This window comes from Pteronotus mesoamericanus, unplaced genomic scaffold, assembly GCF_021234165.1.
Source record: "Pteronotus mesoamericanus isolate MK-2021 breed Mesoamerican mustached bat unplaced genomic scaffold, CSHL_Meso_final contig_163, whole genome shotgun sequence".
Lineage (NCBI taxonomy): Eukaryota > Metazoa > Chordata > Mammalia > Chiroptera > Mormoopidae > Pteronotus > Pteronotus mesoamericanus.
The window spans coordinates 15,324,956-15,396,175 of NW_026555064.1; the positions used below are offsets into that span (position 1 = coordinate 15,324,956).

The following is a 71,220-nucleotide window of genomic DNA, read 5'->3' on the forward strand; positions in this document are numbered from 1 at the left end:
GAGAATACTTAGCTACCTCACATGTTGCAAGGATCAAAACAAAGATATAGACATCAAATAGCTCGACGCTTGCCATTTGATAAGCCCTTTGTAAAGGCTTATCTTGAAAAAGTCTAGAGGTTCTCCTGAAGGCCACGCACAGAATGACAAAATCAGGTTTGAATTGCAGACGTTACCACTATGGAGATAGTGTCGGCATGGCGGCAGCTAACGGGGAACAAGGGTTCACTTCACCAAGGAAACAAGAAGCTGCTGCAACAACCCCGGCAAAAAACGAAGAAGCCTGAGCTGCATGGTCAGTGGTAGTGGGATTAAGAGAAAAGTACAGAAGGGCTATGAAATGCAGTCTCCAGCCCCAGATCACCATTTGGCTGTGGGAGTTAAACGGCCTCACCCAGGACTGCCAGGTTTCAGGCCTGGGCGACGTTCTCCTAGGCAGGATGTAAAATAAGGACAGGCTCACAAGTTTCCAGCACCTGTGCACATCCCGAGGCAAGACAGGCCCGGCGAGCCGCCAGGAAGAGGCTGGACTGCGCAGCCGTCAAACTCCGCAGCGGCAGGAACAGCTGAAGCCAAGGAATTAGGTGAGAGGTTTGTTCTTAGTAGGCAAAGCCCTTCTGCTCTGCCCCACACTAGAACACGCCGGCTGTTGCAGTTGTGAGCATTAAAGAGGAATCATATTGAAGACTGCAACCTTGAAGTTAATTGTAAAGTTTGCTGCAGATGGCTAATGTTTCAAAGGTAGAAAATGTTTTCTAAGTAATCTGGGTATAAACATGAACACAAGTCCCTGGTGCCGCATTCCCCATCACATAGTGCAGAATTGCCGCCGCTAAGCCCTTCCTGAGGCTCCTGGGGACTTAATTTCCCTCGGGAACTATCGGGGTTACTCAACTTTTAAGACCTTAGGAAGAATCACGATTATTTCTCTCTGGGGTCTTACTCCGAGCAAGCAACATGGAAGTAAATAGTCACTAAGGAGGAACAAGGAGAAATAAACAAGCTTTTAGCCAAATGTATGAACAATTCATGTAAAAAAAAAAAAAAACCCAAAAAACCTCTGGCCAAATTGTTACAAAAATATAAATGAGGTTAGTAGCACTACCCTGTCACAGCCCCTGCTCATCCTAATCTAAGTGAGAATACAGAACCCACATCCGTTTTGTGGTCCCAAAGGAAGCTGCATGTCATTAGATGCAAATGTCTGCATATAGTGGTAGACACAGTTTCAGCAGGGATTCAGGCACCAAACTAGGAATTAGAACTGGGGCCTAAGCCCACTTCTCCCCATGTCGAACACTGATCTTGGATGTGTCTTTGCACAATGCAGGTAGTAGCTACGAATGCATTTAATAAAGCTACTTTTAAATTTCTAATTTTTATTATATTTTAATTATAAATACAATCTTCCTGTCATTCAGGAATCTTTTTTTTTCCTCCTCACAAGGCTCATTAGTCAACTATGTTGGAGAAATATCTTGTACCTAATCATAAAAATAGCCCACCATCTAGTAAATGCCTCCTGTGGACTTTATATGATACCTTACATCCCGCTTTCACATAAGGGAAAATTGAGACGTAATAAAGGTTCGGCAAGTTGGCTGTGGTCACACGACCAGTAAACTATAGTTCAGCCTTTAAACCCAACTGTCCCTCTCTGACCCTAAAGCCTAAGTAGCTTCAACACTGGTTGAATTTTCACATCTAAAATTGTATTCAGGAGAGAACTGCAGGTGGGGAAGACAAAAATCAGGCCCCCAGTGTCCAGGCCTCAGAGCTGGGGGGTGGGGTTGGGGGGGGGCAGTCCAGGGAAGGCGTCTCCACGTCTAGTCTGTGCCCTGCAGTTTGCATTAGGATCTAAAGCAGGACAATTGACACACACCAACTCAGGACCAAGTCATGGAAACCTATAAATATTTAGCAAAAGCAGACTTCAAAAGACACTGAAAATGTATTGCAAAATGTACAGCATTTATTCACATACAGACAAAAAGGCACAAATTCTACTAAATAGTTCAACAAAAAAATACAGCTGTCCTCAACTAGTTTTATAAATACTTTCAAAAAAGGGGTAGAAATAAATACAGGATTGGGCCATGTCATATAAAATAGTTATCTCTACATATACTTTGTTTAATTTCTGATTTTTAACTCTTCATGCACCTTTTTTTTTTCAATTTTCGCTGAATGGACACCAAGCTAGGCACATAGTGAAAAATTCTCTGTACAAGATTACAAATGTAATGACAGGTTTGTCCATTTCAAAATAATTAAGATTTGTACACAACACATAGAACCCTTCATTGAGATTTGTGTTTATAACCTAACAAATGACATTCCAGGCAACTTTACAAAAGTTTAACTAGCCTACATTGACATAAACATTGATCATAATCAAAGATATTTCTTGGTCAGGATGCACAAGGAAAGATAAAGCTTAAAAAGAAAGAAAAGAACAAATGGTACCCCACTAGGAGAGTGCGAGTGGATAGATCCAGTGGGCTGCTGCGTGTTGGCCTTGTCCAGCGTCCCCAGCAGGACAGGAGACTAACTCACAAAGCTGTCCTTCCACTGTCTGAAAAACTCAGCTCTACCATTTGCATTTCAAAGCAGAAAAAAGGGTTGTGGGCTTTTTATTTTTGTGTGTTTTGTTTTCATGTGGGGTTTTTTAATTTTTTTGTTTTATGTTGTTTTTGTGTTTTTTTTGGTTCAGCATAACTTGGAACGTTTGAAAGCTTTTCAACCTAAATGTGGGGGAAAAACAGGTAAGGCATTATTTTTGCACAAAACTAGCATTCCTAATAGTGCAAATGAATCTGGTACCTCCTAAAATGGTGAGAGGTCATTCGCTTCCTAGAATTCTGATTTTCTTTCTATGGCTTGACACATTACCCCTCCACCTACTCTACTCTCACCCAGAGCTGTCGCTGTGGTCAGAAGATAACTGTACATAGAGTCCACCTTGTGGACTCCTGTACTCAGCAAAAGGGTTTTGCTCATATGCAAAAAATCTGACTTTTAAATTAGGCTATGAGTGAATGGACAACTGGTATTCATAAGAAACTTCTAATATTTGTAGCAACAGCTTATCTGGACAGCAGTCTTTCAAAATGAGCCCCATAGCTCAAAAATAGTCCATCTAAAAACCCGGGTCATCCTTTCCCCTCCCCTGAATTAGCTACTACAATGTATTCAAAAAGTTAAGACTTGGTTTGAAAATGCCATACACACAATGGGGATGCATCCGATCTACTATTTGATCATCTGATAAAACTTGCATAGCAAGATGGAATTCAATAAGCCTTTTTTGTTGTGGACAATCCTCTGGAAGACTTGAAAGTTAACTATGGAACTCAAAGCATTATTCATTAAGTATCAGAATGTCCCTGCCACATGGAAACACATGTATAAATGAATCAGAAATCTGAATACTGATATTAACAAACTACCAGGTAATTTAGGGGAAGCTGGGCTTGTTTCAAGTGCCCATAATTCTCAATTTCATTGCTATTTAAACTTTCCTTCTCTTAAGTTTGATGCACAACTACATTGAAATCCAAAGAAAATTAACAGGACCTTAACACTACCCACTGTCTTAATACATAAGCACTGCAGTGAGTGCAAAAACAGAACGTTGTACTCAAATTCAATGCTAAATTTATTATTGCTGATAACTTACGAGTTATTGCCATTTGCAATTAGAAAGTCCAAGTTACGAACGAGAGCCTAGAACTGACTCCAGGAAACCTATTACACTTAAATCTCTTTCCTGTATAAACTTAAGTCAATGGTAAGAGGTTATCGCAACTTATTGCCTTTCTATTGTTTTTAAAATATAACCTATTTCTCTTTTTTCCTTTTTTTTTTCATTTTTCCTCATTTTTAAGGAATCCGTTCACGTTGGAAGCTGGATTCCCTGACACATGCACTAGCTAGTGGCCGGCTCTGGGGAGTACGAGTCACCAGAGTCTGGAAGTTCATCACTTGAACTTGAATGAGCACTGTGTTGTTGGAAGCCAGGTGGCCAGGAACTTCCGATGGCCAGGGAAATCCCAAACTGGCCCCCAAGGCGATGGTTAGGGAAGAGGGAGTCAAGAGGACTGGTAAAAATGGGACCTCAGTTGCCCTTTCTCATCCACAGAACTCCCTAATGGCTTCTCTCTCCACCAGTCCTACATACACAGCCCAGGCTTCAGGCAACATGGCTGAGCCCCTTTCACCCTAGATTCAAGCTGCAGCAGCTCTGCACTGACCCTTCAGATCTTCCAGAGATGACCTTTTTTTAAAAAAAACTCTCTCCTCCCCATCCAGTATATTGACACATAAATTCCCTGGAGTTCCTGAAGCTTCACAGCTGCTGACTACATACTATATGCAACAAAAACAGCCTGTGGGCCAAAGTATCAACATGACTTCAAGATCCACCAGTCCTAGAAAATAAGTGTTGTGGGCTATTCAACAGTACGTGAGGGTTTCTCAAGAACCATATCTGATTCTGTAGTTTCAGGTAACCAAGAGTTTGTGCTTTGGGAAGAATACAGAGAGCAATAAAAACTGACGAAGCTTATGCAATCCTTGCCCTCTTCGAAAACTTATTTCATTCATTCTCATTTTAGTGTTTAATTCAGCTTCCAGTTTAGCAGTGTCTTACAGTTACAACCTAGTCTTGTGTTTCCTCAACAAGCTCCAAGTAACACACACTTCTCACAACGGTTTATAAATGACAAAAAAAAAAAATTCAATCTGAATTGCAAGTAAATATGTCTGTGTGGCTCAGGAGAGCTGGGTTTCCGCTTGTCCCCCGTGTTGGGGATCGTCCGGCACCCCAGTGACGAGGACGCAGAGCCCCGGGCCAGCTCTACTTCATCAAGAGGCCAAAATGCTTCTCCGGATAATGTCTGTCCGCCTGCTGATGGTGCTGCTGGCTGGCAGGCATTTCTTCTCCGACGCCTCACTCTCCGAGTCGCTCATTTCCACATCGGGGGCATACCCGTCATTCTCATTGTCGGCTTTCAACTTGCTCTTGGCCCTCTCCTGCGCGGGCACGCGACCCAGGCCCAGGTACGGGTAGTCCACGTGCTGGTGGCAGGCGCCCTCCGGCGCCTCGCCTTGCTGCTGCCGCTCCCCCTTCTTTGGAATCCGGAATCCCCCCCAGTTCTTCACCGGGCTGGCCGGCGTCGTAGGCACTTTGACGGCGGTCTGAGTGTAGGTCGCTCGGAGCAGCGAGCCGTTGCACTTGGCCGCCGCCTCCCTCCTTGGGCCCGGCGCCGACTGCCCTGTGGGCGCAGCGGCGGCTCGCGGGCTGTCCGGGTGCCGCAGGGATGCGTCCGTGGGCCTGAGGGGCTTGTGGCTCTGTTTCAAAGGTCTGTCCTTGACGTCCCCCTTGCCCAGGTCGCAGTGGAGCCGGTGATCTCTCCTGTTCCCAGGCTCCGGCAACAGGGCACCGTTTCTCTGCTGCGCTGACGGGACACGCGCCTCCGCGAAGCTCTTCTCCAAGCCCAGAAGGCTCTCGGGGAGCCCCAAGCCCGTGCGCCGCGCGCTCGGGTCTGGCTGCCGGAGCGTGGTCTTGCCTGCGCCCCCCGTGCTGCCCGGCGGAGCCTCTCGCTTGTGGGGCTTTTTCAGCGAACGAACCATCTGCTTCCTGAAGAACGCAGAGTGCCACTTCAGGTCCTCGATCTTGGGGGCGTCGGGGCCCACAGAGGGGCTGTTGAACAGAAGCATGCGCTCCAGGGAGGCGGCGGAGCAGGAGGAAGAAGGCACACCTGCGAACACAAAAGCACAAAGGAGAGGGAGTTACGGTGGAAGCAAATCCAAAGGGATACAATTCCAGACCCTCCGTGTGGCCCGTCAACGCACACCTCTGCTCCGCAGCACACCGTGCAACCACGCAGTGTGTGAAAATCTCATTTTTATAATAAAGCCATCACCTGCCTTGAGAATCTGCACTCAAACTGCATACCTGCTATATTTTCTAAAACGGCCGAAGTTCACAGGATCTTTCATGCAATCACATCTTTTCAAGGAACGTATTTCCCTTCAACAAAAGAGCTGATTGGATTTTCAAAGGGGACCCATGCAGAGTGGGTCAGTGGTGAGACGCACCCCCCACCTGGTGCCAGAGCAGCACCTGCCTGTCACCGGCTGTCCCCAGCCTCCTAGGAGACCAGGGCAGGGACTACAGCTTTTCTGTTTTTTCCATCTATGCCCTCCTACGGCTATGATGGGGATAAATACGTGCAGATATATGAAATGAGTAAGGGAAGGTGTTTAAAATCATCCCTGAGACATAGTAAATGTTAAAAAAAAATTTACTATTATATGTAAAACCTGTTTGTGGAATTAAAATAGTCAACCAACATGAGAATGAGTTAAATTGATGTTTTTCAAACATTTTTCATGGAGCCCTGATTGGTGCGGCTCAGTTGGTTGGGCATTGTCCCACAGAGCGAAAGGTCACCAGTTTGATTGGCAGCCAGGGCACACGCCTGGGTTGTGGGTTTGGTCCCTGGTCAGGGCATGTATGAGAGGCAACAGATCCATGTTTCTTACCCTCTTTCTCCCTCTCTTCCTCTCTAAAAATAAACAATAAAATATTTCATGCAGATCACAGTAAGAACTGAATTTCACATTACCCAGTAAAAGCTCGTTTTTCATGAAATTCTGTTAGTTTTTATCGTCTGATATGAACTCTGACATTTTCTATCTCACTTATTTTTAATGCTGCTGATGAGCTACTATATTTGTCTCACAACCCACTAATAAACCATAACCCTTGGTCTGAAAAACACTGGGTCCTCACACCAGCAGTTCACCAGAAGGACCACGCTTCTGCCAGAGCCTCAGAGTACCAAGGAAACCCGTTCTCACGCCCCTGTCTACCGGGAAGTGTAAACCACCAGGAAAACCAGGTACTGCCTGAGTCTCAGGCCGCAGCCCGGTGGAGAACCCTACCATGAGCAGACATGGAACAAGCATGGAAAGGGAACAGAGCTAGTGGCTCTAAACACAGAATTGTCACCAAAGGGCAGGGTGTTTTATCATCTGCTGGTTTAGAGACACCTGCTTTCTCAAGAACCCAGCATTAGGTTTGAGCTTCACACCACTCTTATAGCTCTTTCTCTCACCAACTGGGGGGAAACAAAGCAAAGAGGGATGGGATTTTCTGACTCTGATTTCTACCTAGAGTTGACTCAGGGTCAATGTCTCCGAGAGTCTCCAACTCGTGACCCCATACAGACGGCATGTCCACAGAGGACACTCATCCAGCAGAATGGCCCTGCCCATCCTCAGGGAGACAGCAGAGCATGCACCATGGCCCAAGTGACACATGGAAGCCAGAGGCGTGTGCGCTGCTTCACTTGAATCATCTGTCTTACAGGGCAGGAGATGGGCTTGCATGAATAAGAACACACCTGAGCGTCTAAACCTGGAAAAAGAGGCACAAAGCGCCTGGGAATGGGAGCACTGCTCTCCGCTCGTCACACCTGCTGAGCCCTCACCTCAGAGGCCAGGCCACTGGTTTTCCTTTCCTGAAGCAGCAGCAGGACTGCTGTGGGGAGGGCCACCTTACAGCTGCGGCACAAGCCGACCTCACCTGGCTCCATCTCACCTCTTACCCCAGGACAAACCTGAACCTCAGCTGGGACTGCAGACAGCTGCCTGCAGCGGCCGCGGGCCACGACTCAAGAGACAGCAGAGCAAGTGCTCTTTACAGCTTCTCACCACAGGACAGCTTAGCAAGAGCCCCAAAAGCCTCCAGCATCACAGCCCCCGGCCGCCTTGCTCATGAAGGCAAAGGCACGGGTTCAAATCCGTCCGCATAATCGACGAAGAGACCGACATTCACTTCAAAGAATCTGGCTTGAACTGCTTTTACTTATGACATCCTACTTAGAAAATTTTATTTTTAAAAGTTTTACAACTAAATTCTAGCTAATGATATAAGCTTGACATATTCATAGATTATTTCCCCTTGGGAAAAAATATCTAAAATAGTATTACTAATAAATTAATGCCACTGAAACTAGGTATTACTTTAAGAATGTCATTTAATACTCCAAAGGCCTTTCTTCCTTTGTTCCATTGACCACTTTACAGCATGTCCTCACTTCATGTCAACAGGTTCTGTGACTTTAAGTGAAACGACATACGACAAATCCAATTTTACCACTGGCTAATGGATATAAACTAGAGCTAAGTTCCAACAGCATCTTATCAATGTTATATTGAAACAACATTGAACAAAACGACATGATCTGAGGACCTGCCGCACCTCTAGCCACATGTATCTGGTTAGTTTTAGGTAAACCAGAATTTGGATTTCAACATAATAAGGTGTAACAACTTCTTTGTTGCTTCCATGTGGCATGATCATCGACAGCCACAAAAAGCCACAAAAGCAGAAAAGCGGGGCAGCTGTGACTCTGTACAATGCAGGTACTTCAGATGCTGCTAGCGTAACTTTAAAGGGCAGACAGGCGCAGAGACGGGTTCCCAAGGACCTACCTGTTCCCCAAGCCCATGCTGCTACCTGGCCACACTCCCCAGCTCTCCCTCTCTGAACGCCCGCGCTCCCCTGCGTTCTGGCACTGATGACCACAGAATGTTAGTGCTGAGAGGCAGCTCTGTTTCTGGACCAAATCTCTCACGGGTCAGCAGAACCCCAGGGAGGTTACACCACATGCCCAGCTTTGTATTTTGATCTCTAAGTAATTGCGGTGGTTTTTCCTTTCTTTTTCTCTTTGCTTTTAGCCCAGAGCAATGTAAAACAGAAGGCACTAAATACATTTAAGTACTTGGTGCTGAATCTCCAAAAGATTCAAAATTCTACCTACACCAAAAAAAGTCCACTGAGAAGGACTGTTACCTACACATAGACATCTGCCTCCATCTCAGAGTCTGAAGATCAGTTTACCATACGTCACAGGCAGGTGCAAGGCCAGATAATCCACAAATCTTTTCAGGCGTCCCCGTGATACCACACATTTATCAAGCGCTTTGCGAAATAGAAGTTACTCTTTCCTTTGAGCCTCACAGCAGTTCCCAGGCCTTTGCTGCGATACTCAAGTTACATAAGAGGAAATGGGGCGACTTGGAAAACTTGAGACTTGCTTGTTTTGGGCCTGGGAGCAGAGGACAAAGGATTCGACCCAGATCTGAGGCCAAGCTCTTAGCCCTTTCCCCTCTATCACAATGCTCACAGATGTTCTTTAAATAGGAAAGCCTGTGCTCCTTAGCTTCTTCTGCAGGATGGAGAGAAGAACATTAGAGAAGCTCCTCTTTCCTCAGCAGAGCATTAGCTCCCGAACCCCTGCCCTACCGTTTGGCCTATGAGGGCTGGATGCGTACCTGAAACTCTTTCTTGCTCCAAGAGCTTAGTGTAAAGATTGAATATCTGTTCCTGGACTTTGCACACAGAGCGCTTAATCTTTTCCCTGCGGGTCACCATGTAAGTGAGGTTCCGAACCTAGAATGTAGAGAATAAAGATTCTAAGTAAGCAATACATTGTTAACAGTACTTTGGTGTTGTTTTGTTTTTTTTCTTTACCTGAGATAAAATTTCCTACTAAAGCCTTGCATGACATCTAAAATCAAAATGTACTTTAAACTTATTATCCAATCTCTAATGTCTTTTGGGCTGCTAATAAGGATTCGGCACATACCCCTCCCTCCCTGTGGGCAGCAACACAGCACAAATTAGACTGTGGGGGACACGTACAGAACCCCACAAAGGCCCGCTGCCTCCACCACACCCAGCCTTGGACTCATCATAGCCAAGAGAAGACAGTTGGTGCAAAGCCCAGACCTGCTCTCTCTCTCCAGAGCACTGGGCTTACCGCCCCTCAGGAGCTCCTTCCCAGGAATTGTAGGGTCAAAGGCTCTAGAGATGCTCAAAGCCACCTCTGCTGCATTTTATCAAGTGTCTTCTGAAGATGGAGCTAGGTGAATACAGAGTCAACTGCCATCAGAAGAAGGACCCCCCCAAAAAAACTTGTCCCTGCATAGGATCCACAATAAAACCAATGTTCACCAAGAATCCAAGTAAACATCCTGGTCACCTGGACACGGGACAGCCTGCAGCTAATAGGCAGCCGGTGCTCACAGAACGTGATGTCCAGGGAACATCCCCGCTCTGCTGTGGATTCGCCACAGCAAGGTCAGGTCCAGATGAGTCACTGCTGAAAAAGCGGGTGCTGCCCTTGTGCTGACTCATGCATAAGGAACTGACCAGACCCAAGTACTAACAGCTCTGTCTCTGATATGCGACCCGCGGGCATCACCAGCAGACTGCTGACCGATCAACATTCTTTCCCCATCTTTAAAGCCAGCTGGGATGAGTCAGTACAGATGCAAAATATAAACTCAAAGGATTTGTCAATGAACCCTCTTCAATCCCTCAGTTGTAAGCCTATTGGTAAACATGGTTAGACTGGTAAACTCTAAACACACACGTCACAACGCAACATAGCAGATGCACAATTCAACCTTCCAGCAGGAAGATGTGGACAAAACCCCACACCTCGGCTCGGCTCCCACGTCAAAGTTACGACTACTCTCCTGAAAACCACGCTTTCCTTACTCTTGGCAGTCCCTTCCCTTGCTGCCTTCCCTGAAATACAAGAGGTCCAACAGGCCCTGGCTGGGTACTCACTGGGTCACAGTGTCATCCCCAAATGCCAAGGTTGTGGGTTCAATTCCCAGTCAGGGGCACATACAAGAATCAACCAATGAATGCATAGATAAGTGAAGGAACAAACTGATGTTTCTCTCTCCCCTCCTCTCTCTAAAAATCACTGTTTTCTTTAAAAAATATGTCCGAATACCACCAGCCCTTTCCTTTACAGTGAGGATGACAAGCCATATACACAGGAGTGCCCCTCGGGTCTCAGTCCCATCTGGGCCAGAACAAGTCCCCTGTCCAGGTGGGCAGTCTGGTTTGCAAGAGGACACGAGGCACTACCTCCTCACTGGCTCCCACACATACGGCCACATGGGATTTCCAGCCAGAAGCAGGGACGCCCCCCCATTCGCTACTTAGCATCTTCCTGACACTTCTCTTTATTGAAAAAGCCCTTTATGTATCTTACAATCACTCCCCTCTGCGTAAGATTCCCTCCTTAAAGCCGGAGCTTCATCTCACAGCCTCAGACGCCCAGGCCAGGAAGTAGGTGTCCTTTGTAAAAATCCTGACCAGTTGAAGACGTGTGGCTAGCGGGCTACTCTCTTTGATAAGCACTGTTCCACCCAGGGGAGAGAGAGATCACAGATTCAAAACAGAGAAAACAAGCAGAACAATGTTTACATTAAGATGAGGAATCCAACCTCTGGGAATAAAAAGCGGGAATGAGTCCTGATCCCTACGAGTAGACGGGTCACCTCCTGTTCAGGCTGGATGTGCAACAAAGATACTTACATCTCTCTCATCTGAAATTACCCACAGAAAAAGAAAATAGGGAAGCCAGAGACCTCCACTCACTTTTTGAATTTAATTTTGGTGGCTTCATCCACTTGCCCCAGGAAAGGCTTCTGCTCTGGCTGCTCACCAGGGAACCCCACTTCTATTGCCCATGATCTCTACAGAGAAAAATGGAACCCCAAAGAGCCAAGGCTGGGGCTCCTTTTCATTTGGAACAGATCAGCCCCAGAATGGCCCAGGCCTGGCCGACCACATTTAGAAGAGTGAGCACGCCAAGCCGTAGCTCCCTGTGCACGCTGCACCCCTCACAGGACAACATGCCCCAGCAGCCCGTGTGTGTGGCTCTGACCTGGGGCGCCACCCAGATTGTAGGCGCTACCTGGCCCTTCCTGCATGCCACCCACCAAAGCCCTCTCCTGCTTCACCTTTTCCCCAGAGCCGGTGAGGGGGTACCCCCAAAACCAGCTCATGCCCTGGCCAGGTAGGTGGCTCAGTCAGTTGGAGCACCAACTGCACACCAAAAGGTTGTGGGTTCAAGCTCTGGTCGGAACACGAGGCAACCGATCAAGGTTTCCCTCTCATGATGTTTCTCTTTCTCTAAAAAAAAAAAATCAATAAACATTTCCTTGGATGAAGATTTCAAAAAAAAAGCCCCACTCATGGGTGCACTCTCAGGCCATGTTCAACCTGAGCCAGGCGTTCATCAGAAGCAGGGTTTCCCTCCCACACAGAAGGCTGGTCCCCAACCCCAGGGCTTCTGGAATCAGAGGTATGGCCCAAAATTTGCTTTTCTATTAAGTTCCCAGGTAATGGTGCTGCTTTTTGGGGACCCCACTCTGAGAAACACAGCCCTCAGGAATCCGAGAACGGTCCCAGGGGTGTTCCGGAATCCCAAACACTGCTTGTCACACTACAGTTTAAGGGGCCCTTTGTTCAGAGACAACTGCAGCTCCACTAGATTTTCAAAGGTGACCATTCCACTGGGCACTGAGGACAGGCCCTGGGCCACCCCCCTACGCAAGTGCCTGGCCTGATGTGCGGAGGCAGCATGTCCACGTGGGCAGGCGCTCAGCTGCTGCACTGTTCACTGTGTCTCTTAGAGACAACCTTTGAGGCGGGGGCAGGGTGGGGGGGTACCACAGCAGGGCTGAGGGCCTGGGCAACTCAACACGACCCCCCCCGCCACACGTGTCTTCTTACAGGTGTGGGGTCCCAGGCCCTCCTGAAATCCACTCCTGTCCCCTAACGTTCTGAGCCAGTACTGGTACCAGGTGTGCAAGGAGGCGCCCAGGTGTCTCTCTGCAGGAAAGAGCCATCGCCGTTATTGTCACCGGTCGTTGGCACTAACGCGGGCGACCCCTGCAGGTTGCGGACTGAGGGCTGACCGCAGGCGGCACTGCCTGCCTGAGGTAGTACCCGATGCTGCGTGCCTGTGAGTGCTGCTGTGACCCCGGCAGGACTCGAACGGGACGACGAAGCACTCATTCATGACTTTGTTCTGTCACCCTGCCTTGAGTAGCCTTTGGCCTGACGCTGTTTACAATCACAAAGAACCACGCCGCTCTCCGCGGCAGGGCAAAGCCTTGATCTCTTAAAACCTCCGCTGTCACAGGCCTCAAGGCAAATTTCGGAAAACAAATTTTTCATTATAATAAGCCCATTTTAAACTGACACTAAATACCCTACAATCTCTTAGGCTCTTTACTAAAGTAAATGTAAGTAATGCCACACACACACAAATCCTGATTTATTCCCTGTTTCTCGTTACATAATTGGCATCATTCTACTGAAAAAGCAACAGTGATGACTCCAAAAAAATGTGCAGAATTTAATTATATGTGCGTGTTAATCTGAGTAACTTAAGTACAGAAAAGAGTTAGTACACCACAAGCATTTTCTACACTTTTATTTTGTGGTGATTGTGAGACAAACACAGTCCAAACATTAGACTTCTTGTCCTCCCTCCTGAGGACTGTCTGACTCCACAGCTCATGCACCCGAGTACAGCGGTTGTCATGTATGGCTTCTCGCCAGGATCCCAGTTTATCCTTCTGAATCCCTTTCTCAACTCTGAACAAAAACGCCACACATACATGTGGTTGGGGGAGGCGAGGTCTTCTTCACACTCACCACCAGGGGGGGTGGGGGAGCATGAGAGCCTCGCAGCCCTCCTCCGGCGCCTGCCGCGCCCAAACCCCTAATCTGATCATGGGAAGGGGTGTCACAACGAGCTGGCGCTGGCAGGGCCGTCCAAGTGTCTCTGTGAGATCTGGATCTTTTGGTTCAATACTTCTCTAATGTACCCCTATTCTTTGCCTACACTCTAATTACAAATCATCTCTGAGTAAGAGTCTCTCCCAGGCAGGTGAACCACTCCCCACTAACAAGTTAGGTGCTTGGGGCAATGCATGAACTCTTTCAGGCCGCATGGGTGCTGCTGTTCAGCACACGCTGCATCGGGCCAGAAGCCGGGTCCAGTTTCTGTGCACTAATGAATTTAATCAGTCGGGGCGCTGAGAGAAGGTGCTTGAAGGTGCATCCCCAATTAGGGAGCCTCAGTCAGAAACCACCTCCAGGGAGAGGAGGCCCTGGGGGGAAGACGGCCCACTCCTCATTATTCCCGTGGCAGGAAGAGAAGTCTAGCCGGGGGCTCCGAAGGCAGCGGAGCCAGGGAGGCCCAGGGCCGCCACCGCCGGAGGAAGGGCCGGCAGCGGATCCAGGCAACCCCCCACTGTGACCCCCAGCAGTGCTGCAGTGTGACTAGTGGTGCGCTGAGCAGGACGAGGACCCCCACACCCACACATGAACATGCCACAGACATGTGGACACGGACACACGCACACACACGATATAGATACACAGCCTCGGGGATGGCTTAGCACCTCACTGCCAGACCCCGTGGACAGACAGGCTCCCACACACCAGCACCCACAGCCTGCCCTGCTCCGTGACGGCCCTGGGGACGCCCCTGTGCAGCCGCCAGGAGACGAGGGGGCACAAAGGCAGCAGCAGGGCGCCCCCCGAGCAGCACCCGTGAAAGTTCCCCAGGCTGAACAAGAGGTCTGCTCCCCACCTCGCCCACCCCACCTCCGTCAAATCCATTCTTGTTTGCTAGCTCCGAGTGTAAACAATTCTGGGCCAATCCCTCGGCCAGGTTCCTGGGGCTCAGTTCCCTCTAGCTCTAGAATGCGGGGGGAGGCATACCCCCACTGGATCTTGCAGAAGAAGAGTAAGGATTAACGGGAAAGGATTTAAAAATAAGTCACAGAGAAGCTCCCCACTCTGTGGCGGTCTTGCACGTCTGTACGAGTTTCCCAGCCCATAAAGATACTGAACCGACACAACCTCATGCTGCAGTATGTACAGGGTCTGACAGTGAATGCGCGGCCACCGCGCCCGGCCTGGGCACGCGGGGCCTCTGTGCAATCCTCTTCGCTAGGTCACTACAAGGTGTCAGTGTCGATCATTACCCTCTCCAGGTCCTGCCGCAGGTGAGTGAACAGCTGCAGCCTCCTAAACAAGACATCCTGCTCCCGCTTCGCCAGATTGTCCTCTTCGTCTTTCTTTGGAGTGATCAGGGGCTTGTTGAAGTTGACCTTCCTCTTCAACTTCCAGTACTGGTACAGGAAGTCCACCACCTCCTCGGGCAGCCGCAGGGCCCTGGCGACGTCCAGCAGGTTGACGAAGGTGTAGAACTCATCTTCCAGCTGCTGCAGCTTCTGCTTCCGGACACTCACCCGGTGTGCCTCCTCCTGATTCTGCTCGAGGCTGGCGAAGGGCTCCAGCGGATTCCGAGCGGGGCACTCAGGGCCCCCGTTCTCCTGAGCGGCCCCCTCCCCAAGGCTCTCCTCGGCTTTCCTGTGGGAGCTGTGCTTCGGGCAGTAGGACTTGAACTTGACTTCATCGTTCTCTGCCAAGATGGTCTTCATCTCCAGGCCCCGGTCAAAAGCACAGGTCACGTGGAAAGCCGTGCGGCAGTTCTTCACAGAGCACTGGGGAGGGCGGGGGAACAAGAGGAAGACGGTTACGCGGGACTGTGAGTGAGCCCCTCAGCACCACGCACCCCGTGCACGCACGCAGAGCCGCACCGCCAGCGTGGGCCGTGACCAAGCTCCCCAGGGCGAGCCCCAATAGACCAACTCAGCCATGTCTTGAGTGAGGGAAGGCGTGGGAGTTGAGGGAGCTCTTCAGGTGGAAGGTTCATACCCTAAACCTTCAGACAGGTGCCTGAGGCCCCACGGCGTCTCATAGAGATGTGGCTACGCATGAGGCCTGAGGTGGCCTGGTGCTCACATTATACTCAAAGAACATGTGTTCATGCACAGAGTATACTCGGAAGCAGAAGTCCTCCTTTCCTTTATGCATGAGCTCTTTTCTTTGTAGACAAGGCTGGGATGACAGGAACCTCCGCGGGAGAAGGAGGGCCGGTCCGGGTTTCCACAGGAACCCGAATCCCCGAGCCCAGCCCAGCAGTCTCAGCACAGGCCAAGGAACAGCGGCTGCTCCTCGAGACAAGGAGGGTGAGTAAAAATGTCCAAAAACAAAAAGAACGGGAGACAAGGAGAGCCAGCCCAGGAAGGGACAGGACAGGTCTGTGCACTCTTGGGAAGCCTCGCCGCACAGTTCCAGGGCAGCGGCAGCGGCACTAAGACCCACGTGCACCCCACCTGGTGATGCTGGCTGCTCTGGAACTGACTGAGTGGCAGAGGGCCGGGAGGGACCCAATCCCGTGGGCCATGAGGTCACCCAGAGGCCAGGCGTCATTGACCTGAGGGACCACATCCCACTAGCAGCCTCGTCAGGCTATGATTTAGTGCCTTGAACTCAAGACGGCGGGCCAGCGGCCTGGCAGGAGGCAAGTGATTAACTTCTCCCATCTGATCTCACTGGGTGAAACCCTGGGAGAGGTTCCCCATGGTGACAGAGGCCAGTCCCTTCAAAGCAGCACTGTGCTGGGTAAGGCCACGTGACCCAGCTGGCCAGGGCCACAGGGCCACAGAACCCAGAGCCCTGGGCAGCTGAAAAGCTGCATTAAACTCATTCAGCAGAGCCTGGGCCCACAACCCTGAGCAACAGAGGCTGGAGCTCGGGATTTCCCTGCAGCCTCGGGATTTAAGAGGTGACTTACTGCCAGTAAGGATTGCTTCCATCGCTACAAGTCTCCTTCCCTACAAGTACAGAAAATCCAGTTCCCCTTACCGTTCCCTCATTACCAACACTTGGAGCACATGAACTGACAGAAATCTGTGATTTTACCTATGAATAACCTCCATTTCAAGAAATGTGTGAACTCGGCTTCAGTGGCAGGACACACAGGCACACCTGGCCGCCGCCGCCGGGACACAGAGCGCCCCTCCCCCAGCACCCAGCCAGGCGGGAGGTGGAGATGGAGCGGTGCCCGAGACACTGCGCGGCCCGCCTTTGGCCTGAACTGCACTTAACCCAGGCGCTCGGGCCTCCAGGAGGAATGAGCTGCAGCGGAATGTTTACACAGGGCTTTGTAAAGACGCCAAATGGCCTTCCTTTGGGTGTTCCGACTCAGGTTGACTCAGCAAACAGATGTTACAGAAACGTAAACCAGAGCCTTCACAGCTGCAGACATTTCAGAGAGGAATTCTTTAATAAAAATCAGTCCATTCCGCACAGATATGAAAAATCATCAACCTTCCTTGGCCTCTTCTCCTTCAGATTAATGTTCTGGGAAAAACAGGTCAACGACCACAAAAAAAGTCATCTTATCATCTCTCTCCAAAAGAGGAAGATCCCGTTCACCCGTCTCTTGTGAACAGCAGGGAGACCAGGGGCCGCGCGGGGGGTGGGGGCGCTGAGCCCGACCCCAGGAGCACACCAGGTGACTGGGGAGGAAACGGCCCCCGGTGCCCTGGGCCTGCCACCGCGCGCTTCTGCGGGCACGCGCACAGGCACAGGCACGTGCACACGTCCTCATGGCCTTTTTTTATTCTGAGGCTTTCAAAAATTCTCCCCTCCATTTTCTCCCATCACAACTCTCAGGCCAGAGGCTTCTGCCGTGGTTTAGTTTTAGGCAGATTCTATGCACATTCAAAAATCCACACTATTTTCGAGGTCTGCAGCCAAATCCCTCCAGCTGTCTCATGCCTCGCCCTCTGAGCATTTGTTCCATTCTGGATTCCTGAACCCCAGCGGAAGTGATCATCAAAGAAAGCAGAACTACTTGGCGTATAAAATGAAAAAAATGTAAAAACCACCAGTTAATGGGAACCTTAGCAAAAGAAGTATTTATCAGCCAAATACACACCGGTGTTGCCAAATGAGGTCACTTTAACACACACAACTGGCAGTTGGACCAAGCTCCTGGAGTGCATGTGACAGGGAGACCGTGGAGGCCGTGGCCCTGAGCTGCTACCTGCCCTTCGGGGCCAAGGTCGGCCACAGGCAGCATTTGCAGACCTGGGAGTCCTGACTATCTAGAGATGCCAGTGATGTGAGGACCAAAAAGTAGCACCTCAAGTAGAGTTTTAGAGAATATGAAAAAAGACAGCATGCCATCTATATTTTCCCCTTACTTCTATCTCCCTGAAGATTTTCTACACTTGTCTTTGTGCAGACAGAGGAAAAGCAGGCAAATGTTTATACACAAGCTGCAGGGCGGGGGCGTGGGCGTGGGCGTGTGCGTACACACACACACACACACACACACACACACACACACACGGGGCCGTAAAGGACCAGCCGCCCGGACATGCTCAGCACAGCGCCTCATGTGTCCCTCCAGCTGGCTGGTGCCACACGGAGCCCCTGTGACCAGATGCAAAAACATCAGCACACCAGGCTGACGTCACATGGCTGCACCTGAGACAGGACACCCGTGCGCACACCTGGGAAACCAGCCGCACTGGGCCATCAGAGGTGGGTCTGCTACTCAGCAGGTTGAGTAGATAAGAGGGTGACTGACCCGCCAGGGTCAGGACAGGTTCTTCCCCGCAGCTTGGCGTCCAGGCTGGGAGCAGAGAGTGAGCGAGGAGACAAACTGGACCGCCTGCGCCGCCCCCTGGTGGCCACGCTGGAACGCTGCTCACACAGGACACACCCACCCAGGAGCCACGCCGGAGTCCTTCCTCGTCACCTCCAAAGGGCTGCGAGCCCCTCGCCCTGCTTCCTCAATTCTAATCCCATCTCTAAATCTCAAATTCCCAGAGTCCCCAACATGCGGCTCCAGGCTGCACAGCGAAGGACACGGAGCCCTAGACCCAGGCCGTACCTGTATGGAGGCCCCAAACTTCTCGTTGCAGAGGCTGCACACCAGGGCCCACCGACTGCTGGGGATGTGGGACACCTTCGTGATGGGTTCCATCTTCTCGGGGCTGCCGATGCTCACCTGGAGGCCCAAGAAAGAGCAAGAGGGCATGGCCGAGGCCGGCAGACAGATGCAGGCGGAGCATGTGTGGCAGAGATGATGAGACACAGTCCCTTCCTGCACCCTCCCACCTGGCAGCGCAAGGAGCACTCGGCCTCTCGAGACAGGCAAGCCCCTAATTTAAGCAACAGGACAGCTCAGGGGACAGCTGGGGTCAGCAGCAGGAGAGCCCAGAGCCCAGCCCCCAGGCACGTCCCCTCGGTGCGTCCTGGAGTCAGGGCACTCGGCCAAGCGAGTGCTCACTTGCCACCTGAGTGTCTGACCAGGCCATCTGCTACACCTCTGGGCCACAGGGGTGTGATCAGGACTGAAGATGGAGTAAGTCAACAGGAGCGACTTTAAGGTCTCTCTCACTGAGGAAAACCATTCTCGTCTAATTCAGAAGGTTGCTACAGAGTGGAAAACCACCAAGATGAAGTGAGTCGCCCGCATGCAGCCTGGACTGCTGAACTGGATTCCCTGTTAATGGCAAACCACGAGATCCAGCGCCACCAAGACCCAAGGCATGAAGCCGAAGCCACAACCCAAATCATCTCCAGATTATTCTCCTCAGGAGGAAAACGCACCAAAAAGCACACACCAAAAAAAAAAAAAAGGACCTCTGGTATTTGAATCACAAATGATATTCTCACAGTGAGCCATGCAAATTAAATTAGTCAAGGTCTGGGACTTGAAATAAATTACACCAGACCTGAAATTAAAAAAGGTTGTGGCTAAGGGAGAATTTTAATAAAAATCACAAAAGTGTGACCTAAAGTGGTGGCGTCTTAACCACGGCGGCGCCGTGCGCATGGCTCACGGGCACCATGCGGCCAAGGGACAGACGTGGCTGTGAAGCAGCAGCTCTCTGCCCAAGAGCGCGGCCCCGCGGGAGGGCTGCCCAGGAGGGACGTCGGCAGCGAAGTCTCGACACCGCTCAACTCACAGCCCCTCCCAGCGCACACCTCCCCTGAGGCCCGTGACAAGGTGGCGGTGTGCTGGACGTCTAGGATCAGGGGGAAGTGGGAGTCACTTCACAGGTGTCCTGTGCCTTGTCAGCTACACCCTGGCCCATTTATGAATGCCCCTCCCCCAACCCAGCCAAACGCCAGGACCCCTGGGCCGTGCCCCCTGAAGGCCCACGTGCACCCACCTCAGGGATCCAAAGGGCACAGCTGACGTGGACCCACTTGGTCCCGCTGCGGGTGGGCTTCATGGCCCCGCCTTTCTTGGGACACAGCAAACACTTCGGCTGCACCCCCAGGGCACACGTCCGGCACAGCCAGCTGCCCTCGGGGACCTTGAGGATTCCGTAACAGGCCTGCAGAGCCGCAGCACGGCCCCCGCGGAGGAGAGAGAGGAGAGAAGATTCGTTTTTCTCATTATACCTATTCATTTTAAACCGCCCAGAAGGATTTAACAGAACAAGCAGCAAAACCAGCAGCACTGCCATGCCCACCCCACAGGGGACCCCGTCCCTTAGGAGAAAGCACGGGGCCTCCGTGCAGCAGCAGCGGCGTCTGACACGTGTGGTCCAGTGCGCTCCGGGTCCCACGGGCAGTTCCGAAAGCGCCCCGAGGACAGGCGGTGGGGGGAGAGGTTGCTCTGCCGAGCGGCGGCAGACACCGGCCCACACCTGACAGCCAAGCGGTGCACCCGGGAGCCTCCTCCAGGGCTCAGCGGGAGAAGCCGGGTCTGCCCGCCTCTCTTGTGGGTGGGAGTCAAAGTGAGAACAAACACAAAGCAACGGAGTGTCTCCCGATGCCAGTACACCAGACTCAAAGGAAAGAACCCCAGCAAAGGGACATTCTCATTCCCCAGGGGGAGCCAATGCTCTTAACGGCATCCCACGTGGCCCAGAAAAATGAGACTTTCTGGACAAAAAGAATGTGGTCTTTCTACCTGATACGTAAAGCCTGCTTTGCACAAGATGGCACAATTACACAGGGCAGAGAAACTGCAGAAATCAAGGTTTTTACAACTAATGTGGCTAAGATGGTTCAGGGAAAGAAAAGGCAAATGTTAAGTAAGCCACGGAACAAAACATGATGGTACCAGGAGCACATTTAGAGCCTTCTAAAAACACTAAACTGCAGAACTTTATCCTCAAATGAACTACAAGTCAGGAAGTCGGGAGACACAGTAGCATAGCTCCAGTTCTCCAGACAGGAAAAACAGAGCCCTGTGCAATCTGAATCCAGGGCGCAAAGAGGAAACCACAGGACGAGAGCGGAGCTCAGTGAAGTCACACTGAGCCCAGAGCTCAGGGCACGACGTCGGAGCCACGGATGGGCGGCTGTCACCACAGGCTTGCGGGGGGAAGCGCCTAACAGAGCCAAGTGGCACCCTTAAGGTTTCAAACAGTGAAAGGTTTCTATCAAGCATTCTGGAGAAAGACATTTGAAAAGGTAACTTTTTTTTTTTTTACTGGAATAGCAAGTCTAAACAAAATTAGAAGATTAAATAAAAGATGCCTTAAAGTCCAGTCATTAAGAACATCTCCAAAGAAAAATGAACCACAAGGAAATGTCAAGCAAGAGACAAGGTGGCTGTGGCAGGAGGAGTAAGATCAGGCAGGGGGTGGGGCCGAGAGGCCAACTCCAGGCCAACTGCCACGAACCCGCAGCGGGGCACCCCGACTCCAGGTAACTCAACGATAAAACAGGGCGGGGGGGGGGGGGTTTGAGCAGTTTCCAAACAGAACCCTTTTTTCCAAACAACTTTTCTCACGGGGAAAAAGTAAAATAGTAATACAATAAAACTGAAATGTCATCCAAGGTAACAGCGCCAGCAACAAAAAGCAACCACAGCCGCCACATCGCTCAGGACCTTGACACGACAAAACCAGTCCAGGGATCCCCGACCGCCCTTAAGGAACGTCCTGGACACTCCGAGAATCCAGAGCTGTGAGGCAGGCTCCCACGTGACCCAAGGGAGAGACGCGGACCTCACACCTGCTGGTCAGAACGGGCTGGGCCAGGACCACCGCTGACCAGGCCTGCGGGCAGCGCAGGGGCCGAAGGGCAGGCGCGTTATTACAAAGAACATGGCGGCCTGAGAATGTGCCAGAACAAATGGGACTCTTCTCCCCAGGGGATAGCCTGAGCAACCTCCATACAAGTCTAAGTCGGTTTTTACATCTCAGCATCAACAGGCGAATTCAAAGAAAGCAGCTCAGGGTAGCCTTTTCAGCCCTGAGTGCATGTGGCCGTGCGTCCCCACTGAAATACGAGTTACTTTATTACTGCATTAAAAAAATAAATAGAAGAGAGAAGAGGGGCTGAGACTATCTCAAGCTTTTTCGGTCACCCAGCATCCATTGCTCCTGAAGGCTAAGGATGTGCCTGGCCACAGAAGGGAGCAAGCAACCACCAAATCTCCCGGCCTCAGCCAGGGAGGACAGGAAGGCAGTTTCCAGAAGAAGAGATCCCTTTCCTCTTCCCAACAGCTCAGTTTAAATACCAACACCTTAGCCAAGGTTACGGGTTAAGACAGTATCCCAGAAAGGTACGTTCAAGTTCTAACCCCCAAACCTCAGCACGTGACCTTCTGTGCAAACAGGGTTGCCATGGACGTGGTCAGTTAAGACAAAGCTACACTGCAATGGGCTGGCCCCTTACCCAGCGTAACTGGTGTCCCTGTAAGAAGGCGCCGGCTGGGCAGGCGCCGTGGGGAGGACACCACCGACAACCGCAGAGGCCAGGGTGCGCACCTCAGGCCCAGGACTCCGACAGCCGTGAGCCGGCAGCAGGCCGCCGGAGCAGGGAGGGCCGAGGCAGGCTGCCCGGCCGCCAGCACCGCAGCACACATCCAGCCTCCAGAGCTGCAGAGAGCTGCTGCTGCTGCCGCCACACACCGCCCAGGTTCTGGCCCTTGGCGATGGTCGTCCAGGGGGAACCAACCCAGTGAACTGACCGCGGTTCTTTCAGTGTCTTAGCACCTCAGCACAGGCGCTGGCGCGGGGCAGGGGGCACACACATTCTTTCTATGTTACCCTGACCTCTGCGGGTGAAGGGAAAAGAGTCCCGCAAAGAGTCTAGTCTTCTGGTTGTAAAAGGAGAAATACTTGGAGCACAGGAGAAGCATTTAGGGACAGCAAGATGTGGTCCACAGGGCACATTTCCTTATCTCCCGCAGGACAGTGGGAGCACGGGCCCCTCTGGGGGAGACCCCGGCCTCCCTGGGCCCAGCGGCGGCAGCCCACGTACCTGGTGCACGCAAATGTTGCACTTGTCACAGAACACCATCTCATTGCCGTCCTCGCCATCTGGGGACTGGCAGACGTCACACACGACGTCCTCATCGTACTCGATGCCCAGGCCCTCCTCCGTCTCAATGGCGTGACTCATGTTGTCGTAGCAGCGCTGCTCGAACTCCTCCAGGACCCGCTCCATGGTGTGCTCGTCCAGCTCGGGCATCCCTGCGGGCAGAGGCCCCCGCCCGGTTAACACGCCTGTTCCAGCGAGCGCCACCTGGCGCGCTCAGCAGGGCTCTGTGGAAGTGACTGGTTACAATGAATTAGCAACAGGATAAGTCCTCCATCTCGAGGGCCCCAGACCCTTCCGGGGGTGTTCCAACTAAAAGGCAGAACGAGTGCTCACTGCACCGGGCTGTTGCTTCCCATCAGGCACAGGAGGTGATGCAGTGTTGGAAGCTGAAAAGCTGAAGACAAACCCAAAAGGGATGGAGACTGTTAACCAAACACGTTGTTCAAAGGCCATTTCATTACAACATTGTATGTAAGCGACCCCAGGAGTGGATTCAAATCCATGACCCTGGATTCTAGTTGGGGTGTTTTTGGAAATCTTTCCTCAATTGCTGCTTTTAATGATGCTCAAAACAGATGCCGCTGTGAGCACTGGGTGCTGGCACCTGGCTCATCCCTCCTCACCCTCCTAACTGACTAAGGTGAGGGGCACAGTTCGTCAGACCCATGCAGGCCAAATCCCAAGGAGCATCGGAAGCGAAGGACCGGCGCGGGCCGGCTAACGGGCGCAGCCTGTGCGGGCCTGGCTCCTCCCCCTCAATTCTGCCACTGGCTCTGAAAGCACCACTGGCTTTGAAAATGCAATCTTAGGTCCTCTAATTAATTTTTATCATTAAAATGACCAATAAAAGCGTTAGGTGCAACTGCGTACATACTGGGCACTGCCTTCAATCGGGTGAGTTACCCTGGGACTCTTCACCAAATCACCCAAAAGGCGCCCGTGTCGCCGCTGTGCCCTCTGCTGCATGTCACACTGGGCGCCTCGTCCGGCAGGCACACCCCCGGCCTTTGCGAAGCTGCTACAGAGCAGGACTGGGCAGCACAAGGCCGACACAGCGTTCCCCTTCAAGAGCGTTTTGAGAGCCTCAGAGCCGCTTCTGTGAAACAGCGCCCGGGCTTGGTAGCCTTCTGGCCACGGACGCCTCAAGGAAAGGGCCACAAGGCAGGCCTGCTGTCTATCAAAACACCCACTTCCCCCTCAGTCCCCCTCCAGCTCCCAGGGGCCAGCAGCGCAGCAACAGGCACCTGGCGTGCACCATCCCCGTGCTGGGCTCAGGGAGCAACACAAAATGAAACCGCAATCTCTGTCCTTTGGGGATCTGAAATAAACCACAAACCTCTATCTTGTGGAGACCTACTCGGTGCCAGCTGCCGACGGGCACCTGTGCCCTTGCTGCCCAGCCGGGCCCACGGGACAAGCGCTGGTCAGCCCTCCTGGTCTCCCCCACTGAGCCCCGAGGAGACCTCAGCAGTCTGGCTCGTCACACTTCAGGTGACCCTCAGCGCCCTTAGTGCACAGAGGTGACACCCGGGCACCCCAGTCTCTCAGGAGACGTGGCGAGTGAGGTACAGAAGCTCCGACCTCCGTACAGAGGGGTCGCTCACAGGAGAGATGGCAACAGGCGGAACATCGACTGGGAGGGGCTCCACAGAAGGACAGAGACCCGCAGGGACAGGAGGACACGGCTTTGGAGCAGGACCACTCCGAGGTTCTGAGGTGGGCAAGCTATGATGGCGGCGGCGTCCCTGGGCGCTTCTGCTGCTCGCCTGCGCACCCGCACAGACCTCCACGCACCGCAAGCCAGACGGCCGCGGGCCCCGGGCGCTCACCCATCTCCTTGAACTCCTCGTTGGTCAGCTCCAGCCAGGCGGCATCCATGTCATTGAGGTCGTAGCGGCAGACGCTGTCGGCCAGCGCGCGGACGTCCACGCAGCCCAGCTCAGGGGGCTCGGAGCCCGAGGAGACGATGTATTTCTTGGGCCTGATGAACATGAGTGATTTCTCTTCCGACACAACCCTAGTTAATGAGAAACGAGGCAGCCTAGTTATGCCCTCTGCCACGTGAAAGGCCGTCGGTCCAAAGGCCCCGCGGGAGTCCCCACCTCCACCCAAAACCCAGGTCATCCCCTGGGTAAGGGTAACAGGCTTAAAACCCGAATGTCACTGCTAACAAAACTAAGTAGGAGGAGTCCTTAAAGCACCCAAAATGGAAAGAGATGCAAGTGAAAACACCACAGGTCTTCACAACCCAGCTTCTTCCCCCAGCCTGGCCACCACCCATGACGGCCGCTGCCATGCCAGCCGCAGTGTCCAGCGTCACCCACTTTCCGCCAACTAGGCCCGCCCACTGGGTTCTCAACAAAACCAAGGGGCAGGCGCAGGCACAGCAGATGCTGGGGAACCAGGGGAGAGACCCGTCACCTGCATGATTCAACTCGGCCGTCTAAGAGCCAGAGCCTGAGTCGAGTGGGGGCTCTACCAGCACACACTCAGGGACAGGGACACAGGTCCCTGCTGCTGCCTACCCGGCCCCCCCTGCCCCACCTAACACCTGGAGAGGGGCTGTCGCTACGCCCGGCTCTAGGGCGCCAGCACGCAGGACAGTGGGGTCCCCCGGCCCGGAGCCAGGGCCCACTCGCCCACGTGGCCATCTGCTCCTGTCGGTGGTCAGCGTGAACACAGACGACAAGCTGTGCGAAGACGTGTGTGTGTGTGTGTGTGTGTGTGTGTGTGTGTGTGTGTGTGTGTCCGGTATCACTCTTATTGTTACTAGAGTGATTTTTTTTCTACAGGACACCAAGATGGATAAACTCAACAATTACTGCCCCTGCTCAACCAAGAGCCGGACTTCAGCTCAAAACTTCTATAGACTATGTTAATACTGACTGCTTTTGGGCTGGGCTCCCAAGTGAAATGAACAGATCGGAGAAAGATTCCTGGCTTGGGGTTGCCGAGTGGGTGCCGCGTCCCAGGCGCACACCCTGAGGCAAGCGCATGCCCTGAGCCCCATGACAAACCCCTCCACAGGCCAGGGGTCCAGCCTCCAGAGGCCATCCAGTCGGTCACTGAAACCTACAAATCTATGTGGATATTGTTGCAGAGATCCCAAAGGGCAATAATCAAATTCAATCTGCTCAAGTGCCTGGAGAGACACAGCGGGGGAGGGCCCAGAGGTCAGTGCCGTCCACACGTGGCGCTGGAGCGGGGAAGGCTGACCGCACAGCAGGCGGCCGACAGGGCCACAGCAGGGGCGCGATGCAGGGCGCTGCACTGGACAGAGACAAGGGCAGAATGGCTGCTGCCCACGCGGAGCTGAGTCGCTGAGGGCCTGACCCCCGTGGGAAAAGCGGTTTGTGGGTAGATCCAGGCCAAGTCCCACAGGAAGTGGGCCAAGTCCACCCCCTCAACTAACCTGGCCCCCGCACACCTGTCCTCCTTCAATGGGAGTGACCACTGCAGGACAAAGGAAGCCACCCTGGCCGGTGCCCCCAGGGCCAGACCCTCCCCCAGCAGAGCTGCTGCGCAATGTGACCAGAACTGCGGACAGAGGTGCAAGTGTAGGGGAGGGGTGCGTCCAAACCCCACCCCAGCCAGTCACCCCCCAGGAGTCTTGGGATTTGGCCCCTCCTCAGAGAGCAGCACCTTCCCAAGACGGCCGTGACGTCAGCAGCGGGGGCCCTCAGCCCTCCAAGCCACTATCCTCTGGACCCAGAATGTGTTCCTCCTGCCGCTCTGTATCCACTGGGAACCCAGGTGGACAAGCCAAGGGAGCGCTGCTCTCCTCGGGCCCCTGGCCGTCAGACCGGAGGCCTGGCGGCGGGAGCTGGCTCTCCCTGGAGCTGCCTACCTGGCCACCGGCTGAGGGATGGTCCCAGGGCTCACCGGCACCTGGACCCCCTTCTCCCACTCCTGTCTCCAGGGATCTGCCAGCACGTAGTACTCGTCCGGGTTCAGCTGGTAGGAGTCGTGCAACTTCATAGCGGTGATCAGGTCTGTCCTAAACACCTGGAAGGGACAGACAGGGTCACTGCCACTGGGTATTTGCTTTCTCATTCGGAGCGCGGGCAGCTGCAGGGTCACCATGGAGCGGCCGGGTAACAAGGTCACTGGATCAACAGAGGCCAGCCTGGCCCGCGGCAGCAAACCCTGAGCCGGCCACACCCAGGCCTCTGAGGCTCACACACGCCCTCCACACAGCGGCCGTGATGGCAAAGTGGCTTCCCTGAACTCTCAAGCCACCAAGGCCCACGGAAACCTGGGTGTGAAGGTCCCCAGGGGCAGGTGTTTCACTCAAAAGCGCGCTTTTGGCAGACATCTGAGACACCAAGCTCCACGAACCACGCAGCAACGTCAAGCCCACACCCGGCACCACCAGGGCCTCCTCGTCTGCCCACAGGCGGCCGCCCCCTAGGCCCCGGGCCCCGCGCCCCGCAGGCGGCGAGGCATCTGGGAGGCCATGCCAGGCAATCGCAGGCCAGGACAGACGTAGGGACACGCCGATGGAACCCGGTCCGGAAGCAGGCCTTCCACACCCAAGTGCGTGCGCCCCTTTCCCGCGCCATCTGTATGAGCGAGGCGGCATTCGTGCAGGAGAGGGAGGGAGAGAAAAAGCAGCAAGGTCTGCCCCTCTCACCCTGCAAAAATGGACCCTCAGGACTCAGGAGCACTCTCTGCCCAGACGGCCCCTCAGTCCTGTGTCACAGGCCCCGAGGGGACACAGCACAGGCCTCCCCGCACGCCTGCTCCCCGACGGGGCGGGAGCCGGCTCGTTCCCCAGCCCACGCCCGTCTCGGGGCGGCAGAAGGAGGCTCTGACCCCGGCGCCAGCACCAGCCGAGAGCAGTACTTGGCAGCGAGCGAGCCTGCATCTGTAACCCCCTGTTTACACAAGTCATGATGCTGAACTCACTCTTCTGAAGAGGGACAGGGAGTCCTTTCTTGCGCTGCTGAGCACAGTTCACATTGTGTGCCTGCTAAGAGGTCTGTATTTGTTTTTCCTGGTCGCTTTTCAGGCTGGTGATCACTTTAATAAACTTCACCGTAGTGAGTTGGGAGCAGCGTCTGGGCCTGCCGCCTGCCGCCTGCCCTCCCCCAGCACGCTGCCCCTCGCTCCCCCGGGTCCTGGAACACTGAGAGCCGGCGCGCACCCGCCCTCAAAGCGCTTGCGAGTAAGGTCGGGGTCCTTGCAGCACTGAGTCCCCAAGCAGGTACCCAGCCAGGCCGTGCCCTCCACCCCAAAGGAGGGGTCCTTCAGAACACAGGCACAGGTCCACGCTGTCAAGAATGGAATTTAAAAAAAAATAAAATAAACACAAATTCCAACTAGGTCTTTTAAGTGAAAAAATCATTTTCCAAAGAAGGAAATTCAAACCGAAGAGGGGAGGGGTGGGGAGGGGAGCGAAGAGAGGTAGCCCACTGCTCCCTCACTGAAGGCTTGGCCAGGGGCAGGCCAAGCACCAACACAGATGCCTAAAAATGGACGCGAACACCCAAGTTCCTCGCAGAGCTCAACGTTAGCCCTTTTGGTATAAAGGTGTCTGAACACAGAAATTCTAGGAAAAATCTGGAACAAAACATGGATCGGGAGAAGGCCACACTGCCCACGCTGCTCTCAGCCCCACCTCACTGCTGTGCCTGGTTCCAGGGGCCCCCTAGCCCCGTCTTCTGGCCCTGAAATCACAGGAGCACCATGTAAACGTCAGAAAGGCAGCAGGGGTCTCGAGGGCAGCACAGGGAACTAAGGGGAACGGGGGGCAGTTCCAACACAGCTGGACGGAGCCTGGGGCGAATGGAGGGGGCCGTCTCCTGGGAGGCTTCCCCAGTTCTAAAGGGCGCGCGCTATGTCCTCATGGAGGGACCCGTCTCCTACAGGCCAACTCTGCGCCAGCACCCCCGTTTCAGGGGGAGACAGCAGTGCCATGGGTGAGGCGGTCTGAGAGGTTGCCGCCAGGGGGGACCAAACCAGACTCTCCTTCCTACACCCTCCTGCTCACTGGAAAATCAGGATAAACTAAAACACTTGTCTTCAATGATTTAAATCCTCAGAGCCCTGCAAAGGTGTTCAGAGGAAACAGACCTCAGGTCTGGCAGGAACCCCTAATCACAAAGGCTAGCAGAGAAATGCACCTAAAAACAATCTCAAGTAGATTGACTGACAGAGGATAAACGACGGACAGGCAGGTGGGTAACAAAACGGGAGAAGGGGAAATAGAAGATGATAAACAAATTGCAAAAGAGGGGACAGGGCCTTAAGCATTATCCCCAAAGCAAAACTCCCGGAGTTACGCTGTTATTGCCAAGTAAGCCGCAAATTCACAGTGAAAAGTAACTTGAGGTTGGCAGCACGGGCAGCAGCCGGACCTCCGGTGTCCTGGCCAGAGGCAAAGTTGTTGGGAGCCAGCAAAGAGGCACCAGAAAAGGAAACAAAGAACGCAATCAATAATAACAGCTAACACTTCCTAAGCACTACTTTGCATGCTTTGCAGGTACCCCCGCTCTGTGTATTACGCCCCAACCCCCCCACAAGAGTGCTGGGGGGCACGCCTGAATTACCTCCATCTTACAGACTTGGAAACTAAGGCACAGAAAGGTTAAACGACCTGCCCGAGATCCACAGACAGACATCAGGTGCCCGTGTCGTCGCACACTCTCATGCACACGCGTGGCAGGCGTGCATGCAGCCACGCCAGCACTCGGGAAATTACCTCGGAGGGCTTCCGGTCTTCAGGTCTGGAGCAGGAGCTTCTCCTATGCTGGGTCCGAGAATTCTGAGACCAAGTGGTTGACAGGCCTAAAGACACAAACATCCGTGGGATGGTCAGCAGTGCGGAAATCACTGAGTGTTCGCAGGGGTTTTCAAACCAAACGCAGCAAGGCTCACCTGCACGCCCCCCGCCCATGAGACAAGCCGGGACGCTGGGCCCCAGCTGCTGCACGGATGCACAGACAGGCCCCTCCGCGCCCAGCGCCCAACCCAGGGCCGCCCCACACAGCACCCAGAAGGGCAGAGTCACACGGCCACAGCCTGCACATCTGAAATCAGGAGGGTCAAAGTCTCCCCGTGCCAAATACAAACTGAAAAACATTTCACTGAGTTTCTAGTAAACTTGCTTAGGGCTAAGATATTCTTGCTAAACCCTAACTAAGGCTAACCTCAAAACTTTAATACAAAGATTTTGACTCTACAAAGCATAAAACATGCAGGTCCCCTCGAACAGGAAAGCGCACACCTATGGCACAGACAGGCCCTGAGGCCAGCCACCCTCACCACGCATGGCCCACTCTGCTCCTCCCTGAGAGAACAGACGCCGGCCGGCCCCTCTCAGGGCCCTCCTCCCAGAGGCGCCCCGTCCCGGGGGCCCCTGACAGGCCAGGAGCCGGACGTCCCAGCGGCAGCCTCCCCCCAACCCGGCTCCTGGTGCTGATACTCATCCCTGGTGTCCCCACGCTGGGGCCCCGCGTCCCGTGTTTCTCCGCTCACCCGCACCTGGACCCTACCCGCTCGAGCAGGAGGTGCTCAGGCCCGCCGTCCACACTCGCCCTCCCCAGCTCCAGGGGCGGGGACACCGCGGGCTGCAAGGCCAACGCCACAGTTCTCAGAGCGTCAGCTCAGCACTCAACGTCTCATCCAAGCCCGTCCTCTTTCGTCCCCACTTGGGTGATCTCCGCCATTTCTACCTGAAATCCAGAATCTGCCGTCCTGCACTCCGCTCACTCGGGATACATCCCATCGATGGCCGAGCCCACTGATTCCAGACGCGACACCTCCGACCCCCAGGCCATCCCCACTCCCACCGCCGCTGTCATGTGCTGTTCAGGCCCTGGCAGCGGCTTCCTGTCTGCGGTACCAGGAACCTGAAGCAGCCCTCACAGCCACCTGCAGTACAGCATGCCCCTCTCCCCCACTCGCCTCCTGACCGCTTCCCAGAAATTAACAACCCTCCAAAGCCCAAACCTGAGGGAACTGCCATTCCACCAGTAAAATCACCTGTCGCTCTAACGGGAAGCTCTTATCTCTACAGTTCCAGAGACAAGGGACACAGAATCAAAGCGCCCATAAGGCCCTGGGGAGGCTAAGAAATAGAATCTGCTTGTAAGCCTATCATCAGATTTGTGATGACGGAGACCAAAGGGATCGGATCGCCCAGCTTCCCTCTGGCATGGCCCGCGATCACCAGTCCTGGAGCCTGTCCGCGGTCAACCGACGCGCAGCCATAGGGCCGCAGAGTTAGATTTCCTGCAGGTGGCCTGTGTACTCTCGTGCTCAGTAAAGCATTTAAAAAATGCTTCTTTAAAAATTGTCTCTTTAGACTCCAACTGAGCAAGAATGTTTCACTCCTACACTCAAAGAATATTCTAGGCACACTGGGGTGAACCCAACCCAGAAGTGCTCAACCTGGTCATCACTGGGAAGAGGAGAGGAGCCGAGCTGGGAGCCTGGGAGGAAGGGACGAGGTAGCTCAGGACTTCAGACAGGACGCCCACCCAGGCCGCCTGCAGCCTCGGTCCTGCAGGCCCCGGCCGGCCAGCCCAGGCTGACAGCAGCCAGGGAGGAAGCTGGCAAGTCCGGATGCTGCCCAGGGGTCCGCAGAGGGACAGAAGGTCAGGACGGAGGGGCACGGCCCTTTCCTGTGAGTTACTATGGGAAAGGCTATAAATGATAAGGAACAAAGCCAGAAATGTAACAGGAATCACTCCCCGTTGCTACACTTTACAATCAACCTAATGTGTGGTGGAGGGAGCGAGCCCTTCCAGCCGGACGCTGTCCGAGCTGAGGCAGAAACCATGTGCTTGCTCATCCTCGGTCTGCAGGCACTTCCGTGCCTTTCCTTGGAGCCTGTCAGCTTCCTGCAGGGTAGGTTCCCGTGTCCCCAGGAAGCTTGCAGCTTTGCTCTCATGGACCGCAACTTGAGCGGTGACAATCTCTTAGAAACCAGTCCTCGGGCTGCTTCTACATCCCGGAAAAATGGCGTCTCACCACATTTGCTTTTAAAAACAGAGATCCGAAGGCGCCACACATCTGGCATCTGAGAGCATTATTTATTACCCGAGAGAACCACTGGTCCACCCAGAAAGAGTCATTCCTCTTCCTTTTAATTGCCATATGCGTAAGCAAGGAGAAAAGTAAAAATTAGTCCTATTAAACCCATTTTGCAGAAAGGGAGGCTGGGGAGAAAGTTCAGTTTAACATGTCAGTGACGTGAGAAATGTTCTTAGCTTCATGGGACTCAGCCAAAAGCCAGAAACCACCCGGACGTGCGCCCACAGGTGGAACAGACAAGCTCTGTGGAACACTTCTGCCTGTGGGCCACTAGCCCATGGACAAGCTTGTGGCCCAGGCCCTGCGGACAGTGCTGAAGAGCTGTGTGAAGTGAAGGAGGCCAGACAGACGGTACGCAATGTATTATTCCACTCACAGAAAACCCTGAGAAGTATAAAAGTGGATCCACTGTTGAGGAAAGAATTGCCTTGAGTTTTATGACTGTATGCCTGTAAACATGTCAGAACGTATCAAAGTATACACTTTTAAGGTGTGCAGAAGGTAAGTGATGATTTTCTATCATCCACCAACAACAAAGAGAAAGAAAACGCTCCGTTTCACTTCCCACAGGTGGTCCGCATGAAGCCTGGATTCTGCGGCCCATCCAGGTGAGAACACGGGATGCGACCAGCAGACCCTTCCATACCCAGCAGCAGGTCTCTGTTGCTGGTGATCTCTCCTTCCTGATCTACTTGCTCATATCAAAAAACCGGGTCAAGTGCCAGGAGCATAAGACATAGACGACTATTGACAACATACAGTGTAACTAACTCAGTGTTGTGCACACAGCAGATTCTAAATAAAATTTTTTAAAAGTGGACAAACATACAGTGTCATTGTCCAGGATAGTCATGCTCAAGAAAGACCATCCCTGTAACTCCAGGGCTGGAGGTGGCAGGTATGAGGACCACACTCTTGCTTTGCCTGTTAGAAGGTAGGATTTTTGAGCTCAAGGAACACAGCAATGATACATGTAAAGACAGACTGGGGGTCCACAGCTTCTGATCAGAGCACACCCACGTCCACACATGCACAGCGGCCACAGCAAGAGGCTCGGCCAGTGGCCTGACATCCCCGCCCGAGGCCTCTGCCCGAGGCCACACGCTTTCTGGACGCTTCTCCGAAGCCCCCAGAACGAGACCCGAACAAAAATAATTTGCATCCCTTTTTAGTTGGAAAAAACCTGTTATGTTGGGTGGGGAAAAAATAATCAAACCAGAAATGGGAGTATATTAAAACCCTGAAAGAACTGGGAGACAGAGATTTATGAACAGAAAAGCACCTGCCACTTGCTAGTTCTGAGAAACCACGTGCTAACATCAGACTGGGTGGAGGCTGTGTTTTGTTTTTGTCTTCAGAGCGCTAACATTTAATAGCAGACTAAATTAAGAATGTGACAAGTAAAATTTTGTTTTATTTTCTTTTTGTTTCCAGAAGAACTGGGAATTCTAATTTGGTAATGATGTTTATAATTATTGTATTGATCACACACAAGGTATTAGTATGTAAAGTTAAGTCCACTCCAGTGACAAATTTAAGCAACTTTAAAAATTCTTAGGCTCTTTGAGGAACAACAATTCCTTATTATATATTGGAAAGAATGAATGAAAAAGAGTGTCTTCTGCTTGAATATCGCCACCTCCCACTGAAAAGATACACGGCTCACAGAGGAAGACGAGCCCTCGGCAGCAAAGCAGAGCTGTGGAAACGCCCATGGGGAAGTCGCAAGGCAGGTGTCAGGACTGGCTCCTTGCTTTAAGGGCAGGAGAGAAGGCCCGGCCACTCCCCCGGCTCCTGCATCCCAGCGCAGCTCAGCGGCGCGGTCCAACTCACCTCCAGCTTCCAAGGGGCAGAAGCACGACACACACATTCACAGAACTGGCCCGAGGGCACTCCCACAAACTAACACCCACCGGGACCGACCGGCACGCGCTCCCCAGCCACCCAGCGCTCCTCTGGGGCCAGGGCAAGGGCACCGGGGCTAGTCCCTGCACCAGGTCCTCTGGTGCACCAGTGGCTCCTTGAGCCCAAGACGACACCTTGCCCATCAATGTCAAAGTCAAGCCACAAGCTGGGTTTGAAAAAGGGCAAAGCCAGCCATGCGCCTCAGGACACACAGGTACAGAATACACTCTGAAGTACTCACACCTTGAAGTTTGCACATTTCAAGAACCCATGGGTGCGTCACCAAATGCAACTCATGTGGAAAGGGAGCAAATTAAAGGCAGTCAAACGGAAAAAGAACTGAGGCAGAGGCAGAGGTGACTTTTATGCAAAAAGAGAACCACTGAAGACGTGCATGGAGGTAACCAAGCACAGCCAGCCAAACATAAGAAACTAAACACAAGTTATCCAAAAGTGCAAGAGGAACCATTAAATGCAATTAGACATACAGCGGGGGCCAAAGCAGCACATAGGTTCCATCCACTAAAAGATGGTCTCTTCACGGTCTGTCCCCACGTAGCTTCGTGTTTGCCAGCCACTAACTGGCACCAGCCAGTGCAGGACTGGAAAGTCTGACCCGGACTCGGCGCGCGTTTCTGTCCGGTCATTACAGCGGGAGGTGGAGCTGAGCTCCGCTGCAGCTCTGGGTGAGACGGGAGTGTGTCAGGGCCCGCCCGGGGCTGGACATGGCAGCCAGCGAGGCCGTAGCAAGTTCCAGACCCCCAGCCACACCCGGCTTCCCACAGGGGGATCCACACAGCCCTGAGACAGAGAACATTCGGCAAGAAACGGAAACCTTGCTTTGCAACTTCAGGAGAAGCTCTGAGGTATCGGCAGGCTTCCCTGTGGGTCTCGGAGAGGCACATTTTACAGCGACCAAGAAACCAAAACACCACTTACGTTTGGCTCCCTTCTCCTAGCCAAAGTTTAAAAAACCTGCCAAATGAACAGTATTCATTACATACTATTATTTAATTCTTGTCTTTCTTTTATAGAAAAAAAATGTAAGGATGCTGATCAGAGCTGTTAATTGGCCTGAGTTAACGAATAATATGTAATTCCTGCCAAAAGCAAGAACACTTGATGTCTTAATTAGCCTCTGCAGCTTTATTAAAGATAAAATAAAATCTCCTTTAGGTTTTGGAAATACTGAAAATAGCTGGTGGACCCTCTCCGCACGTTTGCAGAAACCCCCCAGGACCGAGGGCCCTGGGCAGGAAACACGGGCCTGCTCCCAGGCCGCCCCGGGAACGAGGCAGGACGCCGGAGGCCGGCGGGGCCCGTCCCAGGAGCCCAGCGATCACCGCGGCAGCGCGCCGCGCCCCACGCTGCACCGACAAGTGCGGGGCCGCCCCCCGGGCTCCGCGAGAAAGGCTTCGGCAGCCGCGCGGCGGCCGGGTGAGGGCTGGCGGCCCTGGGGCTGGCGCGGGCGCAGAGGTGCCGTCCGCCCCCCACTGTCAGCACCACGCTGGGGCCCCTGGACCCGGCCAGAACGTGAGGCCGCCCGCCGCCCCCTCCCGCACTTGGACATGGCTCCGCACTGGGCTGGGAGCTGCTGCCCAATTTTTGTCAGGGCTGCAGGCTGGGGAACGGCCGCCGCAGACCCAGCCCTTCAGGCCAGCAGGGCTTTCCGAGTGCCCGGGCAGACTGAGGGCAGGGTCGCTTCTGGGGACCTGGCTGAGGGGGCCAAAGGCTTCCGGCCAGACTGCCGGGACCCCGCCAAAGGAGGCCCACGGCGCAAACCCCCAGAGAAGGCGGGAGGGGGCGTGTCCCACGGCAGGACGGGGGTGGGGGGCCGGGCACTGCAAGGTGCTCATCATGGTCACCGTCCACCGTCACTGCCCAGCACAGGCCCGGACAGACGGCGCGGCTGGGAAGCATCAACACGTGCTTCCCAGCGAACCCACCGCAGGACCCAGGGCGGCCGCCTCCCGTCCGCGGCTCGGCTGGGCTGGGCTCGGGGAACCAGCTCTGTATTTAACCCCCCAGGACCCTCTAAATACTGACCTGAATCCTCACCCCGACATGGACACGGACAGGAGCGTGTCAGGAGGAGGAAGAAAATGGCCTATCACCAAAAGGCGACTTTTGGTGGGCACACTGTTAGCGGGGACTTCGGGTGCTTCTTCCTCCTTTTTTAACCAGAGTTTGGGGGTTTAGGTGCAGCATTTGGTCTACTATGGCTGTTATGGGCTAAATTGTGTCCCCCCAAAATCCTATGTTGAAACCAGACAGACCCCCAGTGCCTCAGAATGTGACATATTTGGAGAGAGGCCTTTAAAAGGTGATTAAGTTAAATGAGGTCCAATGGGGACTTGGATCCAAGGTCACAGGTGTCCTCATAAGAAGAGAATATTGGGGCCCACAGACACAGGGTGCACGTGCCCAGAAGGGCATGTGAGGACACGGCAAGCAGGCAGCCATGTGCAAGTCGAGAAGAAAGGCCTTCAACAGAAAGCAAGCCTGTGAACACCCTACCTTGGCCCTCCAGCCTCTGGAAGTGCGAGAATGGAAGTGCTTGTCGGTTGAGCCCCCGTGTGTGGCACCTGTCGCGGCAGCTGAGCTGGCAGCCCCCAGGCCATGAGGGCCTCTGGGTGCGGAGCAGGACCAGACGGGTCCCAGCCCAGAACCACACTGTCTAATGTGGTTGCCACCAGCCACACGTGGCTTTTTAAATTTAAACTTTAATTACTTAACATTAAATAAAAATTTAAAAATTCAGTTCCTCGGTTACACTGGATGAGAACATTTCCATTCTACTGGGCAGCTCGAGCCCAGCCAGGGGGAGGCTCCAAGTCTGGGAGGACACTCGGGGGAGCCACGGCTGGCCTGGCTGGCCTGGCTCTCCCCGGAGAGGGCACGGGCCCACTGCCACCCTCAGGGGCTCCCGGCGTTTCACTGGGCACTGTCGGCACACGGAAGGGGTGCTGCTGCGTAACTCTGAGCCCAGAAGCAAGGCCGCTCCTAACTGCTGCAGAATGGGACTGTGTAACTGCTGCAGCAAGCATTTTCTGAGCATTTGTAAGTCCTGAGGACACTCTGAGGTAGCACAAGGGGCAGGAAAAAATGATTTTGCCTCAAGCAGTGAAAAGCCTAAGCAACTATGAGTGAACGGGCAGTGAGGGCCGAGAAGTGAGGGGCACTCAGCAACTCAGAAGGCACGCAGAAGGCGTGGACAAGCGGTTTCCACGCCTGCGCTTGGGCACAGACCCTCAACAGCTCTCCCCGAAATCAAGGGAGAGCCCTCTCTCTGGAGCCCCTACTCTGTGAATCTCTTTCCCTCCCCCATTCCCTCTTCCCCGTTCCAGGCAGCAGCAACCCGCTGCCTGCCCCGGGAGTCCCAGTCCCTGGCCTGCTTGCGATCCGGTCTGGTTTGTGTCCCCTGCCTTCCCCGTACCCCCAAACACCGGTGCCCCCTCCACAGCCTCCCATTCTGCTTTCTGCTGCTCCTTCCCTGGACTGAAGCTCCAACCGCAACACCGTGTGGGAGCTGCCTTCACGTTTCTGGACCCCTCCCACCCACATTCCCTGTGGCTGTCAGTGCGCCACCCACAGCAGCAAAGCCTTGCGTTCTAATTTGCAGCTCTTAATCTGCTCAAAACTTGGGAACGAGAAAACTAAAACAACCCCGTTTGCCTAAAAGCTACTTGATCCTTCAGGACCTGCCCAACTCTCATCTCCGCCCGAGGCTCCCGGGCTCCGCGCCTGGGACTGTGCCCACACCCACCCGTTTGCACGGGGCATCAAAGACCTCTCTCGCTGCCCTGAGACTCGCTGCCAGGGCTGGAGTCTCCACCTACAGAGTCTCCGCTACCACGGAGTTCCTCGAAAGCAGGCCCGATCGATGTCTTTGCCACCACACAGCAAAGCAAGCCTTCTCTCCAGGTTTCCCGAGTTCTGTCTGCCGCGAAAGCACCAGCTACCTGGTGCTCAGGCACTGTGCTAGGCACAAAATTTCCTTGGTATCTGACGGGGGTGGGGGGAGGGCGGTCCCCGAGGAGCCTGCTGTCTTCTCAACACACAGACGCTGTGTGACATTTATTTTGACTGCCTGGCAGCCGACTCACTTCTGCTTCTCAGCCATGCTGTGAAAGCACGAGGACGCCGCAGAGCTGCGATGCACGCAGCCGTTGCGACAGCCCTAGCAGCGGTGGACCGGCAACCGGGGCTCGGTGCTTCCACACCACACCAGGCAGCCCTCCACCTCCCTCTGGACCAGCCGCTCTGGTTAATAATTAACTGGCTTCGATTAAGCTCCCTTCTCAGAAAGAGCAACTGTGAAATGCCATAAGTGATATTTAGGAAAAACAGGCCCACCGTGGTGCTCGGAACTGATCGTTCATCTCCAGGTGACGCGCAAGGAGCCAAGGAAGGCCCGCGTGCGGTCAGGCTCGCCCACAGAGCTTGGGAGGCAGACCTGCAGTGTCACACTCAGACGTGTTCCTTCAGGCCCGGGCGTCAGCGACCTGCCTGATGGGCAGTGGGCCTTGGCTATTTAAAGCGCTACATTAAAAAACCTCGCTTCTACGCTGACCCAAACCCTGGTCAGCTCCAAGAACAGAGCAGGACTTACTGCCATTGTCGTCAGAATCCTCGCTGCTGCTGGGAAGGCGACCTCGTTTCATGATCTCCCCGGAAAACAGCAGGCAGCCTGCAAGGCAATGAGACAGCACTTAACCCACGACGATAAGACACAACCATCAAGTGGAGCTTCGGGTGGCAGCCCAGGATTTACAGCACACAAAAGCAAACGACCAGCCTTAAGGAGCACTGAATGGTAAACAGTGAAAAGCCCAAAGATACATAATTAGGTGCAATCATTAACAGAACAGGTTCAAACACGGGGGGGAGGGACAGAGAATCCGTAGGTCTCCCAGGGATGCCAGGTGCCTCTCTCATTCCTGTGCCATTAGCAGGAAAAACCACGGCGACTGAGGACACGGGACACAGCCCTTCCTCCACAGACAGGCTCCTATTTTATGAGGGGGGAACGGTGCCCGAGTGTGTGAGTATTTACACTGCACGGTGCATAATTATGCTTCTCAGGCAAATTTTACTGGACAGTCCTAAGAGCCGAATAACCTAGATTCTAGGACCCAGACCGGTGGGCTGGCAGGACTGCGCAGGCCTCCCGCAGCCCCCGTCAGCCCCCAGCCGGCGCGGCCGGCGCAGGGAGGGGCCGGGCTGCACAGGGTTCTGACACACGCCCCTCCCCTGGCCTCGGCAGGAAACGGCTGCCAGAAAAAAAAGGTCACTCCGGGGGCCGGGCACTCCTCATCTAAACGCGCGCTCCTAATCTAAATGCACGTTCCCTGCGCTTCGCCCCAGCTCCTCCCAGGAGCCCGACCTTGCAGCGCGGCAGGAAATGGGCGGCCCAGACGCCGGCGCACCTTGCCAGCTCCCGCGAGGCGGCTGGTGGTGACAGGCCTCCAGCGGCCCAGCACGAGGAAGGCTGCACTTAGGCAGCGGGCGGAGGATGGGGACTGAATGGCCGGGCTGTGAACTTAGAAAGTTAGACTCAGGGGAATCTTCGCACAGGGCAGCTCTCCAGACAAATCCAAGGAAGCTTTTCCAAGCTTCGGCTATCGATCACCTTGACCTATCTTCAGGGCCCTGATCTTACTGCGGATCAATGATTTGAAGGAAGGGAGGAGGGCTTTTCCCGGTCAAAAGGACCCACCCAGCCCCTCAGAAGAAGGCACCCAGCCCCTCAGAAGAAGGCACCCAACCCCCATCACCGGGAATCACAGCATCAGAACGTGGTGTGTACAGGAGTGCGGCCCTGGACAGTGTGGAAAGCCACCGTGCTCGAGCAAGACACAAGGTAAAAAGCCAAAGCTCCACTCTGAACGGCCTTGTAAAGCCCCAGCGGGCATGGCTCCGTTGGTCAGGCATCGTCCCTCAAACCTCAAGGTCACCGGTTCCACTCCCATCGGGGCACATGCTTGGGCTGAGGGTTTGGTCCCTGACAGAACGCATAGGAGAGGCAACAATAGGTGGTCTCTCTCACATCGATGTTTCTCTCCCTCCCTTTCTCCCTCCCTTCCCCTCTCTCTAAAATGGAAATAAAAATAATAAAATTGAGACAAACAGACCTGTAAAACAAGCAGAAAAACTCATCACACAACACAATCTGTTCCCACCTGCAAACAGACCTATGTGACTCACTGACACCCAGTCCCTAATCTCTGATTCCTATCTCTTCTGTTTTCTTCAGGAGACACCATGTCGACTGTTTGCCAATCGCCTCTTCAGAACAACATTAAAAGACCTTACAGAGTCAGAACATGAGTTCTAACCTGGGCCAGGAGCTGTGTAAAGGCTGGGGTTTCACCCTGTGGGGCAGGTCTCAGTCCTAAATCAGCCCCCCCGCCCCCTACCCCCACCCCCGTGCACCCAGAAAGTCAGGCTCACGGGAATCTTCGCACAGGGCAGCTCTCCAAATAAATCCAAAAAAGCTTTTACAAGCTTCAGTTATTGATCACCTTGATGTATCTTCAGGGCCCTGATCATACAGGGCGTGAGCCTAACATAAGTAACACCAGCTTCCTACACCTCGGCCTGGGGCAGGCTCCCCGCAGGCAAAGCCGTCTGCGGCCCACCCGCACCTGGGGCTCACTCCCACCAGCAGTGCTCTTCCTGGCCAGGTCACCCCTCGCCCTGTGCACCCACTGCCACAGTGATTGTCCTCCAACCTCCCCAGGGAGGCTGCCCTGCTCCCTCCAGGACCCAACAGGAGGGAGTGCAAGGGGGAAACGGAGCAACAGGAGCACTCCTTCCAAGGGCTGCAGCTCCCAGGGCCTGCGCTACAGGTTTTTAAAAAACAAAAAAAACCCAAAAAAACCCCAAGTGCTACCAAAAGAGGAGTTCCTTAGAGTAAGGCTGCGATGCCACAGAACACAGCAAGAGGGCGTGCGAGCTGTGGGGAGGGGGCGAGAGGCTGAGAAAGCCCGTAACTTCCCTACTACAAACCAGAAAAAAGGCGCTGATTACACATCTTCATTGATTCACATGCCTTAAATTTACTCAAAGGAGGAGCCTGGAAACTGAGGAATCTTGCCTATGTCAAAATGCCTTCCTCCTAGCTCTCAAATACAACCCCCAAGAAAGGCATTTACTAAGGGTCACTCACCAAGTAAAAACTGCGAGCACTGACCAAAATGGAATGATACTCCTCCTTAACACAAACGCTCTCAAGCAAAACCGTGCACGTCAAGAAGAGCAAAACCAGTGTTTCCCTCCTAATGAACTCCATTGCCATCCACCCCGGATGGTCTGGAGTGGCAGCATGCGGACCCCGCACCGCACTTCCCCAGGGAATCCCGCACGGTGCCGGGGGTGAGCGCCCAGCACGGCCTCCCCCACTGTGGCTCTGATGTAGTCATACCCGGACCGCGGGCTGCTTTCTCCCACCCGGGCCGGGCCTACTGGCTGTATGGAGAAATCAAAGCGCACATTCCCGCCTTTAGGACGCACCACAGGGGTTGAGTGCTGCAAACATCTGTGCAGCAGAAGCCCGAGCGAGAAAGCAGAGGGCTCTCCACACCACAGCTGGCGGACTCGCGGGCCACAGCCGCTCCCCCGGCGGGCAGGAGTATACGTGATAATCAATTAAAAGGCTACTCCCTGCACTCCGGGGGCAGCAGCAGGAAGATGGACCCCACAGACACACACGCGAACACCTCGTCCACGAAGCGATGCTAGAGGAAAATGACTCTCCCTGACCCGTAGGGCTTCTGGCCTGGCTGAGGACACAGGCAAGTCCACCGGAACTCAGGATGGCTCGTGCCTGACAGCGGTCCACTGGAGGCGCTGCGGGGAGGCTTCCAAGCAGGTCTGGAAGAACAAAGGTGGGAGCCGGAAGAGGGAGCACAGCATTTTGGGCAAAGCACTGGAATAGTTAACGACCTGTGTAACCTAGCTGATGACTCTGAGCAGCCTCTTCGCACTCAGAACCTGACTATGTGCTCCTTTCTTTACTAATACAATGCACACCCCTTCTTCCTTGTGTTCAACGGCCAAGGCTGTCCACGGATAATGCACGACCCCTTCAATCTCCCACTGCCCCCAAAGTTGGTCATCAACCACCTGTGCCTACACTGCTTCAAGCACCGCCCTTCCCTCCTCCGCACCTACAGTTTCTAAATATAAAATCATATCTTTAGAACAAACTAATAACAAATTAATCCCCTCTATAAGGTGACCTCATGGAGCTCTTCCCTAAGCCAATCTCTCTGTTACCCTATGCAAACGGGTCCAGCCAGGACACAAGTTTCCTGCCACCTGGTCCTTCAGCTCTGCCCAAGCATCTCTCCTAACAAAGACCCGCTTACCTGGGCTGGGCCAGTCCCCTGCCCTTAAGACACCTCCTGGTGCTGTCCTCAGCCCCTGTGAACGCAGCTCCTCTGCTCTGCTGTCCTCACCTGCCCACGGTGGACGGGGAGGAGCCCAGAGGGCGGGCGCCACTGGGAGACAGCCCCGCCTCCTCAGGAAGCAGGATCCTCCCCACGAGTCCTCATTCCTATTACATGCAGGTCACGGCCTCAGCGTCTTCTGAGACACAGTGGAAGGCCATGGGCCAGCCAGCACACTAACGCAGCTACGCCCCCGAGGGGCTGGGTGCCGGGGATGCGGTGAACAAGACACGGTGGTCCCTGGGGACACAGCAGGCACAGAAGTAGGCCAGTAACTTACTTCAGGGTGGCCGCTGTGATAAAGGTCACAGGATCACCATTCATGGATTACAGTGGGAGGTGGGACGTGCACAGGAAATTGATGGCAAGGTACCGGAAAACCTTGAGGATTAAGTTTCCTTGGCCTGAAATTAGGGGGAACCCAGCGCACACTAAGTTAGGAGAAGCCATTAGCTGAAGGAACCCATCCCCAGGTGGTTCAGGAGTCGGGAAGCGAACCAGTCCAGTGACCCGGGTGTGGTCCCAGAGAGGCATGAGTGGTATGTGATTCTAACTAAGAAAGAATGAGAAATGACCTCAGGGACAAGGAGAGGGCTTTCACAAGAGCAAGATGATTAAGAATTTGAGGATGTTTATCCAATGCTATTCCTGGGAAAGAAGGGCCCACGTGAGGAAAACACACTGTCCCGTTACTAGAATTACGCTCTGTGGAAGAACAGGGGCGATTTATCAGGCCATAAAATCTACAGCTGTAATAAAATTATACCCTAGTGATTTTAATTAGCTTATGGCTCATACACAGAAAGGCTGGTTTCTTCCACAAAATATCAATTTTATCCACTATATTTCCATTCTTATTTCTCAAGAAGTTCTAGGAAGAACTCAATTAAAGACCTCCACATGTCCTCTATGTCTCTCCTAATGCAGTGCTATGCATTACAATACCCTTTGGATGAATGGCTGAATTCTCCTACATCAACTGTATCCAACGCTCACTTGGCTTTACAGAATGTGAGGTTTTCACTTTAATATCTAATTGACCTTTAACTGGAGTAACTTCCATTACATTATTTTAAAATTTATCGCTGTCCTTCCATTCTTTGTGAAAGTTAATCGAATACCTAAATGTATTGGGTTAGCAAAAAAAAAATCCGATTAGTTTTTTCCATAAAATAAAAGACACATTTTTTTCATTTTCACCAATAACTTCATTGATTTGGATATTTTGAGTATGTTGGCTATCTCCTGCTATTGGCTTCTAGTGGGTAGAGGCCAGGGGTGCTGCTAAGCATCTTCCAATGCATAAGACAGCCAGCCCCACAGCAAGGAATTATTTGGCCAAAATGTCAATAATACAAGAAACTTCACAAACCACTGTTGACATGTTCGATCAGTCACAGCACCTTCTCCATATACTGCACAAATCTTTTTTGGCGTTTCAGTTGTTTTTACCTTTCTTGATGTAATAAAGCATAATACTCCAAAAGTGTTGTGTATTTTCTATCTTCAGTGTTAAAATGGCTGCACAAAAATTCACCAATTTTAGTTAAGTTTTTTAAAAAGTGCACACTGATATGACAGCTGTCACAATGTAATCTAACAAAATTGTTTCAAATGAAGTTAAGATAACAAAGCACTACTAAGAGCCATCATATGGAAAAAAACAAATGAACTTTTTGGCCAACCTAATAGTATATTAAAAAATGTTAAAGAATGTATTTTTGGGTCTTCCTTATATAAAAAGTATTTTGTAATGAACTACCCCTTTCTGTTTGTTTATTATGTTCATAGCATTTCAGTATTATTTTTAAACACTATGCCAGCTTGATTCCTAAGTTATTTATCATAGGCTACCCACCCTAATGAAAAGAGATTGACATTTTCTTAATAAGGTCACCTTCTTGTCCCCAACAGCGTACACACTACCCAATGTTGTGAAGTACCCAAACGTGATGACCCATACTTTACAGTAGTAATTTCCTGGCTCTCAGTGAATGTGAGGGGAATCCAGCTGGTTTCTCACCTCAGGGTTTTTGCTTTGTTTTGTTTTTGTTTTTAAATTTTAAAGAGAGAGGAAGGAAAGACACACACACACACACACACACACACACGCACACACACACAATTTGTTGTTCCACCTATTTGTGCATTCATTGGATAGTTCTTTTATGTTCCCTAACCAGGGACCAAACCCACAACCGTGGCATATCTACCAGGTCGGTGCTCAAACCCACTGAGCTGCCCGGCCAGGGCCTTACCTCAGTTTTTAAAGCAAATATCAACTGCCTAGATAGGAAGTTTTCAAATTGGCAACATTAATTCATACGCTCCCAGAGAATCTAAAAATACTAATGTGACTATAATTCAAACTCAGATTTCTCACTTTAACCAAAGGGCTGTATCTGGTCAGAGTCATAGATTTAACTGACAAACTGCTTAGATCTTAAGTGTTAAAAGTTTAACCTTGTCTAAATATTTGAACCCCCTCCCCCAAAAATGGAACTTTAAAAAATGTGTCCTTTATAATGTCATAATCAAAATTTCTTTAAAGAAAGTGCTGCCTAAGCTATATTGTAAACCTTTGCAAAGGCAACACACTTGAAAATATTCAGCTGAAAGTAGTTTATATTAGCAATAAATAACCCACCTCCCTGAAAAAAGAAAAAGATTGTAAGAACTGATCAGAAACCCTAACTACAATATTTACTCCTATGAACATTACTAACAAAGTCCAAGTGTTAGAAGAACATATTAGTTCATTGTAAATTCTATTTAAATTATTTTTAATTCAGATTTTAGAAGTTAATAAAAGCATTTCTCAAGATTTTAAGGAATTTATAAATTTGAGAGATTTTAAATGAGTGACAAGCAGCAATCAACTGCCAATGTATAAATAATCCCACGGCCCCAACCGCCCCGTAAACCCCTCCTGGTCTCTGTAATCGCCGACTCCACCGCAGCCGGCAGCTGAAAAGCACCTACAGCACTCCCAGCGTTTGCAGTATCTGGAATGTTATTTTGTCAAGGGAAGTACATGACTTCACATCCAAACAAGAAAGGCAGTCACCACGGCCTCCAACCTGGAGCTTCCGTCCCTGGTCTCAGCTACTCAAAATTCTGTTAGGTTGATACGCTCAGATATGGAAAGATGCCTAAGACATGAGAAAAAACAAAGGCACACTGCAGGGGAAGAAAACCTGAAATATAATATAGGTCCATTTGTATATAAAAGGGAGGCGGGAAGAGAATTCGTACCCCAATTGCTTGCATAATCATGGAAAATTACTGGAAGATCATAAAGGCTAACAGTGTCTCCTCTCTGAGAAATATGACCAGTGTTCCAGGTGGAACGGGCTGGGAACTTTTACTTCTCTTTAAGACCTTCATAACATTTTCATTCTTTACCATGATCCTGGACTACACTTACAATAGTAAAGATTTAAAATCCCAAACCTTTCTTCCCTGCTCCTCACCACATAGAGAGGACCCCGGGGCACAACTTCTCGCCCTGTGCACAGCGCCAGGCTAACATGGGTGGCCATCAGTAGAGTGGGTAGTCCACCTCCTTCCGGGCTAAGACGGGTATCAAAGTCCCGTCTCACTTCAAAAGAATGCCTGATGGAATAGTGCAGAAGGGAAAAAAAACTGAAAAGGTAACAGGGTAATGCTGTAAAATACTATTATCTTCCACTCATTATTAGTGCAAAAGCAACATTTTTCAAAATGTAAGATCTAGTAACAAGTCACTAAAAATGTATGCAACAAGAATAGAAAAACTAACCCAGACAGGAGAACTAGTATAAACTGCCTTCATAAACAGCCAGCTGCTTATCCATTTCAAGAGCCCTGCTATTTTGCGGTAACAGAAGGAGACTTGACCGGGGGTGGCACGCACACAACACAACATACACATGTATCATAAAACTGTATCCCTGAAACCTGTAATTTTATTAACCAGTATCAGCACAAAAAAATGCAATTATAAAAATGATTGTATTATTTTGGGGAAAAAATAGAAATAAAAAAGCTATGTCCCAGGGACGGCCACTGAACACGCCAGTCCCGCCACCCTCGAGGCCACTCCTTCCCAGCCCCGACACGACCGCAGAATCCTCCTCCGCACACGGTGCTTCCACTCGGTTAGAACTCGTGAGCGGAGGAGTCCTACGCCTCTTCGCTCGCTTTCTTGACCGTTTACTAGGGAAAAGTAAGGTAAGACCAATTTCTTCAGAATATATGAAAACCAAGTCTTTCTAAAGCATTTCGTTAAAACCAGAAGTTTGTGTTCCATTCTGCATGGGGGGAGGGGTCTCTGAATCAAGCTCTAATTCATGTCACACACGCACATGCATGCCTGCAAGCAAGAAGTTCATTGAGAAGTAACTTTTTAAAAACCGAGTGTTAAAAGGAGGTGATTTCTGAATGAACCAAGTTGAGGGAAAGGATGGGAAAGGCGTCTACAGCCTAGTTCCACCCTTGGAAGGGTAAGTCAATAAATAAATGCGAAGTGTCTACAGGGGAATCTTAAACGATTTTTAAATGCGCAAACCAGATGTTCTCATACGGGACACACAAAGCAGCCTCTGCAGAAACCAGGCCCAACCAGCCAATGACAACTGCACTGCACACAGACTGAAACGCAGCTGTTTTGAAGAGCTGTTCCTTGATTATAGCCGGTTGTCAGAAACTATCAGTTACCACTAACAATGTTAAGTCACCCCAAAATTTAAAGTACTGTTTAAAAAAGAAAAAAAGGCAGGACTCCCAATACACGTATTAGAAGACCTAGATGGCACACAGAACAAAACTGCATCTCCACACCATCTGAGTTCCCTCCACAAAGAAACACTTCATCACAACGCACAAGTCCTGCCATTATGGTCACGGAAACACAAGACGGTCTCAGACCCAGCAGCGAGGTCTGGGAAACAGTCTCTGGTTTAAAGCCCTAGAGTCTCACCCCATGGATTGTATCTACAGGAAATCCTCCCCAAAGAAGCCTGTAAAGTCCTAGTCGCGGTGCTAAAATCATTTCAGAGATGATCTAACCTATCTTTCCAAATTTTAAAGTCAAGCACACTGAATTCTGGAGAGATGAAGCAGCAGTAAAGGTACACAGGCAGGTCTAAGGCAAAGCCAGTCCCTGAACCAAAGGCCAGTACCCGAGGCGGGTGGGCCTCCCCTCCTGCCTGCCTACCAGGACTCACTCAGAAGTCACCTAGAAGGCCAAGGCCACGGCCCTGTTACGTTATCAGGGCACAGGTGACTAAAGTATGATCAGCCAACAAGTCTGCTAACTTGGAAATGGAAACAGTTTCCCGGCAAGCTGGCATGAAGGCGGTTGCCAACGCCACGCTGCCCGCAGAGCCCACCAGGGCGCGGCTGGAGGGGTTTGTGTGTGCCGGACGTCCCTCAACACTGTCACGGGGAGTCCCTGAGCAGCAGGCACTAACCGCTCTGATCCACGTGGCACAGTCCTGGAGAGAGGTGGCCTCCCTCAATGGGGATGTGTTTATACAGCACAGCCCCTTACACAGGGCATCAGGGCCAGCCCCTTGGGGTGCAACTACCCAGGTGCTTTCTTCCCCGTGTTACACACTCTTCTCCTCGAAGGGGGTCCTGGAGCCAAAGGGTGAAGGGCTGTGTCCTCAGGCTGGCCAGCTCCCTCCGTCGGTATCAAACCAACGTCTAATTTCAACTCCTACGTCTAATTCCTACTCCAGGTTCCTACCAGAAAGGAAGCTGAGCTTCCAGCAGGAACAAGCTGGGGCCCAGGCCAGGCTGCGCGCCACCACAAATCAGAGGCCCTGCCCCCGAGCTGCGAATGGTTTCCTCGTGGGGCAACATGGCGGGGGGGGGGGGCCAAAAGCACATTTCATGACACATAGAAATGACACAGATTCAAACTTCAATGTCTAAATAAAGTTTTATTGGAACATAGCCATCTGTATTCATTCACCTTGGGGCCCCCGCCCGCCTTCCTCCTTACGATGGCAACAGAGACCACGAGGCCCACGAAGCCTAAGATACTGACATTTACTATCTGGCCCTTTACAAAAAATGTTGACTGATTCCTGTTATAAATTGACGGACTCGCTGTATGATGTTTATAAACCAGCATTACACATGTTTAGTGAAATGTGAATCAATGGCCAGGTCCTGGGCCGCTGGCAAATACCTTCACGCTTACACAGTGAAGAACGGGGCACGCTCCGTCCTTAGGAAGTCCTTAACTGGAACAGGCAGAAATTACAAGGGGAAACGAAGGCGGGGGTTGGGGCTGAGCCACTTAAACAGAGGCCCTGTCTACAAAACCGAGAATTTTTCTCAAAGGAAAACCCCTGAGGCTCTTACTCTGAGCCTGCGAACACTAAGTTATAAAAACTTCTAACAAGCTTCTTATCTGATTTTCAAGCCAATAACCAATAAGCAGAAAAATGACTGTTCTGGACAGGCATTTTAACTACAATTTGTGGTTAATGGTGATATAAAAGGATCCGACAGAAATCATTAAAAAAAAGTCACCAAAATTTAAACAACACTAAACTGGAATCCAAAGATGCACTTAAAAGTATCGTGTGAGTCCCTGAAATGACATGCAGATTTCAGTGCCACTCGGTTCGGCCGGGGGAGCAATCCCACAGGTTTAAATCGGACTTTTAAAAAAGTTACGAGACACCAGTACTCAGCCTACACTTCTTAAGTGCGTCATTATTATTTCAATGCTGAAATAACTGATGTTCGTAAAGATGACCGTGAGTAATCAAGAGACATTTTAAATCATGTTTAGTGCACTCTGTGCTCAACAAAAGCAAACCATGTGGCTCCAACTCCAGCAACTTGTTACCCTTGCCACTTCCTGCCCCCTGCCCTGGGGGAGTACAGAGTAAAGGGACCCAATGCTCATTTCAGTCTTCAGTTTGGCCCTCACCACTGGAATCTTCACTGAAGTTTCAAATTAATGTAATCTCCTGTGCAGACGTGAAACGATCAATATTAAGAATACATTACTGCCAAATTGGGAGTGCTTTCAAAACTAGAGAAAACTGTGGTTTAATTCCTCCAACAAATAAGCCCAACAGAACCTAAAGTTTTAAAAAACGAACTTCTTCAGTCTGTCCTCAATCACCGCAGTCACATTATGTCTTGACCCTTCCGGAAGAACCAAAATCAAACAGTAACCGCTGGACTGGTTGTAGCGTAACCAACAGTGTGGTCTCTGAACACCGGTTATGCGCACACCATGCGCCATTGGTGTGGAGTTAATAGAGGGTTCAAAACGAATATACACAGCCCCTGCCCCCGTGGTCACGCTGTCCCATCCGTGTCGGGAGATCTTTGTGTTGCTTTCAGGAAAGGCATCCTTAGTAACCATTCAAGGTCTAGACTGGACTGCGACATGGCCAGAGTCAGGATCAATGACCTCCTAGGCCAGGTTTCTCTCAGCTCCAAAATACGTGGCACTAGCTAAACTTAGAAACCCGGTGCCACTTCCACTGGGAGGAACAAAGGCCCTCCAAGGCCACTCTTCAATTTAGCAGGAACTCAGAGAATGTCTGCCATCAGGGCCCACCAGCTGGGAACCCCCAAAATCCACACCTTCACAATCACAGACCAATAGTTTACAGTGAGTCCACCATGTAAAGGGCAGTAGACTTTCAAGTAAGCCTCAGCTTCCTGAAATACAACGTACTAAGACAATACACACATTAATTGTACAAATTTTGAATACGTGATGATCACATAAGCTGCTGCAATATCTTGAGAATAGAGAATAGACTCAACACTAAAACTTTCAAACATAAAACTTGCTTGAAATTAAAATACCTTCCTAATTAAAGTTCCTACCAAGCTTCTAATACCATGTAAGAAACAACTCCAAGCAAAGCCACCCTTTTTTAAAAAAAAAAAAATTTAAGGTATTGTTGAATATCGTGCCAATGTTCTAACTTACAAAGTTGAACAGGGAATGGAGGGGGAAAAAAAGCTTAACACTGATTTAACTCAGTGTTTGAACAATCAGGCCAAACTTTTTAATGCCAACTCAAATAAAAAGCAAGGTGTATGGGTTAAGATGCCACATCTTCCTCCAGAGGACATCTATTTTACGGATCTTGTGGGAAAGGGCTTGTAATGCGAATTCTGACAGACCACTCACTCACTGAGATGGTGTAACAGGCGTCCACCCCATGAAAGGAGCAAAGAGCGTCCCTCCTTCCTTCTGACCGGACGCAAGGAGGCAGACCTGTCCGAGTCACAGCCCCCTCCTCCTCGAGCAGGCAGGGCACCCCGAGGGCACAGGGCAGATGCGGTGCTGGACGACTTGGTGTCTGCTGTTCCGCCACCTCCGTACGGGAGCGGACCCCTCTCTTTTCCAGCAAGCCCATGGACAAATGCATCTGGCGAATGTCTGTAGAGCAGTAGCTTTCAAAGAGAATCTCCAAATCTAAGGCTTCCAAATGACAATTTGATTTCGACCTTTTTAAAAACTCCTGCCATGATCAATTCCAAAGGCCTGCCTCCTCATGTTAGAAGTTCTGTGGAAGAGTTACTATAGGTCAAAATCTACTTATGAAATAACCAGATGCAATAAATGATTCTCTGCTAGACCATGTTTTAGACAAAGCTGCTGTTAGGTTTGAGGGCCCACTGAGGAAAAAAAAAATCTATGTCCCACTGAGAAATGAGATGAAAATTTAGGAAGCCAGCTGACGAGAGGGAGAAAAGACTACTTACAAAACTGACTGTACAGTGTAATTTCATTTCTATTAAAACACGTACACATACACATAGGCAGTTATCTGGAAAAGTGATACAACGGTGATCTCTGGGTGGTAGGAATGTATTACATTTGCTTCTCTACATTTTCAAAGTTTCAACAATGTACATGCAGCACCACTTCTGTAATAATACTTTAAGCCACCAAGGGCCCCTTAAAGTCAAAAATCAGTATTTATGAAGTGCTTGCTATAGGTGAGACACAGAGATCTGCTTTTATTCTCACCGAGTCCTCCAAGTTTTTTTAGTTAATCCTCCTCCAGCCTCCCGGCTAAGCAACAGCCGTTTTTAAATATAACATTTCCTTAAACTCCAAAGAGTTTTCTCTCTGTTCTCTCAGGCACACTAATAATTTTTCACTGTTTTCCCTTTATAGCTAGCTACTCTTTCAACCTTGGTAACTAATATAAAACCAAAACACTCCTTTGTAAGCTGAAAACCTGTGGCAGAGGAGGAACTAATATGGTGGGGGGAGGGGATCCTTTTAAATGAACAGCCAGCCAGCTTTTCCAAAGTTAAAATCTCTGGCAACACACCCAATTTTTCTTACTAGAAAGCAGTGTGTGATCTTTAGATGGAAACAAGGTCAAGTTCTACTTGCATGTGAGGCAACACCCTTTATCTCTAGCTCGTGTAAAGATGGAGACATGGGGAAATCTAACATAACTGAAAACTGTACTTGTTCTCGGATGTGGAAATAAAAATGACACATCACATACACACATTAAAAACTTAAGGAAGAAAGCAAACCAGTAAAGTCGTCTGCTTTTAAAGTGACCTGACGTAAGACTGAAATATTTGGGACAAAAGGGCGGTAACTCTTCTGGGTTCCAGCTCTTTGGTAGAGAGCGTGACCCGCAAGAACATCCCATGGACGTCTCCACAGGCGCTGCCCACTCTGCGACGACAAATTATTATACCCAAAGTGGTGTGTGGTTACGGGGAAGGCTTCCTTTCCTCACCAGAAGCGATTAAATATCGATTACTTGTGATTTGATCAAAATGCAACTTACCATCGTAATCTCTAACCCTTGGTGGGTCACTACCTAAATCAGCTTTCACGGAAATAATTGTCTCTGAATGTTAAAACTAGTTCATTAACTTTGAAAGATATTAGCCTTGAGCTACAAGTAACTAGAGAGCTAGCCTTTCACAGCGGGTTTTCTAAAAAGGAAAAATAGATCACCTCATAAAAACCTTTGGGAAAGGAGCCCCCAAGCATTCCCATTAATGGAAACCTCAGATTCTCTGCCACTTCCCTGAAAACGTAGATGTCTTTAGTCATTCAACTGCAGGCATCATTTTACAAAAAGAAATTTTGAATTCCCTCCTGGCCGGGGCAAACGGCGGGCGGCAGACCCTCGTCCCTGCCGAGGCGAGACGCAGCGCCCGCCTCCCGGTTACTAGAAAGCCACGGCTGCTTTTAAACGGTCTCCGGGTGACGGCGCATTCCTAACGGGTTTCGAAGACACGTTTAAATCGCCCGCTTTTTTGTTTGCTCGCTGCCTTCACCGGGGCCCGGGACTGCGGCCGCCCCCGCGCGCCCGGGAGGAGAGCCGGGAGGAGAGCCGGTGGAGGGCCCTGGGGGGAGGATGGGAGCGGGTGTGGGGGAGAGAGAGCCGGCGGGGCGGGCTAGGGGCAATTCGGGGTGGAGGTGCGGCCGCCGCCCTGCACAGAGAGCTCACCGTGTGCGCCCGCCAGCCGGGGTGCGCGCAGGGCCGCGGCGCCCCTCCTCCCGCCCTCCCTCGCCGTCCCCCTCCCGAGGCAACAGAAACAACAGCGCGGGAGGAGGGGAAAGTAACTCCCGGCACCTTCGCCGGAATTAGCCCGGGTGCAGTGATGACACCTTCTCCTGGTGCAACCGAGCGCCACTCGCTCCGCAGCGCCGTGCCCGCCGTCACCCCCCCCATTCGAAAGTGGCCACCCCCACCCCGCCGCCGCCGCCGCTCCCGCCCCGCCGCCGCCAGCTGCACCAATCCGCTCGGCCCCAGTGGCAAATCAAACGCTCCCTCGCGTCCAGAAGCCACTTGCGCCGCTGGAAACGGCCGCGCCGGCCCCCTCCCCGAGTTCCTCCCGGGCGGCACCTCCGGGCTGGGGCGGGCGCTCGGCGAGAACGCCTGCGAGGTGGGAACGGCGGCGAGCAGCCCCGAGCGGGCTCGGCTCCCGCTCCCACTCCCGCCCCCAGACAGTTCTGGAAACTGTGGATCACCTCTGTCACAGGAAGCCATCCGGCGAGGAAGGCGGTGCGGAACCAACAAACAAACGCCTGCGGCCGCCCGCCGGAATCAGCGCGGGGACAGCGACGGGCTTCGGGCCGTTCCCCGGGCGGGGGTGCGGCGGTCGCCCCCGCGGCGCGGGCTTTGTGCGGGGCTCCCGCGGCGCGGGCGCGGCGGGCCGGGCGTACCCGCCTCCGGAGCCCCCCACCCCGGCCTCCGCAGCGCTGCTGGGACCGTTAGGTGACGCTCCGACCACGGCCGAGGACCCAGCGCCTCGGCCACCACCCGCCCCCATTTCCTCGCAGAGCCGCCTCTCCTCCAACGCCAGAGGCGGGCTCCAAAAGTTGGCCCCGGGGCCACCCAGCACCTGCCCACGTGCCGTGGCGGACCTCTCCCGGGTCTCCCCCGTCCCCTTCCCCCCGCCGCCCTCGGCCGCCAGGTCACCTATTACCGGTGGGAGGGGAGAGAGACTGCTATTTAAACGCCCGCGGAAGTTGAGGCACCCCCTCTGGCGGGTGCCGTGCACCTGCCTCCCGCCGCCGCGCTCCGCCACTTTGAGCAGCAGCCGCGTCCTCGGCCCCGCCTCCTGCCCGCAGGCGGGCGGGGGGAGCGGGAAGGAGGTGGAAGGGATCGAATTTCTCCAGCAAATGGGACCGTTCCGACAGGATTCGGTTCCCCGGTCAACATTCCACATTCCATCTCTCTCCCGCATTTGCAAGCCAGCGCCAACAACCCGGAAAGCCTGCTGGCTGCCGAACAACAGCCCCCAACTCACAAATACACACTCACTGGCACAGGACACGTGCACTGAAGGGCTTTGCAACTTGCAGTCCCGGGGTACACACAGCACATTCATTTAAGGCAGCGAAGAGCAAGCGACCCCACCCCCACAATTTGCAGATGGTGCCAAAGGTTGCAATTTGCAATCCGTTTTAAGTTCATGGTTAATCGGTACTTTGCTCTAGCAATGCAACTCCTTCCTAATTTCACCGATGAAGGGTTTTACACTTTACAGGCAGTCTCGCTGTAAGTAAAAGATCTGATCGTTGGAAACCCAATTTGGAAAAAATCTAATTGCCAAGCTGTCCCTCCACCCCGTGCTCACTGCCCTTGAATTGATGCAATGAATATTTTGGACATGTGGTGACGCGGTGACAAGAGTGGGGCTGCGGCCACCCTACACAATGTACCTATACACATACACACACCTATATTTAGAAAAATATAGTCGTCCCCCTCCCTCTACGGTCACACACACTCTGGATTCATATATGTATGCGAACCTGCGTTCTGCCATTGCCATCTGTCTACCAAGTTGCTACTATGCTTTCCACTTTCATGCAGCCTAATGCACTTTGGGCCAACTAAACTCGGCTTCTGCTCCTGAATGCGTTTAATTGATGCTTCACCTGAAAACCGCATGTTTTTTCGCAAATCTAAAAGAAGAAAAAGCGCTAAGTCTTCAGCCCCCCCAAAATGAAAAATAATCATAATAAAACTTACTGATCCAACATAAATCAATTCTCAGGCTCCAAAAATCATCCTCTCCTCCACCTCCTCCTCCTCCTCCTCTGGCCCCCGCCCCGGCAATGCCCAAGTTACTGGTGGGATAGTAAGGCTGCGCTCGGCGGCTGCCTACCCTCCCTCCTCGCTACATATCGAGAACCCAATCTTTTGGCGCCATATTAATGACGTACTATATTATTTCCACTAGGCAGCGACCTTCGGCATTAAATTACTCCCGAGAACTCCCGAGCAAAGCAACAAAACCATCAAATATGGCTGAGCCTCTCGGCTCGTCCTGCAGCCGCCGACGCCACCGCCGCCGCCGCCGCCGCCGCGGGATCGGGACGCGCACACGGACCCACGCGCCGCGGACACACGCGCGGCGCGCCCCCTGCCCCCCCGCGGCCCGCGCGCGTACCTGCTGCGGAGGGGTTCGGCCGAGCTGGGCTCCGCGCCGCATGAGTTCGGGCCGCGGCGAGCGGGCGGGCAGGCCGGGAGCCGGGCGGGCCCCTGCGTCCGCTGGCGCGCACACACCCGGCACTCGCGCAGGGAGGCACTCTCGGACGGGCGTTTGGCTTGTTATGGAGGAACGACTGTGTGAATCAAACTCATTTCTGGGTCACTGCTGCCACAGGGGGGAGCACTTTAATCCCTTGCCAAAACGAGAGGGTGGGGACAGGAGGGCGGAGGGAGCGCGCTGGGAGCCCACGGGCGGGGGGCTCCGTCCCTTGTTAACTCTTCGCAGTCCTCGCCTTGGCCAGCTCGGCCTGCGTCCACGGGGGCGGGCACTACTCAGCTTTGAGAATCTCTTTCTTCATGTCTCTTGTGAAGCTAGAAAGTCTTGAGGTGTCTCCCGGGGGAAGGTGGGCTTTTACATTATCCCCTTCAAGCTGTCCCAGTTCCAACTCTTGTCTGACGTCACTGCACCCAGACAGGGATTCTTTCAAATTAGTTTAAAATTGTGTAAAAAAAAAAGTGTGACTATTAGGGCGTATAATTTGGGTGAAAGGTTTTACTTTTAGACTGAATGTCAAAATAAATAGCTCTTTTGTAGTAACAGGTTTAAGGAGTTGCGAATTAGAACAACATTTTAAAAACAGAGAATCCAATTTGGGAGCTGGAACACGTCTTTACCTAAATTAGCATCAAGCTGATCACTGCAAATGAGCATTAATTCATTAGAAGACAGTGATTATTCATAAATTGACAACACCTTTCTGTTACACAGTATCACACAGCTGGCCATTGCCTTCCAAATATGAGAATTAAGCCTAATGCTAAAACTGGAGTTGCAGACTAATACAACAACATTAGTCGTCAGAGATTCATTTTTGGGGGGGAGGAGGGCATTTACATGTGAAAATGAGTGGTTAATGATTTCCCACAGAAATAAACCGGCTTTTTCATGGGAAGGTTAACATACTTCTTTCCTGGGCCCCGCCAAAGATACAAGTGTGTATAATACTCAGCTTCATAAATGAAGACCTCGGTGCAGATTACGAAAACTCCCTTTCAGTAAATAGGAACACTGATCACTAACTACAAAATTTGGTATAGAACTCAAAGGCATTGGATGAATTCTTCTGAATATATCTGGTTTGACTTCACACAGTCACACACCAACCCATCCACCCACATCAAGAACAGAAAATCCTATAAACACGGCACAACCAAACGAATTGAGCCTTTCCATTATTTTTCAGAAAACAAAGTAAGCCAAAGGAAATCTTAAGTAGACATGGACTGTTTCGCTAATGAAGAGTACGAAGACGCCGCCACCTTGGCCCTATCCATTTTGTGTGCTCATTTAATCCTGTTCAAAGAGATGACTGAAATAAAGCACTATGCTACCATTGTTACTATTATTAGTATTGCATTGCAGTTATTGCTATTTTCATTGGTTCACCTTACACATACTCTAGACGTAACAGACCCAGCAATGGACCTGGCTCTACCGGTTATCAGCGTGTGCCTGTCGGGTAAATTACAGAACTCTGTGCCTCAATTTCTTCATGAGTAGTAAAATGAGGTTAACAGCCCCAACGTAAAGTATTATTGAAAGGAATGAGATAACCCCATAAAAGTGCCCAGCAGAGGCCTGGCAGTATGAGGTTATCAATTCCCTTTGCCATCCCTCCTATATCCTTTTCTTGGTCTTCTCTCCACGGAAAATTGCAACTTCTAACTTCCAGCCAGACTTACAATACTTCCCTCATTCCCTGCCAAAAAAATTTTTAAGACACACTCGCCATTTGTCATTTTACTTGTTTTTTCTACCCCTACTCCCAGTACATCGAGCAACCAAATCAAAGTAGTGAATAAATAAATGAGAAACATAAATAGATGCAAACAAACGCCGCCTGACGCACTGGTCAGCACTGATGGCCCCAGGAACAGCCTTGCAGCTCTGCCAGCTTGAGTAGTGATGGCTGAGGGGTGTCCCGTACAGGAAATAACCCCGGGCCGGCAGTCAGGAGACTCCCGTCAACTCACACGAAGCGCCTCAGTTTCCCCACTGAGATGACAGACAAGGTCAGATCTAACTCATAATTTCTGATCGCTCTTTGCTAACTTAGAAAGTAATTATTTGAAGAAATGGAGGACAACTTGAATTGAGAAGAAACGTGTTATTATTAATGATTAGCTGTTGACATCTGTTAAATAGAGATATCTTTTGCCATCGGACCACCAAGGACCAACTCATTTCTAAAATGGAAAAGGCAGTGACATGGTTTGCCTTTTGACAGCACAGGTAATACATTCTAGAGTAAGAAGTACTATGCTTACAATGAGGAAACCGAGTTTTGGGTTCCACTCTGTCACTTACTGTCACATCCACCAAGCCACTGAGGATCACCATTTCTTGGTCTCTCCATTGGTTTTGTGAATTCGCACTCTATTATCAGAAATGAAAGGATATGCAAGAAAATAGCTACAAAGTAGTCACTGCAGTTGAAATATTGAGATTCTAGTCTTTTCTGATCTGATCAGTGTTCTTGGTGATAATTACCATACTATATATCCCTTACATTTTGCTGTAGTCATATAGTTTAACTATTTCTTTCATAATAATGCATTTTTATGGAACAAAGATTGGGATATTCTGGCTGTGAAACCATACATAATTATACCTATAAATGTTTACTTGGTCATTTCCTTTGTGTCTACCTTACAGGTAAAGAATTATAAAGCCTTGACAAGAAATTGAGAATTGGTTATATTCGAAGTGAAGTAGAATCATATGTTAAAGTGTGCTGTACCTCATTCCTTTAGAGAAATTAGCAAGAAATTCTTACTGACAAATACCATTGCCAGTTGGTATACATTACATCACATAGAAAGAATATTTTATAGTACAAGAGCTCTCCTGGAGAAAATGAGTTTTGTTCTAAAAGTTTACTTGTACTTTGATTGGAACTTTGAATTTATGACCCAAATAAACCTTGTTATAAAGAGGGCTTAGGTTGTCAAGTAATTAAAAAACAGTGATTTGAATAACTAAATGACAGAAAAGAATAACTTTTCATTAATTTTTTGGAATGACATTGTTATTCCATTGGGTGGGAAGGTTACCTACTTAAAGGAGGGAGGGATATGTGGGCACACTCTGAACAAGAAGAGTAAAGTTGGGAACCATGGTCAGCCCACGCCTGCACCCAAGATACATAAAGTCGTGAGTAACAGCTCAGGACCAGAGCGCCCTGTCTGACCGGTCGAGGAGGTCACCAGTCCTGACCAGCCAGGCAAGTGGTTACGACATTCGATTGTAAGGAATGATTGGAAGGCCAGTAACCGAGATACTTTTTTGTTGATGTCATTATGTGAGTACCAACTAAATTATTTTCTACTTGAGGTTCTTCCTTTTTTTTCTCCCCCCTTCTTTTGTCTGCTTTTGCTTTTGGTTGTTTTAACTTTGCTCGTTTTCATGCTTTTAGCACAAGTTAAGATGTCAAAGAGAAACAAGTCTGACGGGGGACAGGAGAGAAGATTGTTCACTTCAACCAGACAACGTGTCCACCACATTTGACATTTGAGGGGATTCAAAATAGGAAAAGGTGTTCCCTAATCTTGAGAAGATAACATGATAATAGAGAGAATTTTGAAAATTTAGAAAGATGAAGGAAATAAAGCTCACCTATTATAAATATTGCCATAGATGTTCAGTCGTCTTTCTAGGCATTTTTAATAAAATTGGAATAATGTCACACGTTTCATTTTACAATCTTTTCATTCACATATTTCATTATTTTCATTTCAGTATTGTACATTTTTCAATTAAAATAAAATTTGTAATGTTCAGGTCGTTGGCTGCCTGCATATCATACCTCCATTTTTACAGGCCACCTCAAACACACACTCTCATAGCTACTCGCTGGACCTTGTCTACACTTGGAAAGTTCTGCTGTCTTCAGTACCAAATTGAAGTCTTTCATTTTATGATCTCTAAGGCTCCCAGAGCTTATGATTCTCCCATGACCTTTCCTTTTACCTGAACAGTCACTCCAACCTACCCCTTCAGTCTTCTTTCCTTACTTGGTGCAGCACGGTGGGGTCTCAAAGTGGGATCTCTAGCAGCTGCGCCTGCCCGAGAGCCTGTGGGAGAATTGTTTCTAGCCCCACCCTGGCCCCCTGAATCAGAAAGGGGGCACTAGCCACGGGTGTTTCCGCAAGCCCTCTGGGTAATTTGGACCCACACTCACATTTGAGAGCCTCTCGTGCAGACCTTACTTGCACCCACCACGCAGACGTACAGGCCCAGACACCAGACAAGGTGGCAAGCACACATATCTCTGCCCACAGGCCGGTCAAAATATAAACAAGTGCTTCCCATAAACCACAGGGTGTGGAGGAAACGAACACGTGGACCCTAATCTCGTGTGTGTGCAGTGGGAGGAGGGTGGTCACAGAAGACGTCTCAGAATGAGTGACCCTAACTGAACCCTGAAGGATTATACATATTAGCCAGGTGAGCAAGGGGGCGGGGGAGCCAAGTGTTGGTTTTTGGCTTTTGGTTTTGTTTTTTACAAAAACTCTGGCTTCTGTGTGGAGAATGGATGGGTGGGTGAGACACAGGTAGGGAGGCGAGATGGGAGGCTTCTGAGGTGACCGGCTGAGAGGTGAGGGCTTAGGTGGTGGTCCCTGACTATGGATGGAGACAGCGGGCACCGCAGCCTGCAATGGAGGCAGGGCTTACGCAGCCCCAGCCCTTCAGGGGTCTCCACGCCGGCTCCAGGGAGGGGTGAGAGCTCCTTCCCACGGCCAGCCAGTCAGGGGTGTCTCTGGGACACCTCGAGAGGGCTCCGTCTAAGTAGAGGCCATGTATGGGAAAAGCAGCATCCAGGGGACCAAACGAAGGTCCTGCTGAGCAGTAAGAGAATACAGTCATGACTCTCTGACCCCATCTTACTTGAGCCTGCCCAGTTCCCATAACGTGTCATTTAGCAGCTTCTGCTTCGTCCTACACATGGAAATACTAATCATTTAAGGAATCTAACCTGTAGCCTAGGAATTACTGCAACAGTCCCCCTGAGGGAAACTACCTCCCCAAGGAGATAAGAAAGGTATGTACAAAAATGATTCTTTATCATAAGATTTACAGGAACCTATGACTGGGACCATGGCAACTGGGGCTTGTTGACCAAAAGCAAAGGAGTTTCGCCATCCCCCTTAGACTTTGGCTGAGGTCCAGACATCTGTGGTCACCAGTCACCTCCTGACCGCAAACGCCTCCCGTTCCCCCTTCTCCTAACCTAAATAAGCCTGAATTCTGTACCTTCTCCAGGTGGTCCTTTAGGATGCTAGCCTGCCGTCTTCTTGGCTTGCTGGCTTTCTGACTTTCTGAGTAAAGGCACCTTCTTTGCCCCAACTCCTAGGTCACTTGACTTACTGCACGGTGAGCATTCTGAGACTTCCCTCCAAGCCCTGAGGCCACCTGCAGGGTGGAGGCTCAGCCCCAAGGCCCAGGTACTGGTCAGGGAGGACTCGGCCCACAGGGTCCTTCTCTACCAGGTGATCCATCCTGGGCCCCTCGTCCTTCCTTCAGCCCCCCTCCCTGTTGGACCCCAACATCTTTATCTCTCCACAGGAAAGCTCCATTTTCCTCTTCTTTTCCACAAAACACCTTAATGGCCCATTATAAGCTGAGCCCACATCATTAGCAAATGAAAACCTGACTTCTCATCTTCTGAAAGCTGGGTGCTGGGGGTGGGGGTGGGGGAAGGAGGCTGGAGGGAGGGCCCCCCTCAAGGTTTAGTTCCAGGACAAATGAAGCAAAGAAAAGGAGGGAAAAGCAAGCAGTTCCCATGTTAGAATTGCTTGATAATTCATTTTCCCCTGTCCTGAGGCATCTGTAGCCGTGGACAAGACTTGCTGGACTAGGGGTCAGAGGTGAGGAAGAAGCTGGAATGAAAGGGGAGTCCAAGTGGATTCCTTCCTTGACTCAACGGGCATTCACCGAGCTCCAAGCAAGGAGAGGCCTGCCCTTCTGGAGCGAGCGAAAGAGCTGAAGGAGGGGACACACGGTGAGTTCGCTTCGAGGAGACGGCGCCCAGCAGGCAGAAGGGAAGGGCTGGGTTATGGCGCCGAGATTGACTGCGGAGCGGCTGAGAGCAACCGGAAGTCTCCAGAAAGTAGGAACAGCCGAGGCGGGAAACGAAGGAGCTGTATTAACCGGCAGAGGAAGCTGCAAAGCTTCGGGGCGTCCCCGTGGACAGCCCAGGTTAATGGGAATGTTTCAGCCTTCTCCACGCCCAGATCAGGGCTTCCGGGCTCCACCGCAGCGACCACAGACTCGCTGGGCCCCGCGGTGTTCACCCTCAGGGGTGTCCTGAAATCACCCTTTCGCCAGTCAGTTCAGTCTCTCCTTGAGCTCAGGGTGCTTCTCGGAGTTTCCCTGTGGCCCTCAGCCTGCCATCCCGAGGCTTCCCTCTGCACCTTCCGCAGAGCTCCCAACTCCCACCTCACAGGAGTGAGGGCGGCCATTGCCGGGACGGCGGCCATTGCCCGGCACGGCCGCCACGGCCCGGCATGGCTTTGGCCTTCCACCGCCAAACCCGTGCACCGTCCTCCCTGCAGGCTCATCCTTCCCCTCCTTTCCTGTCACAATGGCTGAGAGGTGACCTTCCACCCAGGCTCAGAATCCCCTGAGCCTGACCCACTTGCGCTGGTTTCTAACTCAGGATTAGCTCTTCTTTCAGGCAGGAGCCTTCTCCTCCTCTGGCTCCTGAGTCCTTCCCAGACCCATTAAATACAGGTCTGTCTCCACTGAAAAGAAAGGCCCCCGAGCCCTTCCCCTGCGCAGCCGCGCTTGGCGACGGGACGCCCTGCGCTCGCTCCTGAGCCCACTGTGACCTGACTGGCGCCCCCGCCGTGCCAGGGAAACGCCTCTCGCCAAAGTCGCCGCGGACGCGCTTAGTGCTAAATCCAGTGGTCACCTCCCCCTGGCGTGTGACACGGGGTCCCCTCGAGCCCTGCTCTCATCTGACGCCCACAACCCAACAGTCTCTGCTCCTCTCCTACCTGCCTGGCCTTTTCTTACTCTCTTGCAGGTTGTTTTTTCTCTTTTGTGAGAGCGAGGCCTGAAACAAACTGTTTTTGAGTACCTGAGGAGAAGCTTTTTTTTGCGGGGGGGGGGGGGAGTCAACTGAAAGAGTAATTTTGGTTGAGACATTTTATCAGAAAAAAAAAAGAATGGTTCACCGACCACGTTTAGAACGGAATTTAAAAAACGAACATCTGGTTAAAGATTATTAGGCTAGTCAATCAGCTGGATGGGTAACCCTAGCTTCCCAGAAGGAGTTCTCAGTCTTATTAAAGTCTGTCAGAAAACTGTTCACGCACTTTATCAGGAATGCTAATTGCTTCCCAGAAGGAGTTGTGAATTACATCACACAAAAAAATGCTGTCCCAGGGCAGGTTTGAGTCGATTTTCTTTCTCACTTTCAGACTCTTAACTGCCGATTTTCCTCAAGGCTCTGTCCTCAGCCCTCTTCTCTTCTCCTTCCACGGGTGTCTCGTCGTGACCCCTTCTGCGCTCAGGACTGCCCCCCGACACCTGTCTGTCGGCGCAGACAGCGTCCCGCCCCGGCCTCCAGACCCGCATCTGCCCGGCAGCCGCCTAAGCTCCCCACCGCGCGTCCCACGGGCAGGCCAGACTCAGCGTGTCCGCACTGAACCCAGGTTCCCTCCCACCTCGTGCCGCCGGGCCCGTCCATCCCTCACTCCGTGGCGCACCAGGCCCAACCGCCCATCCAGGAACCCAAGCACTGTCCTGGACACTTGCTCGTCCTTGGCACCTCCCCTGCCACACCGCCCGCCCAAACCCATCCATCAGCAGGTCACTCGTCATCGCAGCTCCTCTCTCCACCCTACAGCCACGATCATCACCACAGCGACCCAACGGCGGCCTAACGGCCTGCTCGCTCCGGTCCTGCCTTTTCTAGTTCACTCCCTCCTCAGCAGTCAGTGCGATCTCTTCGGGGCAAGAATATGGTCAAGCCATTCACACTGACAACCCTTAATTGCCATTTTATCCTGTTTTTTTCTCGTGGATAGAGCATGGCATCAGCCTAACCCACGAGGACCTTCATGTTCCATTTCCTACTTACTTTCTCCAGCTTTCCTTCCAGCCCTTCCCCAGCACCACAGCACATGGTTTTTCACATTTTTTCCACCCATGTGACCCTTCAGAACGTTGGAAAGTGCGCATCCCTAAGCTCGGGTCGTTCTCCCCCATCTACACCTGCTTTCGGCTCTAACTCCCTGAAGCTCTACCAGCAGCCTCATCCCACCTCCCTCGCCCCCACCCTTCCCGAAGGTCCCATGAACTCGGTCCTGTCACTCTGCTGTCACCTCTCGCCCTGCTTTGGAAGCGTGTGCAGCCCTCCCCTGAGTCTGTGGTTGAAGGACTGTGCCAGCTGTGTTCTCCGCGGTGTCCCCAGTGCCGGACCTAACAACTGGTAGGCAGATAACACATGTTGTGAATGCGATGGATGAATGACCATTATATTCATGTAATTAAATAGTCTCCAAAACACTATTTAAAGCACAGATTATAACTTTCGTTTTTATTTTCTACATTAAAAGTAATAAATGTTATGTTTTAGAGAATCCAAAATCAAAATTAAAGTCACCCAAAAAACTACTCCCAGACACTCACCGCTAAAATTTTGGTGTCTATTTTTTCTGCCTTCTCTATTCTTACATGTGTCTCTATATACATACTTTAAAAAAAAAAAAAAAAGGATCATACTCTGATTCTATTTCGTGACAACTTTTAAATTTAATTTATCCATGTAGTTGGGCTTTTAGGTTATTCCTGTGTTTTCCATTATTATAGAGAGTCCTTTAGTGCATATTCTTATAGCTATATAATCCATGATTAGGAAAACAGAAATTTATTGACAGGATAATATGCCACCATATAAATGGAGTTTGCATGATTCCTGACTTTTTATTGCTTCCATTTTTGTTTTTCTAAATCCTACTTGTACAAATAAGGCTGTGAGAGATGTTCATATACACAAAATTTTATACAAGTATCTGACCATTCTTCGGATACAATCCGAAGAAGAGAGTCACTGGGTCAAAGGGTTTAAGGCTCCGGATTCATTTTGCCAAATTGCTTTCTACAAACCAGGCCGTAGCTGAGACCCTACTGCTGGCGCCCGGGCCCCGTGGAGCCTTTGCCGCCTGCCCCGGGGACTCCGTGGGGGCCGGGCCCGCCCACGAGCCACGCGGTCGGGGAGGAGTGCGCTCCACCCCTGAAACCCCGGAGGTACCCTGACCACACAGATGGGCACCACGATGATTTGGAAAGGGGAAGCTCCATCAGGACGAGGAGAGGTAACCAGAAAGAAAGGGACACGTGGAGGGAGGCTCTTGAGGTGAGGGAGGTGGGGGCCAAAAGCTGCTGGGTTTTCCATGTATGAGCCCTGCACTGAGCTAAGCATTTTACACGTAATATTTTATTTACTTCCAACAGCACGTCTGAGAAATAGGTATTACTATTATTTTAACTGAGACGCGAATTATGTGAAAAATAAATGTTCGAAAGGATTAAATACCCTGCAAAAACCACCGCGCTTCTGAGAGGTGGCACCGGCATTTGAAGCAAGAGTCTGGCTCCGGCGCCCACGCTTGAAAGAGCAGCGTCCCGCGAACTCGGTACAAAGCCGCACGGCACACCTCCTTGGTGGCGATGCCTGGGCCGCGGCTGGCGCTCAGCACGCGCTTGAGAAAGAAAACGAGGGCGGGAAAGACTCCACGCGCGGAGGTTTGTTTCAGACAGCCAAGGTCTAAATAGCTGATTAAAAATATGTGGCCATGACTTCAATGTAAAATGTAAAACTATAAAACTTTTACCAAAAAAATCATAATTTTTTTCAAAGACAACACCCAACAACGCAGTCCATAAGAGGAAAAAAATGATATACTGGATCTCTCAAAATTAAAAATTTTCTCTCCAAAGACCCTGGTAAGAGGATGTAAAAATCAAGCCATAGACTGGGAGAAAATATTTGTAAATCACATATCCAGCCAAGAATTGGTATGTAGAATATATGGAGAATATGCAAAGCTCAACAGTTTAAAAAAATGGTAACAATTCAATTAGAAAATGGGCAAAGAACATGAACACATTTCCCAAAGGGGATATGCAGATGGCAAGTAAACACATGAAAAAATCTTCAATATCATTAGCCATCAGGAAAATAATGCAGATTTAAACAACAATGAGCTGTACTACACTACTATCAGAAAGGCTAAAATAAAAAATTGTGGCACCATCAAATGCTGGCAAGGATGTGGAGGAACTGGATCACCTGGACATTGCTGGCAGGGGTGTAAAATGGCCCAGCCACTCTTGAAAACGGTTTGATAGTTTCTTATAAGACTAAACATGCAACTACCACAAGACCCAGCAATTGCACTCTTGGGCATTTATCCTAGAGAAATGAAAACTTATGTTCACAGAAAAGCCTGTACACAAATGTTCATAGCAGCTTTCCTCATAATAGCCAAAAACTGGAAACAACCCAGATGTCCCTCAATGGGTGAATAGTAAACAAACTAGTACTAGTACATCCATACCATGAAATAGTACTTAGCAATTAAAACCCCCCCAAAAAGGAAGAAACAACTATTAATAGGAGCACAAATCTCCAGGAATTTATGCTGACGGGAGGAAAAAAGCCAATACCAAAAGGTTGTTGTGTCATCCCGTTATATGACATTCTTGAAGTAACAAAGTTATAAAAATGGAGAACAGATTAGCAGTTACCAAGGGATAATGAGGGTCCAGGGAAGAAGGAAAGTGTATGTAACTATAAAAGAGCAACATGAGGAAGCCTGTGGTGATGGAAATGTCATGTATCTTGATTTTATCAATGTCAATGATATCTATATTGTACATGAATGCATCAGGCAACGATACTGTACAATAGTTTTGGGTAGAGGATACACAAGATCTCTCAGTATCATGTCTTATAACTGCACGTGAATCTACAATTGTCTCAAAATGCAAAATTTAGTTTAAAAAACATAATAGCCAATTAGAAGAGAAAAACATGTCAACACTAACATGTTCCTAGAAAGTAATCAAAAAGGCAATGGAATTTCCCTATGTCATTCAACAGGGCCACGAAATGAAAAGCTTGCTCAGCCCTAAGGTTATGCTGATGCTATGCGTGCCCGAGACTTCTGCTCTGTTGCTGAAGGCACGGCTTTTCCGCACTAGCAGCAACAAGGGGACAAGCGAGGCTGCAGAGGTAGGAAGAGGAAGGGAACATTGTAAACAGAAAAAAATAGAGTGGTTCTTCCTAGAGTCCTTTATAAATATTCTCTGTCACCTGGTTTTCTGCTTCTACCCAAATGGCTGAAAGGAATAAACAACTATGCCCTTTCTATGGTACAATAAATACTCGCCAGGGCTCTGAGGGCAGGGGAAGAAGCTAAATCTTGCCTCACATCAGTCAAATCTTACCTAATCTCTTGTACATGTTTCTCCACTCCATACCCAAGGTTTCACCCTGGGTGCTGTGGGTCCCCACCCTCCCAGAATCCCACTCTTTCCCCCAACAGCCCTACCACCCAGAATAGAGCATCGATGCAGCATCTAATATATCACCCCCTGACCTCTCATCATGGGTCATGCCTGCCAGGCCACTCTGTAACATTCATCTCAGTTTTAAAAACACAAGAAGGACATTGTTGGCAAAAATCCAGGTGTAATGAATTCTATGTTCTAGAAACAGAGAAACTGAACTATTTCAATTTGAAAGTAAGAGCTGGCAGGAAACCAACAGAGCCAAATCCTCTGAGAGGAAAAAAAAAAATACAGGCTGGTTAGTTAACTTGTAGGTCTGTAAGGTGGGCAGATTTCTTGAAAAAGCAAACAAAGCTATTTTAGACTTGAGAGACTTAATTGGCATCCAAGGCCAAGAATATGAATAATGTTATATAAAAACCTTGCTCAAGTGAGAATTCTGCAATGAAAGCATTCTGCTCTAATGGCTAAAGTTTAAGGGAAAAGGGTCTAGAAAAGGATGTTTCCTTATCCACTCACACATTATAATATGTACCTTTCATGGTATCAAGATATAAATCTCATCTTTTTTTTTTTTCCACCAGGGCAAGAAAAGACTGATGCTTTTCAGAATTTCTGTGTCTGATAAAGAATCAAGCTGTTTTGGTAGATTATAGACAGTGCTAGGATATAGACACCCTTACATTTCTTCTCCCTGTGATTAAATGAGAAATTTAATTTATGCGTAAGGTAAAGTTTGAGAACTAATAATGGCTTAATAGCAATTCTAGATCACTTTGGCAATGAAGGACAGGAACGGCATATATAAATAGACTTCAAAGGCAATCAAAAGCCTATTTGTTTTAACCCTTTCTCATACCCTCTCTGTCCCTGGAAATATTATCAGGAAAACGGGGGGAAAAAAAGGCACACAGGAAGAGAAACAATGAAGCTTATAGCCTGGGGAAACTAAACCGAAGTCATCGTCTTTCAAATTGTCAGCAGCTTTGTTAGCAGTGAATAAAATGTACACACGAATAAAAATGTGTGTAAACATTTTCACTCTTAGGTTACTAATTTTACTATATCAAGAATTAGAAACAATCTATATGTCCAAAAATCGGAAATGTTTAATTTATGGCGTGTTGATGTGTTGTAGTAATTAAAAGAAGTCACACTTTCAATTAGCAAAAAATTAAAGAGTGAAAATACCTACTAACAGTGGGAATAAGAAGGAAAAGGGACTCTCATGAAACCAGTAGAAAGGTGAATTGTTATAGCCTTTTAGAAAAGTAACCTGGCAATATCTACTAAAATTAAAAATACATTATCTAGACAAAGAACCTGATGTAGGTAAACAATATTTAGAACACACACACACCCCCCAGCTAAAGACATGCCACGGAGGCCCTGGCCAGTTAGCTCAGTTGGTTATAGCATCGCCATAGGTTGCGGTACACCAAGGTTGCAGGTTTGGTCCCTGGTCAGGTCACGTACGAGAATCAACTAATCAATGTATCAGTAAGTGGATCAACAAACTGATGTTTCTTTCTCTGTGACCCTTCTCTCTCTCTCCCCCTCAAATAGATAAATAAAAAGAAAGAAAAGAAAAAAGACATGCCATGGAATCCTCTTAGACAAACGTAGAATGATGTTCATGGAAGTAATCCAAACTGAGAGCTCACTTTCCCCACCACTCCTAATGTCTCCGGGGCCTTCCCTGCTCTTTGTACACCAGCCCTCTGGCAACCAGCTCTCACTTGGCAACCACGCAGTGATGTTTATGGACCACCCATATCACCCAGTCCATCTAGCCCCTTCCTTCTCTTCACTCTCTTCCTCCTACCCCATCATACAAGTGCTGCCGACACTGGTTAACTGCCTCCGCAACACGGCTCTGACCTGTCCCTTTCTTTATCCCTACACCCTCTATCCTGACTGAAGACTGTATTACCTTTCACCTGAATTACCAGGTGGTATAACTAGTTCTCCTTCCTTCAGCCCTCCCTGCTCCACTTCGCTTAACACACTGCCGCAGAGCAGTCCTCCGTGGAACTCCGGCCATGGCGCGCTCCTCATAGGTGCTTGAGGCCTCCTGTCTGGGCGAGAGCAACCCCAGCATCCTCAGCACAGCACTCCAGGTCTTCACACATCTGGCTGTAAGCAGGGTCCTGCGGCCCCAGAGCCTCTGCACTGAATTAGGGTACTAGGTTGAGTACTGTCTCCCCAAAATTCATGTCCACCTAAAACCCAAGAATGCGACCTTATGTGGAAACAGGGTCTTTGCAGATGTGATTAATTAAGATGAGACCTTGCTGGATCAGGGTGTGCACTGAACCCAATGTCTGGTGTCCTGATAAGGACGTGGAGACACAGAGATACACGCAGAGGGAATGTGGCCATGTGATGATGGAAGTGGGGATGAGAGGCATGTGCTTCCAAGCCAGCAAACGCCCAGGATGCCAACTAGGGTCAAGGAGGACTTCTTCCCCAGGGCCTTTGGAGGGAGTATGACTTCTACCTTCCTGAACTGTGAAGAGGATAAGCTTGTTTTAAGCCACCAACATGTGGTAATTTATTACACTAACTCTCGGAATCTGACACAAGGGTTAGAAGATTTTTGGTAGCAAAACAACAACAACAATAAAAACATCCAAAAACTCAATTTAGCTTAAGGAAAAAGAAATTTATCACAAAGACACCACTTCTGTATTTCAGGAAACCCAAGAACAGAAGTACGGCTGAGCCTCAGAAACATACAAAATTGGAGAAACAAACGTGTCCAGGGCTCTCATCCTGACATTTTTTCCTCCCTAGGATCTTCTTCATTTCGTTCTCTTCTTCCCTCTCTGCCTCTTTCTTCTTTCGCCCTCCCTCTCTTCCTCTGTTTCTCAAGGTCATAATCATCAATGGCTACAAAGTCTACCTTGTGATACCCAAAGGGAAATTGACTACTTTTTTCCCCCCAGTTTTAGTTCCAAAATTTGCAAGGAAGAACTGGTTGGCTTGTTGGGTCAGAATTCTACCATATTCACCAACCAATACTATACGGTCAGAAGACGATTCTTAGAGTCTTCTACATGGCACCAATTGCATGGCACCAAGAAGATCATTTCTATGGAAACCATATGGACAAAGTAGAACTGGATGAGGGAAGAGAAAAGGAACCAACAGTCTTCTTGGGACATTAGTGTCCCCGTGCTTCCTTTTTTTCTGGAAATACTTTTCTCTCTTATTGTCTATCTCTGCTTGTTGAAATTGCATGTGTCTTTCAAAGTCTAGCTAAAATGGTACCTTTTCCACAAAATATGTTAGTCTCTGCCATCAGACCACAAATCCTTCAAAGCAGAAACCAGGTATCAGTTTCCTTGATCTAGCCCCTTCTGTGGACAGGCCTCGGGGACTTCGGCTGCTCCCTGAGAGCCGTGCTGGGTCTGTGCATCCCGGACTCACCCTGCCCTTCCTCCAGAGTCCTGAGGTACTCGCTCCGTGGGGCTGCCTGGGTCACACTTGCCATCTTCTGGCTTCTATTGAAGATACTCATAAACACGTTTTTCTCCCTCTCCAAAGTGGTGTTTCCTTGTAGATAGGGTACTTTGTACATAATAGACAGTAATCCGTTGTTAAATATAATTCCCACTTCCTACCCTACCCTGTCTTATGAGGCCCCCTTCCTGCACCTTGATGCATCCCAGACAAAGAGCCTGAACTGGGTGGGAGTTAAATACCAAAAAAGACAGTTATTAGGAAATTTTAGAGCACCTCTGCCCACAACTCAGCTGGGTAGGGGGTTCAAGCGCAAGATCAGTTATGGTGAATTTAAAACTTCAATATTACTACCAAAACTACCAATGTGAGATTCTGCTACACCATTTAACAATGCTTGATTATATTTTCCTTTCATATCAGTAAGTCCTATTACTACAATGTGGTGCATTTGCAGCTTTTATGCCCAGGGTCCTCTGCAGGTCTTACTGTACCATTGGCTTAATACAGCCACAATTAGTTTAGGTCAGTTCGCAGTCCCTTGAACAATCAAAGAGCAAGTCCGTAGAGAAAGACCATGACACCATGTGCTCAGCTCCACAGAGCAAGAATCGTGCTGTGAGTTGGGGTTAAGGCGAGAGCAGCACGTACTACATGCACAGTGCACAACGAGGGCAAGGGGGATGGGGTGGGGACTGACGGCCGGGCAGAGGCATAGCTCCCTGCCCTGCCTCCCCAGCCCTCTGTCTCCCTCCC

The 71,220-nt window shown here is 50.9% G+C and overlaps 1 protein-coding gene across 4 annotated transcripts; it reads right to left on the minus strand.

Moving 5' to 3' along the window:
* Positions 1–1,975: 1,975 nt before the first annotated feature.
* Positions 1,976–55,505, minus strand: JADE1 (jade family PHD finger 1). 4 transcript variants are annotated; one of them, XM_054563254.1, is made up of 11 exons: positions 55,375–55,505; positions 38,616–38,693; positions 29,763–29,848; positions 26,907–27,064; positions 24,889–25,076; positions 23,000–23,211; positions 19,945–20,112; positions 18,657–18,773; positions 14,887–15,408; positions 9,349–9,466; positions 1,976–5,762 (listed from the first exon to the last, which is right to left on the minus strand). In XM_054563254.1, exons 2-11 carry the CDS (start codon positions 38,665–38,667, stop codon positions 4,867–4,869), a joined length of 2,517 nt encoding a protein of 838 aa, XP_054419229.1. In that variant the 5' UTR covers positions 38,668–38,693; positions 55,375–55,505; the 3' UTR covers positions 1,976–4,866. The 4 variants fall into 4 exon arrangements, with proteins under 4 accessions (XP_054419229.1, XP_054419212.1, XP_054419220.1 ...); XM_054563237.1 differs by lacking the exon at positions 55,375–55,505 and adding an exon at positions 55,148–55,270; XM_054563245.1 differs by lacking the exon at positions 55,375–55,505 and adding an exon at positions 54,954–55,053.
* Between the last annotated feature and the right edge of the window lie 15,715 nt (positions 55,506–71,220).

Bases quoted from the DNA above. Each gene is read 5' to 3' on its own strand.
- JADE1 (XM_054563254.1), bottom strand. From the start codon at position 38,667: ATGAAACGAGGTCGCCTTCCCAGCAGCAGCGAGGATTCTGACGACAAT. The intron at 27,065-29,762 runs GTAATTTCCCGA...TGTCCCTTCCAG, and splicing joins AAGACCGGAAGCCCTCCGAG to GTGTTTAGGACAGACCTGAT. The intron at 20,113-22,999 runs GTACGTGGGCTG...GCGGCTCTGCAG, and splicing joins GCAACATTTGCGTGCACCAG to GCCTGTTACGGAATCCTCAA.